At 53.6% G+C, this 60,948-nt stretch overlaps 2 protein-coding genes across 4 annotated transcripts; one reads left to right on the top strand and one right to left on the bottom strand.

Moving 5' to 3' along the window:
* Positions 1-1,350: 1,350 nt before the first annotated feature.
* Positions 1,351-22,606, bottom strand: MCM2 (minichromosome maintenance complex component 2). Its single transcript, XM_034996939.1, has 16 exons — positions 22,501-22,606; positions 21,309-21,538; positions 18,065-18,240; positions 17,662-17,922; positions 16,710-16,929; positions 16,231-16,438; positions 14,415-14,549; positions 13,889-14,080; positions 7,641-7,734; positions 6,542-6,792; positions 6,295-6,421; positions 5,352-5,464; positions 4,206-4,454; positions 2,920-3,102; positions 2,583-2,738; positions 1,351-2,206 (listed from the first exon to the last, which is right to left on the bottom strand). Exons 1-16 carry the CDS (start codon positions 22,504-22,506, stop codon positions 2,096-2,098), a joined length of 2,712 nt encoding a protein of 903 aa, XP_034852830.1. The 5' UTR covers positions 22,507-22,606; the 3' UTR covers positions 1,351-2,095.
* Positions 22,607-26,747: 4,141 nt separating this feature from the next.
* On the top strand, positions 26,748-42,285 carry TPRA1 (transmembrane protein adipocyte associated 1). 3 transcript variants are annotated; one of them, XM_034996707.1, is made up of 12 exons: positions 26,748-26,921; positions 34,891-35,032; positions 35,177-35,309; positions 35,815-35,925; positions 37,844-37,930; positions 38,030-38,102; positions 38,211-38,290; positions 38,840-38,950; positions 39,109-39,169; positions 39,362-39,464; positions 39,603-39,683; positions 40,952-42,285. In XM_034996707.1, exons 2-12 carry the CDS (start codon positions 34,908-34,910, stop codon positions 41,193-41,195), a joined length of 1,209 nt encoding a protein of 402 aa, XP_034852598.1. In that variant the 5' UTR covers positions 26,748-26,921; positions 34,891-34,907; the 3' UTR covers positions 41,196-42,285. The 3 variants fall into 3 exon arrangements, with proteins under 3 accessions (XP_034852598.1, XP_034852596.1, XP_034852599.1); XM_034996705.1 differs by lacking the exon at positions 26,748-26,921 and adding an exon at positions 27,140-27,442; XM_034996708.1 differs by lacking the exons at positions 26,748-26,921; positions 35,815-35,925 and adding an exon at positions 27,140-27,442.
* Positions 42,286-60,948: the final 18,663 nt, after the last annotated feature.

Genomic DNA, 60,948 nt, shown 5'->3' with positions numbered 1-60,948 from the left:
TGACTGATCATTTGTACCCCTCAGTATGTAGCAAGTCAGTCACAGCAAGTCAGCTGCTGCCCTGGGCTCTGTGAGCTGTTACAGCAAATTATCAAACCTGAGGAGGGGGTCATGGGAATTGATTTGCAGGCAAGTTGGACCTAAGTGTGGGAGACCTGGGGTCCCACTACTTGCAACCAGTGTCTGAAGTGGGTGCAGTCCTGTGGACTGAGCCCTTACCTTGTGGGGTCTGCATGCTGATTCCAGGTCGTGTCAGAGCTGCCTTACATTGTAGGACACCCAGGGGCACCTGGAGGGCTGTCGGTTAAGCGTCTGCCTTTGGCTCAGGCCATGACCTCAGGGGTCCTGGGATCCAGTCCCACGTCCATCTGGGGCTCCCTGCTCCCTGGGGAGTTTGCTTCTCCCTCTCCCTCTGTCCCTCCCCCTTGCTCATGCACTCTCTCAAACAACCTTAAAAAAAAAAATTGTGGGCCACCCAGTGTGTGACTGTAAAGTGAATTGAGTGGCGTGGAGAACCCACACATCTGGTGTCAGAAATGCTCTGTGTAAAGAAAATCTTTCCTTTCAGGCCGCAACTGCAAGGCCCAACTCTTGCCCCAGCTCCTCCCTTCCACCCCTCAAACTTCAGCCAGACTGCTCTTTCCTTGGGGCTGACTCTTTCCCATTCTTCTTCCTAAAGATCTCACCTTTACAAGGGCCACTTCCTCATCCCTCTTGTCCCCCATTCAGTTTCCCAGTACTCGACTGCTTTCTTAGAGATCTCCCCACATTCCTCAGGGCCTTCCCCTTATTGGACTCTCCAGGATATGTGCAAGGAACTGAATAAGGAAATCAAACATATGAGGTTCATCAAACATCTGCAGGACTTTCACAGAAAGGACTCATCCTGGAAGTTTCCAGAAAGGACATTTTGGACAAGAGAGAAGCCGTAGAGACATTTCTGCTTCATCTCAGGTAAGAAACACTAAGAACTGTAGGTGTCCACCCAACCCAAGGGCAGCTGAGCAGAGCTGGGCATTTCCAGGCAGAGGCCAGATGGCGATGCTGTGGAGATGAACAACATGGCTCCGTTTGGAGGCAGGGCCAGATTACCTCCAGTGCCTCCAGGTGTACAAGTCAGTTGTTCGCTGGTTCTCATGGATTCCATAGACGTCACAGAGGCAGCAACTGCCAACTGAATTCCCTAGGCAAAGCCACACCATTTTTGCTTTTTGCACACCCACAAACAAGATAGCTCTTACAGACAAATCTACCTCCAACAAACACCAAAAATGGAAGATGGGAAAGGCCTTCAAGGGGAGTGCTGGAGAGCCTGTGTGATGACATGAAGATATAATTCAGACCAACAGCCACCATTATTTAAATTTTATTAAAAATAAAAACTACAGGAACAAAAACTGAATGTACAACGAGAGGACGGGGAGTGGCTAGTAGGAGAAAACAAAGGAGCACAGCAATGGTGACAACCAGTCCTTGCTAGGCACAACTGGTACCAAGAACAAGCCTCATTCCCATCTCGCGACCACAGCAATCCCTGGCCCTGGGGGTGGGAAGGGCACTGCGCCACATGTGTGCTCTTCTGCCCACATTTTCTCTACTCACAGAAGCCCAGAGAAACCTGCAGGACAGAGTTCAGAAAAACACTACGAACACCTTGAACTTGCTCTTCGGCCAAAGCAGTAGAAGCATCCAGGACCGGAACTCACACCAAGAGGGCAACAAGTTCTCGTAACTCCCTCATATGCTCGGTCATCTAAAACGGACCGCAGTACCCTGAACACAAGGGACTCTGGTCCAAGGAACAAAGTGGAGACCAACCTTCCGTAGGCGGTGGGCTGCCAAGCAGGGGAAAGAGGAACACTGGCAAAGCGAGCCCACCCAAGATGGAACGAGGAGCAGTAAGTGGAGCTGAAGAAAGAAACAGCCTCGTTCCCAGCCCAGCCTGAGCCCAGCAAACGGTGGGGGGAGCTGGATGGTTCAGCCCTGGGACCCGCACGCCCTCTCCGAGTCCCTCAGCAGTTGGGTTTTGTGAGCCTGAGAGTGTGGAGTCAGCCCCATCAGCATCTCAGCGAGCTACTGTGGATGGCCCTGAGCCTCAGAACTGCTGGAGGATCATTTTCCGTTTCAGGTCATGACTGAACCTGTTCATCCTGAAGAGCTCACTGTCATAAAAAGCAGACAGGTTGTGGATGTTGATCTGACGAGCCTGAAAAGAGAAAACGTCAAGTGAGCCACGAAATTGAGCTTCCACTGGTCTGCCGCAGAGCCTCTGCACGGTGCAACATCTAAGGCCCATTCATGGGGGCGGTAAACTGAGTCGGGGTCTGGAGTCGGGACACAGGGCCTGAAAGCTTAGCTCTGCCAGTTGCCTGTGTCTGTCTCCTCTGTGAGACAGGATGGCAGTAACAGGACTCACCATAGTCAAGTGTAACTGCACAGAATGGGGCTCAGCGCATCATGAACACTTCATACATGGCTCCCATCCAAGGCCTGCCCGCTTAATGATGGAGCAAGGACTTCTTGGCCCCACAGACGCCGGACAGCTCCCCAAAGAGCAGCCCGCCTCCCATCTGTGCCCATACCTTGTCCACCAAGTCCTTCTCAGGCACTTCGATAGTGTCCTGCTGGGCCCCAAAGCGGTTGCGCTGGTACGTCACCTGTTCTGCCACTAACTGCTTCAGGATGAAGAGCAGCAGCTCATTGTTGTCACGCCGGAATGAAAGGTAGCGGGCAAAAGTCTGCAGGGAACAGCCACAGTCAAATGACGCCCCTCCTCACCAGGACCCTCAAGGCTACTACAGGATGACCAGTCCCCGCCACGCTCCCGTCACGACCTGCCCGAGCAGCCAGGCAGGATAGCAGAGCCCGGATCCAGAGCCTCGGGATGCCCGCCGTGGCCGCCACACAGCTCCCACACACCTTCCTCATGCTGCGCATGACGCTGAACTTTTGCGTGTCAATGAAGCTCTCCAGCATCACGCGGATGGCCATGCTGACGTCATCCTCGATCACGTAGTCCCGCAGGTGGATGCGCGCGTGGGCCTCTGCCATGCGGATCATGGACTCGATGTGCCGCACTGTGATGGGGATGCTGCCTGTGGCCTGCAGGAAGGACAGTGTCCGGTCTTGTCAGTGCGGCCAGCGGCTCCTACGTGGCCACACGCTCGCAGCCTGCCGCCATCCCGCCGGCACCTTCTCTGCCCCCGGCTCACCGTGGGCAGCCCAGCTGCCCCTGTTTCTGTCATGCGCAAGTCCTGCACACACCCGTGCAACGTAAGTGGGGAAAAAAGCTGTTTGTATAAAAACTAAGTCAAATGCTCTCCAAGGACCTCATGAAGTTGAAAGGTTAAAAACAAAACAAAAAAAACAACAAAAAAAACCAATCAAACCAACAAAAAAAACAAAGAAGCTGCTGTCTGGGTTAGGTGGGTGAGACCTACCAATCTACAAGAATTCTGCAATCCAGGGGCACCTGGGTGGCTCAGTCGGTTGAGCGGCCGACTTTTGATTTCAGCTCAGGTTGTGATCTCAGGGTCATGAGATCGAGCCCTGCGCCAGGGAGCCAGCTTGGGGATTCACTCTCTCCCTCTGCCCCACCCCCTGCTGGCTCAAGCTCTCTATTCCTGAAATACACAAACAAATCTTTAAAAAAAAAAAAAAAAAGTTCTGCATTCCAGCTGCCTTTATATTTCACTCCACTATGAAAGAACTGATGCTTGTTCAGACCACATGTTTGGGTGAGATTCACAAAGTCAGCACAGAAATTAACCAGTGGCCAACACTCAAGGGACCTTGGCCCCATACCCAGAGAGACAAATGCACGCACACTACCTTCCATCTGAAACAAAATGGCTAAGGTATTTACGTATCATTTTTTTTTTTTTTAAAGATTTTATTTATTTATTTGACAGAGAGAGACCCAGCGAGAGAGGGAACACAAGCAGGGGGAGTGGGAGAAGGAGAAGCAGGCTCCCCGCAGAGCAGGGAGCCCGATGCGGGACTCAATCCCAGGACCCTGGGATCATGACCTGAGCTGAAGGCAGTCGCTTAACCAACTGAGCCACCCAGGCGCCCTACGTATCATTTTTTAAAGGCATTCCGGCTCTAGCACTTCTTAATGGACTGCACAGCTAAAGAAGCTTCTGCCGAGCTCCCCTCCCTGCATCCCCCACCCCGCCCCACCCAGCTGTGCCCTGGGCCCTCACCATCGACTCTTTCCTCAGGTCACTGTACATCTTGGCCACCTTGTCCTGGTCCATCTGGTTGAGCTTTGGGTGGACCCTCTCCTTAGCATAGATGATGTACTTCTTCAGGACTTCCTGCGGCAGGGGCTCCACACCGTACGTGTTGGGCATGGCGGGTTCCTGGGTGCCCGTGCTGCCCAGGCCCTCCTCCTTGTTGCTGGGGTGGTGCCTGATATGGCTGCCAACCACAAAACGGGCCAGCATCTCATCCTAAGATAAGAGGGGAGAGGGCAAGTCACAGAGTGAGTCTCATGACCTGGCTTGGAGTAAGCTGGCTCGCTGGAAGAAGTGAAAGCTGCAGGTGCTGGAAAATGACATTCCCGCAACAGTATCATCCGATGCCTACTATGTGCCAGGAAGCTGTGGGTGCTGGGGGTCACCGGTGCACATGACAAAGCTCGAGCTCACCTCTTGGTGAGAGGAGAGCAGACAGACACAGTTTTCAGAATAACCACAGAGAGGACCATGCACAGGACTGAGGGCCTGAGGAGACTCAGCCATACAGCCAACTAGGAAGAGTCTTCCAGGAAGAGCTAAGAGCATGTTGACAGGCCAAGGCCTGGCAGCTGCAAGGGAGGAAAATAGGGTGGTGTGGCCAGAGTGGATGAAGTGAAGGGAGCAAGGAGGAGAGGCAAGAAGAGACAGGCCCAGAGGAGGCCTCTCGGGGCCAGTGGATTCTCTGCTAGTTACAGTGGAAGCTGCCAGCAGGTTAAGAAGAGGCATAATCCACCTTATGTTTTCAGAAGATGGGCTGGCTTCCAACTGGAGGCGGCCTTAACTGGGTGTGGGAGTGGAAGCCAAGAGACCGACAAGACACGGCAGTATTCTGGGTCTGAGCAAGAGAAGCCGGGAGTCGGTTGCAGCAGGGAAGCGCTAAGAAGTGGGTGGGCACAGGTGGTCGGGCCAGAAGGGCCTGGTGGCAGAGACTGGACTCTGCCGGCTGGGCAGCGGACATGGGCCAGTGAAGGAAGAGAAACCAAGGCTGACTCTCAAACACTGCGGTCCAAGTGGCATCCCTGTCTCTGCGCCTGATTCATCACAGGCCCCAAGCCTCACTCAAGGTCCCCGGAACTTACTGCATGAGCCCCGGGACACAGGGTTGTGTACCTGGACTGGGTCCACTGTGTCCCTCACCACACACAGGACATCGAAACGGGAAATGATAGGCTCCGTGAGGTCCACATTTTCTGAGAAGGTGAGCGAGGGGTCATAGCGGCCTCCTGTAACAAAAAGGCACCTCTCCATCAGGGCTCATGCTCCCTCGATCTGCTCTTCTTCTGAGCACAAAGTTCTTGCCAACCTCAAGGTGCTTCAGGGACGGAAGAGAAAGACGACTTCGGAAAAGGAAGGATGCTCAGTACCTGTATCTGCCAGGCATTCTCGACAAGACAAGGAAAAGGGCTTTCCTGGAGCACTTGCCTGAAAGAGCCTTTAGACTAAAAGTCTAATCAACTCCCAGCAGGAAAAATCTAGAATAAGGTGGGTGAGGTGCCTGAGTTCCCTGCCCACAGGCTGACTGGGATCAACAACCAACTCCGCCCGACCTTAGATAACGCACTAGATTTTTCTGTCTTCTGAGGAAAATGTCCAAAACTGGTTCTAAAAACATGGCTTAACAAAAGACCCCAAGACTTGCTTCCATGCAGCCCCAGCAAGAACCGTGGAAGAGAGGAAGGTTTCCTTTTTTTTTTTTAATTTCTTTTTTTTTTTTTAAAGATTTTATTTATTTATTTGAGACAGAGAGGATAAGAGACAGAGAGCATGAGAGGGAGTAGGGTCAGAGGGAGAAGCAGACTCCCCGCCGAGTAGGGAGCCTGATGCGGGACTCGATCCCGGGACTCCAGGATCATGACCTGAGCTAAAGGCAGTCGCTTAACCAACTGAGCCACCCAGGCGCCCGAGAGGAAGGTTTTCTGATGCTCAGTTCCTTCCTCAGACCTCGGGACTGGCTGAGGGATGCTGCAGGCTTCTATTCCCCAAGGCGAGGCCTCTCTGGGTCCGGCCTCCCTGTGGCAGACCCCAGCCCCCGTGGCCGTCGTGCCTGGCGTACCTATGGGGTTGGCTGCGGCAATGATGGTGCAGCGAGCCTGCAGGGAGGTGACGATGCCGGCCTTGGAGATGGAGATGCTCTGCTGCTCCATGGCCTCATGGATGCTGGTTCTGTCCTGGTCATTCATCTGCAGGAGGTTCAAATGTGTGATGCTTGCCCCGACCACTATCCCGTTAACACCTGTTCCCCCACTCAGGGCTAAGCCAACACATCCCGAATCCTATTGCCACGGGGCCCAAGGACCCACCTTGTCAAATTCATCGATGAGACACACTCCTCGGTCAGCCAGAACCAGGGCTCCTGCCTCTAAGGTCCATTCCCTGCTGACGGGGTGCCGCTGGACATATGCCGTGAGGCCCACGGCTGAAGCCCCCTGGCCGGTGGTGAAGATGGCTCGGCTAGACACTTTCTCAATGTATTTGAGGAACTGAGACTTGGCTGTGCCAGGATCTCCACACAAGAGCACGTTGATGTCGCCTCGCACCTTGTGCTTACCCCCTGAAGGAGGCAGGGATGGAGGTGGGGATAAAAGGGAGGGGAGGGGTGCCAGACATAGCCGGATTACCTCTAATTTCTCAGTCTGCTTAAGCCGATGGCAAAGCATATTTTCTAGAAAGGGATGCAAGACCCTAAGACTAGCAATCCCACTTCTGAGAACTGAACCCAGAGAGATGGGGGCACAGGGCCGCTACTATAAAGACGCTCTTAGGAAAGTTAAGAAACTAGAAGCAATGCAGATGTTTTCCACTGAGAAGAACAGCTCTGTACGCTGTGCTATAGGGACCTTGATACACTCGCTTATGGGAATAAATCTGCTCAGTATACACCAGTGCAAAAGGATGCTCCACACATGCTAATGAGCAAGAAGAGGTAAGCTGGGTATTTTACAGTCACTTACACGCAGGTACAAGAAATACTGTGTTTATAAACAGAAATACACGCATGCCATGGAATTGTATTATTGTGTAAGTACACGTGTAAGGCTATGTGAATGGCCACGCAAAGGTCCACTAGTACACACACCACACTGATCAGGAGTGACCCACCAGGAGGGGACTGGATTAGAAACGGTGGTCAGCAGGGACTTCCATCTTTCTGGGACTTCTAACAATTTAAGAAGAGGATGTAAGTCTCTCTACATATTCATGTATTATTTTTATAGTTAAAACCACCCAAGGTACCATAGCCACGGGCTACACTCTCCCTACAATGACCGAGCCACACACGGTCTGGCCATCTGGTAACATGTACTTTTTCCCCAGGCACCCAACCTTTAAATGCAAAGTCCTGCCTTGTCTGGTACCTGCAACGCAGAGCGAAAGGGGGTGGCGCCCAACGCCACTCACCTGGGTTTTTGGGCTCCCCTCCAAACAGAGCCAGCGCCAGGCCTCTCTTGATGTCTTCGTGCCCATAGATGGAAGGAGCAATACTGGCAAAGATCTGCAAGGGAGGGAGAGCCAGTGAGAACGGGCGCATCTGCTCTGAGTCTGGGCTAACCCCCCACATACGGTAGGTCCCCCACTGGCTCGAATCTCAGGGAACAGGGATGTCTCCAGGCCCAGAGTGCCCACACCACGGCTGCCGCAATCCCACCAGGCCCCAGCACCAAGCCCTGCCCTCTGACCTTGGGCGGGGCAATTAGTTGGCTTTTCCTGAGAATCACAGAACTTTAGAGCTTAACAGAATGTCAGTCGGACCCCCTTTTTAGTTAGATTTCAGAAAGGACTACCCAAAGGTCACAGAAAGGAGACAAGACCCAGGCCCGTGAAACAGGGCCATGTGTGGGAAGAGGGTGGGCTTTGACAACACAGATGTAGGAAGACACCTCTCACAGGCTCTGTGGCTGCCTGAGCCTCAGTCTCCTCAAATGGAAGGAAGACAGGTATCATAACCCAATTCAGAGGACTGGGTGGGCCCTAAGTGAGAGGTTTATACAAATTTATGCAAGTGCCTGGCTCCCGGCTATGCTGTGGTAGCCAAATACGATAAATATGGAACATTCAGGAGATGGGCCCACCAGGAAGTCGTCATTTCAACTGGTAAGTCACGGACACATCTATTTGTGAGAGAAAGAGAGAGAAGAGGAAAAGAGAGAATCTCAAAATCTGCATGATTTTTAAAGATGAAACCAGAGACAACAAAGAAATGTCTTGCCAGTAGGAAGCAGCTTCCATCTCCTGCATGCTTTTACTGTTCTCGACCTTCCTGCCATCTGCATGGAGGGACTCCACAGAAGCAGTGCATGCCCCTCCTTCCCCCTTACAGGTTACACCGAGGCGGCTTGTACCGCAGCAGGCCCTGCGGGGGGGGGGGGGGCGCGGGGAAGGGAGCGCCGAAGCAGGAAAGTCAGTGCTGAAAATCTGGAGGGCACCCACTGGATCCAGCTGTCCCGCCTGCCCACCAGCCAGACGGAAGAACTGCTCCCTCGGGGCTCCCTTGAAGCATGAAGGTGGGGGACGTCCCGTTCTTAAGAGCTGGAGTCAGGGTTCAGCAGTTTATCCTGCGGATGGCCACTCTGCACTGCTGCCAGGGGGCGGCAGGACCAGCAGGTCCTTCTGGAAAGACGATGTGCCAATACCACTGGTACTGAGCCGGAAATGCCTCCTGCCATTACTTTATATAGTAAGTCAGGAGTGGAGGTCAGTTTCCACTTGGACACTTTTGCTGGTTCTTTCCTTGGCCCTAACATTTCCTACAAAACCCAGCCCAAGGAGACACAGAACTGCATTAACTGGTGCACAGCGGTCCAAGCCTGATGTCTACAGAGGCTGGCCTCTCTCAATACTATTTCCCACTGAAAGAAAATTCTACTTTCCATGGGGCTATTTGGAGAAATGGCTGATCCTAGGTCTGGGCAGGAAATGTGTAAAAAGAACCTGCAGTGTCTTATGTAAGAAAGAAGAAAGCTATCAGAGACCCGGGGTCACGCCAATAGGACTCAGAACGATGGGCTTCATGCTCGGCAACTAGAGGGACCCGCTGGGCATCACCCCGATGGCCACTGCAATGCTGAAGCCTCGATGTCGTTTAAGTCCGCTCATCTGTGATGACACTCAGCGGTCACCTCAGAGGAGAACCGTTCATTATTTTGAAAACTGGTAAATGAAGGAAAAGGATCAAGCACAATCCTGCTTTTTCTACAGGACCTCTACCTAGGCACAGTCCAATAGTTAATAAAGAGAAGTTTCTCTACGCAGAAGCATTCCAGAAGATAAATGAAGGAGGATTTGGAATTAGAAGACCGTCATTTTGCGACCCCTAATGAATGAGTAGGTTTAGCCAAGGATCGTCAGTGGCTGCTCAGATCACAGAGAGACAAGGAGACGCCAGGTGCTACGGTGGGAACACAAGACCTCTAGCCCATCTCGCCACGGACCCCACCCAAAAAGAAATCAGCCTGGATACTGATTATGCATGTGCATCATTGACAATTCACAGAAAACAGATGGCCCAGGACTATGTTCGACAAAGACCATCTACAACACCCAGAGTATCGAAATCTCAACAGGACAGACGACCCAGATTCTTCCACACAAAGAGAGGGAGAGGGGACCTAAAGACAGAGACTTAAGAGACAGATCAACCAGTCCCAACGTGCGGGCCTTACTTGGACATCAACTCCAAGAGACTTTTAAAAAAAGAAAAAGGATAATCAGGGAAATGCAGACACCAAGGAAATACGTGCTACCACGGAACCGCGAACCCATTTTTAAAGTGTGGCCCCGGTGCTGTGGCTCGGTGCAGTAGGGAGGGCCTGTTACAGATCCACGGCTGCAGGTCAAACACTGTGTGGGGAACTGGTTGCAGTCATTGAGGGGACTGGGCGTGAGTACAGAGGACACACGGGTGGCCCAACTCCAGCTGCGGGTGGAGCCCGGGGGAAGGACATGCGGGGTTCATTGTACCCACTCCATGTATATGTCTGCAAGTTTCTGTAATAAGACTTCAATATTCAGACCAGGACTTATACTTGGGTGGCCACAGAACTCACCATAACCACGTACCGCCCCAACACACATATGTCCTCCCGAGCTGCAGTAACTTAGGGAGAGGGAGCAGAGAGCAGTCCCTGGCATGCAGACTCAGACCAGACCGTGTGAACAGGGATCCTGGCTCTGCCGTTAGCCGCTATGCCACATGGCAGCTTACTTAACCTGGGCCTCCATTTATTCACCAATAACACGGGCACCTGTAACACCTCCATTATAGGATTGTTACTGTTATTACTATCTGGAAATTACCTATACAACGTCAAGCAGATGCTTAGGGCTCGGTATGCAGGACTCTTCCATTGCACCCTCACCTGTGCTGGGACTGTCAGGAGAGACAGTCCACCATGGATGTCTCATCTTCCTGGATGTCTTGTGGGTGTGCAAGGCTGCCCGTCCCTGACCTCTCTTTACCCAGACTGTTTCTCAGGGCTGTTCCCGTGGCAGGCACCCTGCAAGGATGAGGTAATGTCTCCCTCCAGGACCAAGAGTAGCAGGCCCCCTTCTCGCCTGTTATGCACAGCTGCCCAGGCTCAGCTCCCCTTCTGCAAAGCACCTGCTGCATCCAGATGGGCCTCCCTACAGACTAGAAGGCAGGGAAGCAACCACGCTAAGGCTAACGCTGCTGTCGCTGACCCAGCTGGTCTGAGAGAGTAATGGGCAAATGTACTGGCTAGGAAGAAAGGAAGAATCAGGGATGCCTGGGTGGCTCAGTCAGTTAAGTGTCTGCCTTCGGCTCAAGTCATGATCCCAGGGTCTTGGGATCGGGCCCCATGTCGGGCTCCCTGCTCCGTGGGAGTCCACTTCTCCCTTTCCCTCTGTCCCCCCACCCTCTGCTCATGCGCACTCTCTCCGTCTCAAATAAATAAAATCTTAAAAAAAAAAAAAAAAAAAGGTAAACTCAAACCCAGACCTGCTAAGGAATGACACATTTGCCAAGAAGTATTCCATTTAACCCTCATAATGATCCTGGTTCCCCCACATCAAAAAGGAGGAAACAAACCAAGGCTCTGGTCAAACTGTCTGTTCCTAAATGAGAGAGGCAAGACCTGACCCCAGATTCCTCTGAATCTGAAGCTCATGCTCTTAATTCTCAATACACACTGCCCTATCCCCTGCCCCCGCCCCCACCCCGCTCAGAACAGCCCTGACATGAAGTGCGGCCAAGTTCCCACCCACACAGCTACTGTGAGCACAAGACAATGCACAGGAAATGTCTAACGTGCCCTAAAGCTATTTTTATCCTCCTACAGACCTTTATGCTTTCAACATCCATTGTCCCAGGCGGCACGCCCATCCAGTTTTTGTACAACTAGTTTAAATTTTGACGTGCAAAACAGCTAGCTGCTGAGCACGCAGCAGCGCACCATTCACACGAGCACATCCACGTAATCCTTGTAACAACTCTCCCATGGCACGGTGCTACCTACGTCAGCTCATCCGTATAGAGGCGAGCAACTCATCTGATCACACCAATGATTAGGCCAAAAGCCAAACCTAAGGAGTCTGATTCTCCTATTAGTTCTTTAAAATCTAAGTGTTAGACACGGCACTTATCCCTTGACTATTTCTACCTGTCAGCGCCCAGGGCTCACAAAACCAAATGGGCCGGAAGGCAAGCTGAGTTCATCAGGCTGCAGAGGACAGAGCAGGGGGTGGCTGGGACAGACAGCAGGGAGCGTGCCCCACTGGCAAGGGCAACTGCCCCTTACTTAGCTCTCTCCATCAGTCATCACTGGACAGAAACAAAGACCTAGCACTGACGGATGCTTGGACGGCCAAAAACCGGGGTTTCCAGATTTTTATGTGCAATCTCAATTCCTAAAGGATAACCAATTCAAAAAGAAAAGCAAACAAAAAAGAAATGGAAACACAGAACCACCTACCAACCAACCAACCAAAACCCCTCAGCAGGCTGCATGTGGTCCACAGACCACCAAATTGCAAACCTCTGGCTTAAATAGTTCAAATGAGCCCCATCATGACAAGCCTGTCATCCTTTCAGTTTGTCCCCAAAACTGCCGAGTGTGGTTTCTGTCTTTGTCCAAGTTCTTGGTAAAAATATCCACCCTGACAGTGGGCTAAAGCGGTCAGTACAGATCAACAGTCCCTCGTATCACCCAGCCCTCCTTCCCCGACGGGACTCAGAAAGGTGTCCTACAGAGATGTCATCGTCTCTAGAAGGATCCCCTCTAGATCCTTCTAAAAGACCTCTGTTTAGAAGTCATCATCTCCAACCCTGAGGGGATCACGGTGTAAGCGTGCAGGTGTAACTGACCTTGAGCAGTCACTACCATGATGCTGGGGACACGTCTGCCTGGCAAAGTCAGCTGTGTGGACAAAGAGGCAGACAAGACAGCAGCTATCACCACACCAAAGTGTGGCAGAACCTTCTATGTTAGGGCCACTAGGGGCAGTTCTGGAAGTCCGGGGCACAAGGCATACACAGGGACTGGCCTGTCCAAAGCCTGAAGTCAAGCACATCCTGCCTCCCACGCTCTATCTGCTGCCACTCCCGTCTCCTCAACAGAGCAGAAGAGCAGTGGCTGAGAACTGCAGCAGAGGGGAAGAGGGCACTAGCGAACCGTTCTAGAAGCACACTGCTCCTTCGGCAGCTCGGGCACACAAGCACACAGCTGATGCGGGCCAGGTTAGCGGCGAGGGCCGGGTCGCCAGCCCTGGACAGACTGGCTCAAATACTAGTGAAGAGTCTGAAAACATGTCCATCGTGTTAGTGCTAATCTTCCTCTGGGAAGAGTAGGCAGCAAAGAATCATGGGTTGTGGCTTTCTTCCCATGTTACTGATTAAGTGAAAAGATCCTGTGTTTTTGTTTTCTTTCTTATTATCGGGGATCCTGATTAACTATGAGTCCCAGGAAGCAAAGGACTGTGTCTGACTTCCCACCACGATCCTCGAACACGGCCTACAATGTATTCAAGGACTGGGTATGTTGGCAGAATGAAGTTCTTGTCCTCCCGAGGCTGGGGAAACCCCTGCCTCTCCTGGTGGAACCCCAAATCTCGGTGGCCCAAGTGAAGGTAATGGAGGTGAGTGCGTCAGATGTGGCCCTGCCCTCAAGGGAAGGATGCCATTTGCTCAGTAAGCCAAATGGAGCCTGCACTGATTGACCCGAACTGAGAGTCTGGCTCTTAAATCCCTAGCTCTCCAACCTTCAGCAAAAATGTCTACAGTTAAAAAAAAAAAACCAAAACCCTAAAACCCTCTTGGGATAGCATTCTTCCCAGAGAAATTGGTGTTGGGTCCTCCCCTGGTCTGACACCAGGGGATATACCCTCACAAGATGAGTTATTCCTACTGCTCCACCTGTTTCAGCTTTGAGCCTGGGCTCGACTCGATTAATCCACTGACTCCTCATCACAGCTGGGCCCATCCTGTCGAGGGGTGGGTCCCCGAAGACAGCATTCCAGCTCCTCCCCCAGAGCGCAGCCCCCTCTTCCCCCCAGATCAAGGCAAGTTGATCGAGCCAATGCTGGGAAGGGAAAGAATTAAGAAACGGAGCCCAGACCCCAAGACCTGGGAATCAGGACCATGGTTCTGGGGCCTCCTCTGGAAGCATGACAATCCCGCCTGGACTTCCACCTGCCTTCTCCCCGATCTGCTGGTCCTTGGAGAGGCTGGTGATCATCTTCACGTCTTCGTCCGTCAGTTCCCCCACAGCGACCTTGTTGTCCTTCTTGGCTACGTGGTTGGCTAGGATGACGGTGGCGAAGACAGGGAAGCCATTGGCCGTGTTGAGGGAGCCGTCATAGTTGTTGTGGTAGATGCCAGTCAGCTCCTAGGAGAGGGGACACAACCCAGAGAGCCGGGCCGGGGTTAGACTCAGGGCCAGGGTCCTCCCCCCGCTGCCTCCACCGTCCGATCTCTCCTCCTCAACTCCTCCCTGCCAGACAGCGAGATGAGTAACCCGGAAGACCAAAGCAAAACTTCTACCCCCCACATTCCAATCGGCCAGTCCTTTACAAGGAGGAAAGGCTCCTCCCAGTGACCTCAGCCTACCCTCCCGCTGTCAGTAACCCTCTCTGCATCTGTGGTTGCAGATGCTCACGCTCAGATGCTCACGCTGATGTCCTTAGCAACTTGGCTCCCTGGCCTGCTTCTGGGCCACTTACTATCTCATCTCCTGGCTTACAGCTGTCCACCAGATCGGCGAGGAGGATAGCATCTTTGGAGCGAGGCAGCCGGCCGGCCGCCACTTTGCCGGGACTCTCCTGAATTCGGATGCGCTGGTAGTTCTGATAAATGGTCTGCGTGGGACAAACAGAGGTCACAGGGGCCTGTCTCTGCATGGCCGACTTCGCGCTCCTCCAAGCACAGACTTATTATGTCACCTGAACCTGGCCACAGCCCCATGAGTAAGGAAAACACATAGGCTTCCTTTATCTCCATCAGCTGATTAGAAAATGGACAGCCGAAGCAGAAAATGAGACTGCTGTGACCAACACATGGATGGTCCCCACTCCTGCCACTACCCCTGTGGATGCCTCCTTACTGCAAGACAGTCAAGCACCTGCTTGTAGCCAAGCCCTGGTGCATATGGACACCACAGCCATGCTGTCTAAGTTCAAACCCTAGCTCCATGGCTTAAGCTGTGTGATCCTGGGCAAGTGATGTCCCCTCTCTACGCCTTCTCTGCGGAATGGGGATGCTAAGGCTCTGAGTGCAACTTCACAGTGAGGGTTAAATCATGTCATACAGGGGGGCGCCTGGGTGGCTCAGTTGTTAAGCGTGTGCCTTCGGCTCAGGTCATGATCCCAGGGCCCTGGAATCGAGCCCTACATCGGGCTCCCTGCTCCGCAGGAAGCCTGCTTCGCCCTCTCCCACTCCCCCTGCTCGTGCTCCCTCTCTCGCTGGGTCTCTCTCTGTCAAAATAAAATAAAATAAAATCTTTAAAAAAAAAAAAGCAGTTGCTCTGGATCCTGAGTTCTAATCCTTTGGGCCTCTTTCTAGCTGGGTGACTTTGGGGTCAATAATATCACCTGCCTCAAAAGGTGTGATGAAAACTGAATTATACATCACCTACCCACTAGGTACCTTGCAAGTATTCCAGAAACTTCAGCTGTAATTATTTCTTACGTAGAAGCAGAGCCTGAAACCCTGCTCCAATGTAAGAGCCTTCTCAAGGAGCTTCCGGGAAAGCGGACTCTTAAGGAGGATGAGCTAAACAGGCAGGGGAAGACTCTGGGCAAAGGCATGGGCTCACCCTCCCCAAGGGAAGGTGCACCTGAGCTTTTGAGCAGGTCTGTTTTCGGCTGTGGGCTGCCACAAGCAGAAACTCTCAGATGCTTTCTGGTAAGGACGTCCCAGCTAGGGCACTTCTCAGAGGTGCAGAGTGCTGAGAGCTCAGCCACTGGCATTCACGGCAGCAAGGCGGTAAACGGGGCATCCCCTGAGGGTATTGCGATGACCCCGGCTCTACAGATGAAATCATTCAAATACAAAGGCAAACAGCCCAGAAGCTTTCAGCAGGGCCTCCTGAATCCAGCACAGCAATGTCTAAGCTAGTTATAATCCAGAGGCCCCTAACGAGAGGCCCACAGAGAGGAAGGTATAAGAAATGCCAAGGGGAAGCCCCATGGGAGTGAGGGATGGGAAAGCAGGTGCCTTACTAAGGAGACAGCTGAACAAGGAATGAGCCCAGTTTTACCAGAACTTCCTTTTTTTTTTTTTTTTTTTTTAAGAAAAACCATCAACTTTGACATATTAAACAAAATGCCCTGGTTTTAAAATATTGGCTTGAATTCTTGAAAAACACCCCATGGGCCAAACTAAACAGGCTGGCCAGACATATCTGGTTCACCTCAGGGCATGGCCAGTGCACAAGTCCATCTTATTTCTGGGGGCTGCCACGCTCATCTAAGTGCCTTAGAGGTGGGGCAGGCCCGGTGTAGACAGGAAGAGCAGCCACCAGCAGGCACGAACTCTCACCTCTTCCATGTTAACTTCAAAGGGGCCAGCTGACTGGCACTCAGGGCAGGAGCCCGGCTTCACCTCCTGGTTCTGGGACTGACAGAAGGGCCCCAGCACGAAGTTACACTTGTTGCAGTTGTACTTGACCATGCTGAGCTGGGGCAGGACGCCCGTGCAGCTGGTCACCACCCCGCTGGTGCGGATCAGCTGGTTCAGGTGCAGCTGCCTGCAGGGACAAGAGGGCCTATCAGAGGCCTGGAGACCGATGACTGACCCATGCCCTCCAGAGGTCAGCGCTCTAAGTGAGGTGGATCCAGAAAACTTGGATCCCACCAGATCCACACCATTGCACCTGGTCCAAGCCAGAGTGCCAGGCGGGGAGGGCGATCCTTGGCCACAGCCAGCCCGCCCAGAAACCCATGGCTCTGTTGGAGCTCCCCTGAACGAAGCTGAGCCACAGGGTGCTGAGCCTCAGGCTCACCCTGCCCTTGGCTCACCTCAGCGAGCGCAGCTCTTCTACAAGAGGCAGGTGGGAGATGCGCACATGGATGTGGCTGGCGATGCGGTCGTACTTCGGGTACATGGCCAGCACGACCTCCAGCGCAGCCTCGTCGAAGATCTGCAGCAGCTCTGCCGGCGCCTCTGGCAGGAAGTAGGCCAAGACGTGCTCCCGGGCCGCCAGGTCCTCATAGTTCACCACCAGGCTCTCGCGGTTCTCTGGAGGCGGGAAGAAAGACTAAGCACAGAGCTCAGCCGGGGACACGGTAGGCAATTTCCCTCTCCCTGTGCAAGGAGAAAGGCCTGCCCCCCACCCCCCATCCTTGACTTGGAGCTGAAAACCCCAGCCCTGACTTCTAAACCTGCCCTGCTTTAGCTGTGTGACTCAGGCAAGTGACACATCTTAAGCCTCAATTTCCCAATCTAAAATGTGGACATCACACGACGTATGAAATCACATTAAGTGAAACGATATGTGCAGGAGGACTGCAAACTCAAAATGCCTAAAAGGACCAGGAAGGAAACCTGTGAATAAACTGCATCAAATACAAGACAAAAGGGAGTGGTGTGTACAGCAGTGGACCAAGATCCACATGCCTCCTTTTAATTCCTGTCCACAGAAATGTGCTATTTTCTGACTAAAGTAGTAATCCAGACTTCTACATTAAATCTGCCACCTTTTAAGCACGTCAGACACTTTTGTGGTTCAGCTGTCCAGCAGAGCGTCCTAGTGCAGACACGCAATACTTTTTGTATCTGCCTGATGACGGACATCTCAGGCTTCAGGTGCTAGCTCCTGTCCAGCAACAGGCAAGTGGCTCAGTATTCCCTGCACTTCATACTTCTATTAAACATGCTGTTAAAGGCCCAAGTGAATGACGCCCTACGGGAGAATTCTGCAAGGCAGACTGTGGTGAGCAGAGAGGCAGCAGGGACACCTTGAAGCCACACCTTTACACATGTCGCTGATGCGCTCCTTGAAGACGTTGTGGCCATGGCCATCCACATGGGTGCGCAGGAAGTTCTTAAAGCGGTGGTGGATCTCCAGGCGTGGGCCCGCCATGCTCACCCACTCACGCACGGAGTGGCCCTTAAGGTCCTCCAGGTTCTCGATGCTCTCAATCATGTCTTCGTCCTCCTCGCCATCCTCTGTGGCCCGCTCTACCTGGCGGCGTTTCCGGGAGGGGCGCTCCTCATCCTCCTCATCGCTGTCTGGGGGCCAAAAGGGTACCCTCAAGTGAAATTTTCCTACCACCTTCCACCTGCCTTCCCCAGAACTCCTTTTCCAGCCCCCCGAGGCTCTGGAAGCTAGGACCAGCCTTGCACCCTTGGAGGTGCAGACATTTGAGCCTACCGTACAGTAGCCCGCGACGCATGCGGCCCAGGCCCCGGCCGGCCTCTCGGTCACGCTGCCGCATGGCCCGTTCTGCTGCTTCCCTTTGACTGGCTGTCAGCTCCTCGACGTCCTCATCGTCCAGGGCCAGACCCTCAGCCTCGTAGACATCCAGTTCTGGGATGGCACGATAGTCCCTGAGGGAGCCCCAAAACAGACCCCGTTAGTATCAAAAACAAAACAAAAGCGGGCCTAGGAACTGGGCCTACTCCAGCCTGGGCAGGCCAGAAGAGTCCCCAGGCAAGAAATACAAAGGCTCCAAAAGGATCTCCAACAGAGACAAAGTGTGGTCTGTGCATACAATGGAATATCATTCAGTCTCCAAAAGGAAGAAAGTCTGACTGTGCTACAGTGTGGGTGAATCTTGAGGACAATGGGCTCAGTGAACTAAACCAATCACAAAGGACAAATACGATAGGATTCAGTTTGGGGAGGTGAAAAAGTTCTGGAGATTGGTTGCACAACAACGAGAGTGTACTTAATGCCCTTGAACTGGACACTTAAAGATGATTAAGATGGTAAATTCTGTGTTATGTGTATCTACCACAATAAAAAACAGAGGGAGGGGACCTCCAGACAGCTCTGAGCATCCAAAAAGAAACAAATTTGAAGAACCAGAAAACCTTCAGGCAGAAAGGCCCTTCAGACAGCCAGCCCCAGCTCCCCAACAGGACAGAAATTCTCCCTGCACCTTCCCCTCCCAGACAATGCCACGTCAAACCCCTTGAAGTACTGGGAAGGACTTCTATTGACATCAGCCAAACCAGCTTCTCAGAAATGCCTGCCCACTGGCTCAACCCTCTCAGCTACTCCAACACCTCCAAGGACCTGTTTTCCACAATGTCACCTGTCAGGTATCTGAAGGGGAATGCTGTCTGGACAAAGAACCCACTGAGAGCAAGGACGGCTTTCCTCCCTGCAATTCTGGGAGGCAGACATCATTACTCCATCTGAAAGATGAGGAAACAGGATTATGGGGATGATAGGGCTTTTGCCAAGAGCCACTCAGCAGAGCTGGGTGTCAAAACACAGACCAACCACAACCTTCAGGCTTGTTCTCTGATACCACACTACCTCCCCAAGACGATCCTCTGGAATTCTCCCTTTTTTCAGAGTAAATGGTGATTGGGGGGGACCTGCTATCTTTTCTTTCTTTTTTTGAATAAACTCAGAGTAAGTAATCCCATGTTGCTGATGCCAGAAACAGATCCCAGAGGAGCCAGGTAAATGTGTGGGCTGACCCATTTCTGAATTCTTAAATGTTCTCAGTTAAAACGTATTTGTCTGACTCGTTGAGAAAATGTTAAGTCATACGAGATGTCCTCTGTCCTCAGTGAAATTCTAATTGGTCCATAAAAAATTAATAAATTGGGTTTTACCAAAATTAACAACTTCTGTGCCTCAAAAGACACCATTAAAAAGGGAGGGGGGGCCTGGGTGGCCCAGTTGGTTAAGCATCTGTCTTCACCTTAGGTCATGATCCCGGGGTCCTAGGGGATCGAGCCCCACGTTGGGCTCCTTGATTGGTGGGGAGTCTGCTTCTCCCTCTGTCTGTGCTGCTCCCCCACCTCGTGCTCTCTCTCTCTTGCTTGCTTTCTCTCTCAAATAAATAGAATCTTAAAAAAAATAAATTTTCAAAATAGCGAGACTGAGAAGAAAATATTTGCAAATCACGTATCTGATAAGGGACCTGTACCCAGAATAAATTTTAAAACCTCTTACAACTCGATAATATTAAAAAAAAAAAAATCAAACAATCCAATCATAAAATGGGCAAAAGATCTGAACAGACATTTCTCCAAAGATATACAAATAGCCAACAAGCACATAAACAGATGTTCCACATCATTAACCACCAGAGAAATACAGATCAAACCCCCATGAGGGGGCACCTGGGTGGCTCAGTTGGTTAAGCGACTGCCTTCGGCTCAGGTCATGGTCCTGGAGTCCCGGGATCGAGTCCCGCATCAGGCTCCCTGCTCGGCGGGGACCCTGCTTCTCCCTCTGACCCTCCCCCCTCTCATGTGCTCTCTGTCTCTCTCATTCTCTCTGTCTCAAATAAATAAATAATAAAAAAAAAACAACCCCATGAGACATCACCTCACACCCACTGGGATGGCTATCACCGAAAACCAGAAAATAACAGGTGTCTGCAAGAACCACAGGAACTAGAACCCTCATACACCACTCGTGGGAATGTAAAATGGTGGAGCTCTTCTGGAAAAAGGTCTAGCGGTTCCTCAGAAGATGAACCACAGAGTTAAACATACGAGCCAGCGATGCCATCCCTAGATATATGCTGAAGAGAATTCAAAACGTGTGTTCACGTAAAAACTTCAGAGCTGGCTGATTTGTCCAAAGGCTCCCAGTTCCTTCCATAGTGTAGCACATACGGCGCATCTGCTCTCATCATCTGGGGTGATGGGACTTAAAGCAAAGATCCGAAAGGTCCGGGGAGCCCTTGCAAGTCCCTCCGGTGGCTCACCCCATGGACTGTGGGATGGCCTGGACACCATGTTTGGAACCCCTGAGTCAGGGTAAAAGAAGGCCCCAAAGGAGAATCTTCATAAGGCTCTGGGCATTCAAACAATTCTACTACTAGCATATCTACCAAATCCTGGTTGTAAATACGGGGTAGAGCAGCAGGAGAAATCTAACCCTGCTCCCTTGCAGAGCCTACTCCATTACCTTACCATTAAATCTCATAACCTTTAATACATGTTTCTATTTTTATTATTAAGTGTGAAAATATCTAACTCAGGGCCAGGTACAGATCAGGTGTAATAAATATTTTCTGAACTGCATCGAAATCTTAATTAATCAGGTGCCCCCTCTGCCCCCCCACCCCGGTTTCTTTGAAGTTGCAGAAAAACACTCAGCTGCCTGCTTCCTGTTCTTCCAAGTCATCCTTGGCATCCCTGATGTGGTCCACCACGGGAGAGACTCCTTGCATCCCCTGAGGTGCGCATCTTAGAGAGCTGAGGCTTACCCAGGCCTTAGGGCCCAGTCTATGATACAGCAAGTTACTTGGGCCTATGTTGTGATTCCTTGTACTTGTCTGTTCCCCCTAGATCCTGCATAAGGTGCACTCATGGGCAAGGATACTGATTCCTCTGCTTCCCCTGTACCCAAAGCAAGGTCACTGGATACACAATGGGCTCTCTGCAAAACTATCTGCTGAGTACCCCGCTTTGAATGAAAATACCTCTCCATGCCATCTCCGATAAGCTCCTCTCCATCTTCTTCCTCTTCATCCAGGGGTCCCTCTGTACCTAGAAGCCCCTCAGACTCATCCTCAAAGGGGGGAAGATCACGGCCAGGGCTGGAGGTCAGGGCATCCGTGCGACGGGAGCTTCGCCCAGGGCTGGAGGTGAGAGGATCACTTCGCAGCCGCCGGGCTGGGCTGGATGCCACGGTGAAGGACTCAGATGATTCCTGCAGGAGAGGACCGAGAAGGTGAGGGCTGACTTAGCATCCTAAAGGGGGTCCTCTCCACCTGTGACCCTGTTCCCCCCCACTCCACTCCAAACCCCTCTAGCCTCAAGACTTTGCATCTCATGTTCCCTCTGCCTGGAATGCTCTCCTGTGAGCTCTCTGAGCCAATGGCTTCTCAACACACAGGAACGAGCTCAAATATCACATCCTCAAATACTCCAGGCACTGACATTTCCCTGTGTTTTCTCCATGACAAGTCACTAAGGATACCTCATTCGTTTATGGACCCGTTTCTCTACTCTTCCCACATTCCTCTCCTGTGAGCATGGCTTCCCACCCACAATATGCAAGACACTGAGGCAGGAGACAGAACATGAGAGTGACCAAAACATAGCGATCTGGAATTTACAGATTGGTGGAGAGAACAGACAATAAATAAGACAAAGAGACAAAAAAACACTACAATAATATGTGCACGAAGATGCGGGGCCTTATCTGTCTTGTGTACTCCCGGCGCCAGGCATAGAGAGGGCGCCCCACAAGCAGGTGCGGAGTAAAGTAAATGATGGTGGTCGGGTAGGCCACTAAGCTCGGGTTAGGGAATTCGAGCTCCCAGCTTGGTGCGGGAGGAGGCATCCCCAGGGGGACTGGGGCGGCGTGGGGCCCGCTGGCTTTGCAGACCCCGCAAGGAAGGAGTAAAGGGGAGAAATCAGCTCCAAACCAGAGCCCGGGGACCCAACCCCATCTGGAGGCCCGATCCGGCCGCGGCGGAGCGGGGCGAGGGCCTGAGGACTCGAAGTGCGCGGCCCCTCGCCCCAGGTCCCCGAGCGCGCCCGCACCGCCCGCGCCCCCGGCCCACGCTGACATGCTGGCTCGCCGGGACCACCCGCCCGCGCCCCACGCCCGCGCCTCCCTCCCGCACGGCAGACGCGCAGGCCGCCGGGGAACACCCGCGCCCTCACCGCCATCACAGCTCCACACTCCCCGCCGCCACTCCAGCAACTAGTTTTCGCGCGAAAACCGGCTCACGTGACCCTCCCGAGCCCGGGAAGCGTCTGAAGGAACACTGCGTCATGACGTAGGCCCCATCTGCGTGTCCGGGGGGCGGGCCAAAGAAGGAGGCCACGCCCACGCCTCTGAGGCGCCCCGCCCGCCGGCCTGGCGAGCACCCGGGCGCAGGGCGGCTTTGACCTCCAGCAAAGGGGTGGGAGCTGGAGCTGCGGGTGGGGACAGTGGGGACCAGCCCCACCTGCCGCCTGCGTGACCTCGCTCGCCCTGTGGCTGTTTTACAGATGAGGCAACTGAGGACTGTTTTCTGAGGTCTCGTGAGCAGAAGTTCTCTTTCAACTACTCCCAAAGCTCTCAGGTTGAATACTTAGAGCACCCAGACAGCTCCAGGATTGTAGAAGGCCACAATTTGATGTTTTAGTAGGAGTTATTTTCACCGAGGAAAGCAAAGATGCGGAGGCGTTCAAGATAGAAAGAACGTCATTTGTAAAGATGTAGAGGGCATGGCACAACGGGGATCTCTAAGCAATTCTGTAGTTTTGGTTAAACAGCTTGTGATGCCCAGGAAGGGGGAATCCCTCAGGCTGCTCCTGGGTGGTGGTGGATTGAACCAAGCTGGAGGCTGTTGCTGCTGTTCTTTCTCCAATTATACAAGCACCTCAGGCTAGGGCAGGTCCCTTGGTGAGCAGGGCAGGACTGGAGGTCGGTCAGCCCTCAGTAGTTTTTTTTTTTTTTTTAAAGATTTTATTTATTTATTCATGAGAGACAGAGAGAGAGAGAGGCAGAAGGAGAAGCAGGCTCCCAAAGAGCAGGGAGCCCGATGTGGACCCGATCCCAGGACCCTGGGATCATGACCTGAGCCGAAGGCAGACGCTTAACCATCTGAGCCACCCAGGCGCCCAGATCTCAGTAGTTTTGTGCAGCAAACAAGCATCTCTGGATGGAACCCCGTGTAGGTGTAGGAGGGATCATGAGGACTGGAAATCTCCAAGAGACATTTAGGAGGTAGAATCTACTGGCGTTGGGTATTGAGGACAGCAGAAGGGAAGCACCCAGGAAGACACCGGGATTCTGGCTTGGGAGACTAGGTGGATGATGGCACCACCTCTGAGATGGGGAGTGCAGGAGGGAAAGAGGAGAAGTTTGTTTCCGGCTGTGTTGAACGTGGGCCCTGAGTGGAGATATCCAGGAGGCCATTTAATGTTCAGGTCTTGAGAGAGAGTTCGGGCTGTGGCTGTAGATTATCTTGAGAGTGGTTGCACCGTCCAGCGAGTGAGTGCAGTGAGAAGAGAAGCCCAAGCCTCAGACCTGGGAAACCTGAGCACATAGAAGGCACCAACAGAGGACTCTGGACAGGAGATGGGATACTGGGAGTTGCTGAGGAGAAGCCAGAGAAGAGATGGTGGGTGGGATTGTATTAGTCATCTATTGCTGCATAGCAGATTATCCTGGAATCCAGCAGGATTTCCCACAAGGGCTTGCCATAAATTTTACACAGCATCTTTACCCACCGCATATGGCTCTAATATGACAGGGTCCACGGTTCCTGTGGCCTAGGGGACAGCCCCTTTCTGCTGTGAGCCTCACTCAAAGCTGGAAGCTTTTATGTTGCCCAGAGATGTATGGGTCCGAGCAGAATCCTCAGGTGTTGAATATACTGCCCCAGAACCCAAAGAGTAGGTTCTGGTATTGTGCTTCCTTCCCTGCAATGGGGTGTGCAAGATGCAATCATTTGTCCTTTGGAAGCGATGTCCTGGTGTGCCCAGACCGCTAGACTCCACTGAGGTGGCGAGCACCCACACCTTCACAGGGGTTATCCTCCACCTTCTGGAGCACCTATGTCTCACCGAGGTCTTCATTTACTTGTTACTTCTCATTCAGCCAGCCAGATTAGTAGGATGTCATTGATATAGTAAACCAATGGACCATAAGATGACAAAGGTGGGAGAGGGACCACTGGCCAGGGGCGAGACCATAAATGTGAGTGGCTGTCTTTCCCTGTGAATGTCAACAGTTCCTCATACAAATGGTCAGATCTCAGGCCAGCGGATGGGTACGAGGCCATGCCGACCCATGCCGGCAAGGACGCCAGCCCGGAAGCTGCAACTGGGGCTACTCCTTGGTTGAGTCTGCAGCAGTCCACTACCATTCTCTGTATTGTTTTAAGGTCAGATTGATGAATTCATCAGGGATATGATGAGGTCCACCCCAAACTCCATATGCTTTAGATCTTCATGGGTAGCACTAATCTCTGCATTTCCCCTGCTAGGTGATGTTGTTTTTTTACCTACTATCTTGGCTGAGGTAGGTGGGTGGGGACAAGTTTCAGGGGCTTTCACTTGACCTTCACCTCTGGGAAGACTCTCCTCGTACAGACCAAGGAACCCACGTGGCATTCTGCCAGCCCATCCCAGAGGTCTAGTCAGCCTTGCTGGCTGCTCCTTTGGCTTCGATGGTTATCCAATTGCACCGACTTTTCTTCTGACAGCTGAGCACTGTCGTGTTGTTTCTGTTATTTGCAGATTTCCCTTTTTTCTTTTTTTGCTTTCAAGGAGCCCAGCTCTGTAACAGCCATGGCCCAGAGAGCATGACCACCCCCAAGCCTGGTGTAGAGCAAGGAACAGCACTTAGGAGTGCTGTTTGTTTTGCTTTGTTTGTCAAACTACCATTTCTTGAACTTTGCTGACACCACATCTGTCCTGTGAGTAGGGGATACTGCAGCGAATAAGACCGTGATTCTGCCTTGAAGGGGAGGGGATGAAATAGATACCCTCAGTTATTCCACAAATGAAGTCCTGCAGAAACCTACACATGAGGCCCCAAACTCAGAGTATAGAATGCAGAATTGTCCATTGCAATAGTAATAGCAAATTCCCCGCCCTGGAAAGTCTGTACTGTCTCAAAACACACACACAGACACACACAATTAAGATGGAGGGTAGTCTTTTGGCCTGGTCACAGATACTCCATTTCTTCTTCCTGGAACATGGTAGGAGGGACTGTTTCCTGCACCCTGGAGGTTAGGAGTGGCCTAGGACTTGTTTTTGCCAATTAAATGTGAGTAGTGCTTCCTGGCAACTCTAGAAGTGACCTTGACACCCCATAGCCCATTCAGGAAGGCAGACATCAGTGTGGAGCACAGCTCCTCCCGGCTGATACAGAAACTGTGCACGCTGAGCTGACCACGGTCCAGGCTGGGAAAGTCCCAGACAAACCAAATCCCAAATGGTCATGAGCTGGTGACTTCCTTCTCCTGTTTTAGAAGATCGGGGCCAATCTCATTCCAGCCCGACTGTGAAGCAGCTGTGGTATCACAGGGTGTGTGTCTTGGGATTACTGTGATAAGTGGGTGTCTACAATTTGCACCAGGCACCAAGTCAGCCTCAGGATGTTGCAGGGTATGTGACAAACATGGTTTTGTCCTCATGACACTAACAATTCTAGTGGAGGATGGCTGATGAACTAGGAAGCAAGTAAATGAATATAATCATGTAAGAAAGATGGTGCTTGGAAGGAAATAAAGGGGCATTATGTGACAGAGACTGCACAGTTACTTTAGCTAGGATGTCAAGAAGGAGGTCATGTGACAAGGAGCCAGCCAGACGGGACAGATGCAAGAGAGTGGGAGGCAGGAACAAGCTTTGGTATATTCAAGTCAGAGAAACAGAAAGCACTGTGGCTGGAGCACGCTGAATGAAGAGGGGATGGGTGGGAGAGGAGGACTCAGACGCGGTAGGGCCCTGCAGGGCCAGCGTAAGGAGAGCCCGCAGTGAACACAGCCGTAGATGTCAGAAACGCAAGGATGGGGCAATCACGGAAGGCTTCCCAGAGGAAGTTGCCTGAAGAACCGTCGAAGTTAGAGATGAGAGGAGGGTTGGTTCAAACCCCCCGCGTCTAGTCTTTGCCACTTCCTAGTTGTGTGGCTTTGGGCAAGTTATTTAACGTCTCTAAGCCGCAGGTTCCTCCTCTGAAAAGGCGACTAATAATAACCACCCTGCAAGGTTGTTGTGAAAATTAGTGCCTGAAACCCGGATGCCAGTGCGCTTTGATGGTGGACGCGGAGGCAGCGTGGCGTGCAGTGGAAACGCGTTGTTCCGGGGGAGGGGTTGTCCCTACCCTTCCTTCCTCAGCCAGGTGACCAAAGGTCACCCGGCCCGACTGCCGCAGCGGGGCGCCCGAGGCGGCGGGCACGCGAGGGGGCGGTCCGCGGAGGCTCCTCCCTGGACCGTCGGGCCGCGGTCGGGCCCGGTAGGAGGAGCGCAGGCTGGAGCGAGAGGGTCCGTTGACAGCTGCTGACAGCTGGCAGGCGCGGGGGCCAAGAGGCGGCAGTGTCCTCAGCTCTCCGGTCCGCGATCCTGGCCGCCTTCAGGCTAAGGTACGCAGCAGCCTCCCTACCCCGAAGCTGCTTCCCTCCCCCGCAGTGCCCGCTTCCTGTCTCTTTAAGAGGTCAGCGGGTCGCCCCGCCTCTTAGGGATCTGATTGGCTTCTTCCGCGGCTTGCGCCCTCTTTTTGGTGTAGCTCCATTTCTATAGGCTACTGGGGCCTGGGGGCGGGCCTGAGTGCTATAAGTAGGGGCTGTGGCTGTTTTCGCAGTTTTGACCGAACGAAAAGGACGCGCCTGCCTTCTGGTCGCCGCTGCCGGGAAAGGCTGCATGCCGTCCTGGGGGCCGGTGGGCCCGGCGCGCTGACCGCGTTTTCCCTTTCCCGCCGTCCCCCGATTCCTGCGGAGCCGGCTGCCGGCGGCTCTTGCGCGACGCTCCCTGGCCCCGCCGCCCGCCCCGGGCGCTGGAGGCTGGAGACCGGAGTCCCGGGGCCTGTGCCGGGTCGGCGGCGCACTCTGCGGTGGCGGATGAGCGGCCCGGGCGGCGGGGCCTGAGCACGGCCCGGGGCCCTCAGGTAAGAAGGGGACCTTATCCCGCCACACCTGGAAGGGGAGCCCCGTCGCCGCGCGTCCTGAAGCCCGACCACGGGGCTCTCTCTCTGCCGCGGCTGGGACCACCGCTCCAGGGACGCCCCCTGGCCTCCGCTGCACCTACAGGCCCTCCCCGGCAGGGAGCTCCCAGAGCCCGGGTGCATCTAGTGACTCCCCGAGACAGCTGCGGGAGAGCCGGCATCCCCACAGCTGGACCGGGGCCCACCTGTCGCTGCCCCTTCCTCCGGGAGTGAACCCTTCCCGCTCAGGGCGCAGCCTCAGAGGACCCCCTTGGGGAAGTTTCAGAGGGCCAAGGGGCCCCTGGGTGAGGACTCAAAGGGAGAGGCGACGGGTAATTGGGAGGCCCGGAGGGGATGGGGGTGGCAGAGCGCTCGGGGAGGGGGAGTGAGCACACCCATATAGCTGCACGGGGCTCGGACTGGCCAGTTAGCAGGGCTGGTGGACCCTGTGGCTTGAGGCTGTGCAGGAAGAGATCTAGGCTGTGGCCCTGCATCTGGGCCTTGTCCCCGTCTACAGTGGGGCAGGACCTGCCTCCAACTTTGCCGTGGCCTTCAGCAGCCGGAGAGGGGCAGGAGGTGTTGTTTATGCGGCTGGGGCTGCTGTTGCAGGAGGGGCCTTCTGGGAGGCTCCGCAGGGGAAGGAGGGTGGAGAGTGACTTTGCCTTCTGCCTCTGTGGTAGGGATGGGGCTGGGGGTCCTCCGGGGCGATCCTTCTCCTGCTCCCCCGAAGGGCTTGGCTGCACTCTCTAGAGATTCATCTGTCCACATTATAACATTTATTGAGAACTTATTCTGTGCCAGGCACTATTCTAGGGGATTGGGTCATGAGCAGCCTGGGGTGGGCAGCCAGTAAACACAAACACCCAGCTAGGGCCACTCACTTCAGATGGAGGCCAAGTGCTGTAAAGAAAACACAGGGCGGGCTAGCCGAGAGAGATGGTTAAGGAGGGCTCTGAGGAGGCCCCCTGAATGATGAGACTGGCAGAAGGGCCAGCACAAAGGCCCTGAGGTAGGAGGACGCTTAGCAGCTTGGAGAACAAGGTGGAAGCCAGAGGCTGGGGGACGGAAGGCCTGAGGCAGAGCAGCAGGCAGGGGCCAGACTGGGGGGGGCTTCCCTTCGTCCTGGGGGCTCCTGCCTGGGCTGCTGGCAGTGTACCAGGAGTGGCCTGTCTGGGACAGCGTCCACCTCCCCCCAGCCTCAAGGGTTAAGGATGAAGGGCTGGCCTCAGGCCTATGGAGCCTTCTTAATCTGTTTTGGTTCCAGGGTTTAGAAGCTCAACAATCTGCTAGGGGTCAGAAGCACTGAGGGGTGTTACAGCAACTATGAAGTATATAGCCTCTCTCTTTTGCTCAGGGCTTTCTGTCTCCCCTGGGGTTTTTCATCCAGGCCTGGTCAATCCCATTGCACAGATGAGAGATGGGAAAGCTGAGGCCCACAGAAGGGAAGATCCTCTCCAGGGGCTCATTGCAGGTCTGGCACTGCATGACTGGCGCCAGCCTGGCATCCTGCCCCATAGGCTGGCTACAGAGGGAGGGTGGGAGGGAGTTGGAGGCCCAACTGGTGGGTGGGAAGATGGCCTCTGGAATGTTAACAAGGTCAGGAAAGTCCCTCCCAGGTGGAAGAAACAGTCTGTCCTAGTTTCCCTGGTCTGGAGAGGTCTGGGGTTGCCTTAGGCCACTCAGCATCCTGGAAACTCCTCTGAGAATTTCCCTTCCCCATCCCTCGAGTCTGGGCTCTACCCCTTCTCCCTGCCCTCAGCCAGCCTTCCCACTGTCCCCTGTCCCATCATCTGTCCCCCATTTCCTGAGCCTGCAGACCTCTTAGTTCTCTGTCACTGCCCAGGCTTCTGCCCCCATGCCCAGGAGCTTGCCTGAGGTGGGGGGAGGAGAATATGGGGCCAGTGACTTAACCCTCTTGTGCCTTTCCTTTCCCCCTCTGTACAATGGGCACAAGAGTAGTTCTTCTCATGCAGAGGCTGGTGTGATAGTTAAGAGTGTACTACATGTAAAGCACTTAGTCCTATGTCTGCAGGTAGTGTGCACTGTTTTATTTTTTATCATTGCTTCAGTTATTTTACAAGGTCTGACACATAGTGGCAATTCTGGTATGGCCAACAGTGCTTCTCTGACCAGCAGAGAACAGGCACCAGCTGGGATCCTATTAGCAATGTGGCCCATCAGCCCTGGCCTAGGCCTGCTGAATCAGAATCTGCACGTTCACAACACTCAGGTGTGCAAAGCATAGCTCTAGATGGAGCCCAGAGCCTTCCATCTATAGGTGGAGCAACTGACTCCCAGAGAGGGGCACTTGGCAAGTCGCCACTTGGGGGCCTGGACACTAGAGACAGACAGCCTGGCAGGTGGCTGGCGGGCCCCGAGCTTTGTCCGCGGGGGTAACAGAAGTACTTTCCTCGTCCGGCTGGGAGGGCTCAGCGAGTATGTCTGCCGCTGTCACCGAGTCCGCAGAGGCACTGGTGGGGGGAGGGCAGTCGGTACTCTTCTTCAAAAGGGGCCCTTGCACTCGGAACCAAACCCTTCTTCCCTCTACACCCCCCAGGCCCTCCTCTGGGAAAAAAAGCAGCAGTTACCTTGGTGTGACCTTTTGTAGGCATTTACTTCTCTGTTCCTGTTTGATCCTCTGGGCAACTTTGTTGGGTAGGTGTTATTATCCCTGTGACACTCCAAGAGGAGAAATGACTCACTCAAGGTCACATAGCAAGTACGTGGCAGAGCCAGAAGTGCAACCCAGAGCTGCCTGGCTCCATAACCCATGTCAGCGAGAAGGTTTTCATTAGTGAATTAGAGAAATCAGACTCAACCGGACCTAAGTAGAGGAGGGAATTTGTTGGATTTTATACCTAAAAAGAAAGTCCAGGGGTTGCACTAACTTCAGGTGTGGCTAGATCCAGGAGCTCACATGGGGCTCTGTCTCCTGAGATGGAGTTCCATCTCTCAGCTCTACATTCCTCTGTGTTGGCTTTATTCTCAGGTGGGTAGCCATGTGTGGGGTCAAAGTGGTCCAGCTCTGTATAGTACCATGACACTTTTAGCAGAAAACGTATCTGTTTTAACAATTACAGCAAAAGTCTCCAGGCTGATGCTCATTGGTCAGAACAGTGGAGTATCCTGATTGGCCAGGCTTAGATCACGTGCACACTCTGTGGAATTTTGAAGGGCTTGAGTCGGCTGTACCTCAACTTCATGGACAGAGACTGGGGGAGCTGAGATTCCCCCCTCAGAGAAATGGGGTGCCAGACAGGCAAAACCAAGGGATGCTTCCCCCTTCAGACTCTCAATCTGATTCTTCCTGCTGCTGGGCCCTGGTCATCCTCACTGGCTTCTTTTTGCCACAAGGGACCTCTCAACTTCTCAGCAGCAGCTGGGTGCTTGGCCTGCTCTCCGGGGCCCGCCCCTTCTGGGGTCGCTTGATACCGCGTCCTAGGCCAGAGCTGGTATTGGGCTGCTGGGACCAGAAGTTCGCTCCACAAGGAATGGTGATTGGGGCAGAGGGGGCGGTGGAATCTCTCTCCTTCAGCTCTAGTCACTTACCAGTTATCCTTTTATCCTTCTCAAGCAGAAGTCTTGAGGGGGGTGGCACATACCCCTGCCAGCTGTAACGCCCGGTGCTCAGCATGGCCACATTCACACAGCAGACCCTCAACGGCCACATGCAGGTGCAAAGAAGGGGCTTTCCTCCTGGAGGGTGTCTTTTTTAAAGATTTATTTATTTGAGAGAGCGAGAAAGTATATGAGAGGGGGGAGGGTTAGAGGGAGAAGCAGGCTCCTCGCCGAGCAGGGAGCCCGATGCGGGACTCGATCCAGGGACTCCAGGATCATGACCTGAGCCGCAGGCAGTAGCTCAACCAACTGAGCCACCTAGGCGCCCTCCTGGAAGGTGTCTTGATGGTCAGCAAGGAAGACGTTTCTTGGGAGACTTCACCCATATTTCATCATGTGCCCTTGCTTAAACTTGCCCCCAGCAAGGAGAACACCCTTCCTGACATTGACCAGAGCCTCCCTTCAGGGCACTCTTGGCAAAGACGAAGACGATCATTCATTTGGTGGACTGTCCCACATGTTGCAGGACATGTGGCAGCCTTGGACTCTGTCCACGAAAAATCATAGCACCCCACCCCCATCGTCCCCGTGTCAAACTGGAGCACCCCTGTGCACTGCTGAGGTGTCCGGTACTGTTCCACACTGCCCCTACCCCAAGGCCCCTAGTACCATAATTGCGATTCAGCTTCTGGCCCAGGGGAGGGGCCCCTGCCTGTGCGGCAGGGCATCACGGAGGGGTGCTGGAATAAAGTTGTACCTTGATAGCTAGGGAGAAGGGGGCAGTGTTTGGTGGGGACACATTTGTAGCATTGGCCTAGCTGTTACAAAATATCCAGTGGCCAGGCCAGAAGCTACCACATCCTTGTTCTTCCCGCATTCTCTGGGGGTGTCTCTGGGCAGCTCAGGTTGGCTGACCCTCCCCAAGGTATCCCAGATCCCTCCACTCCACCCCCACTACAACCACTGGTACAGTGGCTCCTCAGTCTACCTGCCTCCACTCTTGCCCTGCTCCAGTTCGTGTTCCCCAGCAGCCTGAGCGGTCCTCTCCACGTGGACATGGGACCCCGTCACCTGCCTTTGTGACACCCTTCTCATAGCGTTCAGAATGCAATCACATTGCATGTGGTCATATGGTCCCGTGTGACCTGGCCCTGCCAACCTTTCTGATCTCCCCGCCAGCCACACTGGCCTGCTTCTTGCCCTTTGAACAGGCCAAGCCTGTTTATACCTCGTGGCATTTGCATTCACTGTTCTCTCCCCGGTGTGCTCTTTGTCCAGATTTTTCCAAGCCTGGTTCCTTCTCAATTATTTAGACCTAGTGCAAATGTCAGCTTGTCTGACAATCCAGTCCAAAGCAGTACCTCTTTATATTCATTGGGATTCTGGCTTAGCTGTTGAAACAAAGGTCAGGATAACAAGATAGAAGATTATTCCTGCATATTGCATGGTAGTCTGTGTGCACGCTGTCCAGGATATGCCTGGAGGCCCACTGGCAAGGGCTGGGACCCAGACACTTCTCATTTCTCTCTTATCCTCAACACATGGTTTCAGTTTTGTGGTCTAAGATGGCTACTGTTGTTCCTGCCAGCACATCCCTGTACCAGGCAGTAGGAAAGGAGATTGCTCAGCCTGAAACTGACCAACCCATTAAATTCACTGCTCATTTCCGATTGGATAAAACTTGGTCATGTGGCCTTAGCCAGTGGCCAGGGAAGCTCGGAAAATAGCCATTATCCTGGGAAGCCATGTGTGCACTAAAATCCATGGGCTCCAGTACTAAACGGAAGGGTGGATGTTGAGGACCCTGGTAGTCTCTATTGTGTTACCCGTTGTTCAGTTCCACTCCTCTGTTAGCATGGTTTTCATGCTGGCTGCCTGGCTCCCCTCCTGGAATGACGGCCCTGGGAGGGCAGGTGTGTCCCAGCCCCCAGACTCATCCCTCGCTCACAGTAAGTGTTGCTGCCACTGGTGGAAGAATATGCATGAAGAATGCATCCTTCCTTCAGACCTACTATGTGTTGGGCATATGTTTTCCCTGTTGGTTTGGCCTCAAGCTGCAGATGGGGATGTGATCCCAGAGCCAGCGAGTGGCCTGTTGAGGAGAAGGATGGAGGAGCCTGAGCCCCAGGTCTCAGCCCATCTGCTTCAGTCTCCTCTCCCTTTCAATCAGAGGCAGCGCTCACGTTTCGTGGCTTGGAATGGTAGCAAGGATGCCCCTGCAGCCCTTGCCCTGCACCTGTTGCTGCTCAGGGCTCGTGTTAGTGACAGCACAAGCATGGCTGCCTGTGGCATTTGCAGATCCTTGCAACAGGGTGCTCAGCGGCCCGGGCTGCTCCTTGCTGAATGGGAGACCTGCGCTCGTGGAGTGTAAACAGAACACATCTTTCTAATTTTTTAAAACTTACTGATGTGTAACCCATACAGAAGAGTGCACAGATCATAGGTGGGTGACTCAATAAATTTTGCCATGGTGAGCACACCTGTGTACCCCCCCAATCAAGCATCAGAAGCTGGTGTTCCCCACCCCCCACTATGCCCTCCATCCTCCACAAAGGTGACCCTCACCTGGATCTTTGTGTGGGGTCAGGCCGCACACGTGCATTTGTAACTGGCCCCGTTCAGCCCCATATCTGTGAGGCCCTTTCCTGTTGCTGCCCATAGCAGTAGCCCTGTTCTTTCTCTTTCTGTTTCACTGTGTATGTGAGCGCCACCACGTACGTGTGCGTACTGCTGATGGTGGGCCTCTGGACCGTTGCTAGCCTGGGGCTGTTACAAATGTACCCAGAAGTGAAGACTCTAGGTCATAAGGCCTCATCTGTCCCAGTCATCATTTTAATGCTGGCATCTGTTATGTCCTGGTGCCCAGGCCACGCCTCGCTCACCTGCCCTGCACCCCCTGAGCTCCCTGAGGAAGTCCCTGCTGCTGTCAGTGTGGGCCCCACTCCTCTGCTCCTGTCCCTGAGAGCCCAGAGACCTGGGAGCCCGCCTTGTCCAGGGTGGCTCCCAGGGCCCCAGGCCACCAGCTCTCCTGTCTTCTAGGCTGGACTCCTAACCTCTCATTTGGAGGCACTTGGCTCCCCTGCTGATTCTCGTTTCCCCTCGCAGCCCCCCACCCCTGCCTTTGCAGACACAGCTCCCTCTGCAGTGGCCCCCCTCCCCACAGTGGCCCCCTCTGCCGTGCCTCTCCTTCCCTCCCCTTCTCTACTTAGAGACCTCCGTGCGTCTTCCTGGCACAGTGCATGTCCCTCCGATTTGTGTCTCCCTTTCCAAGGTGGCAGCAGAGGATGACAAGCGGTGTGGTCTGCCTGAGTTGTGCGTGATGCCCCACTCTGGGGCTCGGTGGCTGTGTGATTGCACACCGTCAGTGTCAGTCACTGGGCCTCCAGTGGGCCTTGCGCCAAGGACTCCGGACTGTGCGTGCATGGGCTGTAGGAGGCGCTAGACATCAGTGCCCACCACAGCCTCCCAGGGTGGACGCTGTTGTTAGGCCCATTCCAGGGGCAGGGGACCCTGGCTCCTTGCCCTTCTGCTCCCTGTCTATCCCCAGGACCCCCAGGATCGGGGCGATGAGCTGGGGTCATGCCGAGTAGCTTACTTTGCTGTACCTGGCACAGTGTAAGGCTCAATCACTGGGAGTGGCATTTCCTGTGTGTGGGTCATGAGACAGAGGCTGAGGCGGGGGACTGGGCCCCTGTCCCGGCGTTGTGTTGTGGCATGTGGGGGGGCCACACCTCACCCTCCGCCTGGTGGGTGGGAGAGTGGTCCGCAGGCCCACTGTAGGGAGCTGCTCTTGGGTCCCTGAGACCAGAGACCAAGGCCCTGCGCTGCTCACATGGGGGCTTTCACTCCTCCAGGGCCGGCTGCTGGCGGGATGGGCATCCTGGAAGGGGTGATTTGGGCCAACGGGAGCACAGCCCTGCCCCCACCCGCGGCACCCAACATCAGCGTGCCGCATCGCTGTCTGCTGCTGCTCTATGAGGATATCGGAACCTCCAGGTGAGGCAGGCCGTGGCCCTGAGTGGGTCTCCCCCGTGCGTGCGTGCGTGCGTGCGTGCGTGCGTACGTGTGTGATGGGGGGCAGTGCCGAGGGGTCGCAGACAGAACCTTACCAGTCGGCTGGTTTCTGTACCCATCTGCTAGGGTCCGGTACTGGGACCTCTTGCTGCTCATCCCCAATGTGCTCTTCTTCATCTTCCTGCTCTGGAAGCTTCCATTCGCTCGGGCCAAGATCCGCATCACCTCCAGCCCCATTTTTATCACCTTCTATATCCTGGTGAGTTCACTCCAACTGGCTTAAGTGAAAAAGGGAATTATTAACTGCTTCTGTAATGAAAACCAGCTTCAGACGTGGCTGGATCCAGGGGTAGATGGACATCATTAGGACTCTGTCTCTCTGCCTGTCTGCTCTCCTCTGGCCTTGTCTCAGATATGCTCTCCCTTGCCTGGTGTCAAAAATAGCCAAGAGCAGCTGTGAGCTAACATCCTGCCTCCCTGCCAATACCAGCCAAAGAGGAGTAGTGCTAGTGTAGACCTGGGACTCCCTCTGACCGGCCCACCTTGGATCCCCTGTTGGTCCCTGAGCCAGTCACTGTGAATAGCTGGGAGGGGGCACTCTGAGGCTAGGAGGGTAGGGTCAACTCAGCCAGGCTCTGTAGACTGAGGAGGGTGGTGGTCCCTGGAGGAAAACTGGGGAGCCGTTCGTAGAGGGCAGGGGAAGAGATGCTGGCTGGTGGAAGAAATGCCCACTGCCACCTCCATCTGTCTGTCTGTCCATCCAGCCGTCCATCCCCGTTGGGTTCTGTGAGACCTCTTTGGAGCAGACTTCCTGCCTGTCGGGAGACCCCGAGTTCTCATCATTCAGTGGAACTGGTGTGGGCTGCCTGGGAGAGGTAGTAGGGCTGCGGTTGGGAAGGCGGCCCCGGGTATGGGCTCCAGATGTGGGTTCCGGGTGCAGACTGTCCAGCTCCCGTTCTTCAGGGCTCCGGCCTGACTGACTGGAGTCCTCCCCTCTTCTGCCTCTTAGTTACCACTCCCTGAGAGCTGAGTGGCTCCTTGGGCCCCCTCTTTGTGGCCTGGCTCAGAACTTCACAGTCAGAGGAGTTGCCAGTGGGCAGGCAGGGGCAGGAGAGGCTGTGGGGAACCCCTGGAGGCTGCTGGTGGAGGCCCCAGGGGCTGCCGGCTGATCAGAGCCCCCACCCCCGAGAGTTGGTGGTGGGCAGGGGTGGGCCTTGAGGCCTGCTTTCTTCTCTCTCCCACTGCTTCTCTGACTCGTTACTATATTTATTGAACAGGTAAGCAGGCAGGCAGATGCCCTTTCTGGGGGAGCATGAGGGGAGAAGGGACCCAGGGCCAAGGCCTGGGAGCATGAGGCAGGGCCAGGAGACTCAGCACTGCCCCTGCCCTCTTATTCCCGGGGACTTCTTTCTAGAGAGCTCAGGAGACAGTGGTGAGCACCGGCTGTGCTGGATGACCTTGGGCTGGTGGCTTGGCCTCTCTGTGCCTCGGTGGCCCCCTTCCCACACCATGTGTGCTGGGCCTGCTTTAGCTTGCGGCAGTCCTGTGAGCACCGGAGAAGACAGCGTGCATAGCTCTAGCCTGGTGGCAGCCTGGTATGCAGTAGGCACATGGCAGTTTGTTGCTTCTATAGCCTGCCCTGTTGAGTGGTGTCAGTCTCCCCAAGGGTTCCATATGATTTTTGTGGCACAAAGGACAGACTGTGCATGGATCTGGACTCTTCTGTTTGCATATGTCAGAAAACCAAAGTGAACTCACAGAAGCTGGAGGGAATGTATTAATGGAGAAACTGACAAGTCCCAGGGCTTCAGGCATGGCTGGATTCAGGGGCTCCACAAAGCCGTGGGGGCACAGTCTCAGTATCCTTCTCAGCTGGGGTTTCTCCAATGGTCCTGTCTCTCGCAGTCTCATGTTCATGGAGCCAGGCAGCCCCAGCATCTCCAGGCTTGCAACCCTGCCTCCCCCCAGCTTCCTTTCCCAGTGGCTGCGCTTGGTGTCCTGGCTGTGCCTGTCACTAGACTCCCTTGGGTCCCACCCCCATCCCCAAATCAGGGAATGGCATGTGCCGAATGGCTAGCCCTGGGTTACAGGCCCATCCCTGAAGCCGGGGCGGGGGGGCAGGCCCCCCACCCCCCCACCCCAAGCCATGTGAGAGGAAGGAGGCTGTTGCCAGAGGAAGAGTGGATACCGGATGACAAAATCCGTCGATGCTGAGCACAGGCACTTCTGCAAGACGTGCTGGGGCAGCAGCCTTCCCCGGGTCAGGGTCTCTTCCCTGCAGCCTCCTTCCCCCCATGGCTTGGGATTAAAAGCTCTAATAAGATGAAGCTAAAGGCAAATGTGTACCTAGCCCTTACTGGGTGCCAGGCTCACTTCTGCTACATTGATTTATCCATTTGCTCCTCCCAACCATCAAATACAGTAGGTGCTAGTTTTACCCCCTTTCATAGATGAGGAAACTGAGGCATGGAGGTGTAGCTCCTCGGCCGAGGTCACAGAGGCAGGAAGCAGCAGGGCTGGCATTCGATCCTGGCAGTGGGGCACCACCACGTTACCCCTATTAGCCATTCCAAGGCTGCCGGTGTAGCCAGGAAACTGAGGCCCGAGAGGGAAAGGCCAGGCGGAGGTTACCGGCAGTGGAGGATCTCCCCACCTCCCTGCATCCCACTCCTGACTCTTCTGGTTTGGAATCCTTCTGTTCTCAAAGAATCCAAGGCTCCTGCAGAGGCCCTGCAACTCGCAGAGGTCTTGTTCCCTGACCCCATCATGGCATCCCCACTCTCGCCCCACCAGGTGTTCGTGGTGGCGCTGGTGGGCATCGCCCGGGCCGTGGTGTCCATGACGGTCAGCACCTCGGATGCTGCGACTGTTGCCGATAAGGTGTGGCTGGGCCTGCCAACAAGGGCGGGGGGGATGCTGGGCGCTGGGGAGAGGGGTGACTGGGCCCCCAGGCTGACACTCTGCCCGCTCTGTGTCCAGATCCTGTGGGAGATTACCCGCTTCTTCCTGTTGGCCATCGAGCTGAGTGTGGTCATCCTGGGCCTTGCCTTTGGTGCGTGTGCTGCTCGGCCAGCGCTCTCCCTGTCCCTCCCTAGCGGGCACCAACCCCACCACGGTCACCCGGCTGGCTCCCGCTGACTGACCAGCACGTTTCTTCCAGGTCACCTGGAGAGCAAGTCAAGCATCAAGCGGGTGCTGGCCATCACCACGGTGCTGTCCCTGGCCTACTCTGTCACCCAGGTAAGAGGGGAAGTGGGGCAGGTACAGCTCTGGGGTCCCCCTGGAGGAGGCCAGGGGTCACTGAAGGCCAAGCATCCCCTGCTCCCTGGTTCTGGGTCCAGGTTTAAATGTTTATTAGGTGCAGTGTTCTCAAACTTTAAATGTGCCTAAGGAATCACCTGGGGTGCTTGTTTACAAGGCAGGTTCTTCCCGCCCTCCCCACCATTCCAATCCACTTCCAATTTCAGGCTGGGGTGGGAACGTGGAGGATGCTTAGAACCTGCTGTTGTAACAAGCAGCCCAGGTAGGGCACATACAGGTTTGCAGACCACACACAGAGCTGCACATCTAGAGGCTCCTTCCTTAGGAGCCTGCTCCGGGTGTTGGAGCTAGGTGGGTAGGGAGCAGGGCAAGGCCAGGGAGCAGTCCGAACAGGGAACTCTGAAGGCCAGGCTGGGGAGCTGGGCTTGGTGTGGTGGAGGGTTCTGGGTACTTTGTATCAGGGAGCTCCCTAGGAGGGGGCTTTCCATGTGGCAGGATACTGAGGCCCTCCCCTGCCTGCCCCTGCAGGGGACACTGGAGATCCTGTACCCTGACGCCCACCTGTCGGCTGAGGACTTCAACATCTATGGGCATGGGGGCCGCCAGTTCTGGCTGGTCAGCTCCTGCTTCTTCTTCCTGGTGAGGCTTAGGGTGCCCCCACCCCTTTCTGGGTCTTGGCACCCTGGGGGTGGCCACATGAACCTAGAGCCTGAGGCGGGCCTGGGTGTCTTGGTCCTGGGCTTAGCTCTGGGCCTGGTGTGCCCAGCATCCTTCTCAGTCCTGCTCTGTCTCTGCAGGTCTACTCTCTGGTGGTTGTGCTCCCCAAGACCCCGCTGAAGGAGCGCATCTCCCTGCCTTGTAAGCAGCTGGTGGGTGGCTCTGGCACAGGGCTGGGTGCAGGGCAGGGTCTGTTTGGGCAACTGTGACTCTCCTGCTGGAGAGCCCTTGGTGAGAGGGAGGGGTCCTCCTGGGGGCCCAAAGGGCTCAGGTGACACGCTGGGGATGAAGGGCGGAGGCAAGGGCAGGGCCTCACAGTCCCCAACCCCCCAGCGCGAAGGAGTTTCTACGTGTATGCGGGCATCCTGGCGCTGCTCAACCTGCTTCAGGGGCTGGGAAGCGCGCTACTCTGCGCCGACATCATCGAGGGGCTCTGGTAGGTGGGGCGGGGCACGGGGTGTCCGCTGGCTCGGGTGTGGGGCGAGGCCTGAGTGGGAGCGGCGCACAGGGGGAGGCTAAGCCCAGGTCCCATCCAGAGGGGGCCCCTCCCTGACCCGCTCCTCCTGCCCCCCAGCTGTGTAGATGCCACCACATTTCTCTACTTCAGCTTCTTTGCGCCCCTCATCTACGTGGCCTTTCTCCGGGGCTTCTTTGGGTGAGTCTTCCCACGGGGATGGGGGGCGCGGGGAGCCGGGGGCGGCGCGGGCAGGTAGGGGGCGTGGGACAGGGGTGGTAGCTGGTGCCTGGCTTGCCACCCAGCGGCTGGTGGATTGAGGGCCGCGGGCGCCCCCGCGTGGCTGCCTATGGAACTGCGCCTCCAGCTCCCTGCGCATGCGCATCCTCAGCCTCAGGGTCCTGCGCCTCCCTCCTCCCAGTTCAGGCTTGGACACTGGGAAGGATGAGGCAGATGAAGTGTGTATGTCTGTACTTACACATGCATACACACATATATACATATGCACACATGCGTACACCTACATACATATACACATTTTATATGCAACACACACATATATATATACACTTTCCCCACAAGAGAGTGTCTATGCACATGGTTCTACACTGGCTTGCTTTTCATTTTAGAATGCTTGGCTCACTCTTTCAGCAAGCATTCATTGAGCACCTACTAGGTGTTGGGCACTGCTGCAGCTGCCACACACAACAGGGAACAAAGAAGACACAAATCACCACGCTCACGGATTCTAGCTGGGAGTGGCTGGGGAGAGAAGCAGGGTTGCGGGAGGCGGGCGTGTAGTGGAGCATAGTGTGAGGTGCACGTTGGTGCCCGTGTGTGTTTGGAGGCGTGGCAGGGAGATGAGATGCTAAGGGCTTGGGGGATTGAGGGTTGGATCCTGGGCCCCTGATGTGGCAGAAGTGCTGGGTCCGAGGAGGTGCGGGGGATCTGATGGGGGGTAATGCCGGGAGAGGGCATCAGAGGTGGGGTGAGAGGGGCTAGACTGGCTCTCAGCCCAGCCCTGATCTGTGTGGGATCTTGTACATGCATTTATGTCTCTGGCCTTGGGCTCCTTTTTGTAAATTGGGTACAGCGCTTCCCTGTCAGAGTTATCCTGAGGATTGAGGGACTAAGTAAGTGCAAAGTAGGTGGTCATAAAAGCTGCAAGGGTGGAGGTTGCAGCTGGTGTTTGCTGAGCACCTCAGGCCAGAATTTACCTCTGTTTACCCTCTGCTAAGAGCTTCTCGAGGTCAGAGTTATACCCATTTTACAGTGAGAAACAGGCAAGTGAGAAATTTATCCTTGTCCGAGCTCACACGTGGGCTGAGTTTTAAAACAAGTCCCACTGGACTCCAGAGTCCAAGCTTTGGGGACCTCCTGGGGTGGCCGTTAGGCCGCAAGCCTTGTTCAGAGAAGGAAGCCTTCCTAACCAAACAGTGGGGCTCCCCTGCCTCTCCCCTCCCCACCAGCTCGGAGCCCAAGATCCTCTTCTCCTACAAATGCCAAGCGGACGAGGCCGAGGAACCGGACGTGCACCTGCCCCAGCCCTACGCCGTGGCCCGGCGGGGAGGCCCCGAGACAGCAGGGGCTGCGAGCACACAGTTTGACTCGGCCGGCGGGGCAGCCTGCCTGGACGACGTTGCGTCCATGCCCTGCCACACGGGCAGCATCAACAGCACAGACAGTGAGCGCTGGAAGGTTGTCAGTGCCTGAGTGTGACCACCGTGGCCGGGAGGCCTGCTGGGGCCTGTGCAGGCCAGGCTGGAGAGAAGACCAGGGAGTGCCAAGTCGCTGGGGGAGGAGGATGAGGTCACGGGACCTTCTGGGCAGCAGCCCCACGCAGGCCCTGTCTCGCCTTCTGTGCCTCCGGTTGCCTCTGGCCACCTCTGCTCTAGCTGGGGGCTGCTTCCCCCTTCCACTTCCACCTGCCCTCTCCCTGCTCAGCAACATGGCCCAGACTCTGATCTCTCAGGGCCAGGCCTGGCTAGGCTGGCTGAGGGCACCTCCTTTCTCCAAAGCCTGGGCACCCAGGGCCGGTCTGGCCCTTCTCATCCCTCTGCCTCTTCCCCATGGCGCTTTGGCCTCCTCAAAGCCCACTCTGGTGGGTGGGCTGAAGTGTGTATATTTTCTTGATCTATTTTTTAATAAAAAACAAAAGGAGCAGAAGGTGCGGCTGTGGAGGTTCCTCTTAGGAGCCCGAGGGCTGGGGTGAGAACCTGCGACAATCAGAGGTCCTGGCAGGTCCCTCTGCGTCCCGAGCTCTGGGAAGCTCTGGGCTCCTTTTGCTCAACGGAGAAACACTGGCCAGTGCCCAGGCCCTAGGCTGGCTGCTGGGGAAGTGGGGGGCAATCGGATCCCAGTGCTCCGTGTCCCAGGCGCTTGTCCGAGCAGACAAGAGGGACGTGGAAAGGGAACTATGGTTCTGTGAGCAGCTGTTTCCCCACCCGGTTGCGGAGCATGGGGTTTGGAGTGAGCCCTGCAGGTCCCGTCCTTTCTCTGTGCCTTCTGCTCTGCCCTCCTGGACTGGCCGCTTCCCCTCCCCTAGCTCCAGCTCGCCATCCATGAAATGGGGATAAGGAGGCCTGTCTTGGCAGGGGCTGCTATAAGGATTAGGAAGTAGTGAAGGGCTGGTAGATGCTTATGGAGCAGTAGCGATAACTCGATTGTTTTTAACCCCTAGAGTAGTGCTTGCCACATAGTAGGCACTCAGAAGGTACGATGACAGGGACTGACATGATCAGAATCGATGTGATAAGCTAAACATGGGGCTAAGTCAGAATAAAGCAAGCTGTAAACAAGAGGAGAGCGGTGCCGTGTGTCCATGTCACTGCCGTTGTACCTAAGCTTGGCCTTGAGTCTTCGGGCAGCTGGAGAAAAAGGGCGTTGACAGTTATGTCATTCCCACCGCCAGAGAGGAGGGAGTCTCAGTGGGGCCACGGTGCTGAGGCTCAGGCCTGGCACCTGCCTGCATTGCCAGCCCTCTGCGTGGCAGGACACCAAGGGCACTAACTCCAACATGGCTTGTGACTGTGGGGCCAATGTGCCATTCTCCCTAGGATCCAGGGCCCAGAGGGCTGTCAGTGGGCCAGGAGGTTCCTTCTCAGAGCTTTCCTGGAAGATGGTGGGCGGGGGCAGGAGGCCTGCAGGGCATTCCAAGCAGGACAAGTGTTGGGGGCCGGGTAGGGAGGCCTGGACAGGCCATTCCAGAGCCGCACTCAGTACCAGCGGCCTGGGACGCCTGTGCCGTCCGAGAGGCCAGAGTGACAGCCTGGGTTTGCTCAGTGCGATACCTAAGCAAACAGCCCTGTCGACGGGGAGGCACCCACAGAAGAAAAGAGGCTAGAAGCCTGCTGCCTTTTTGTTCTCATCTTAAAGTTGTTTTTTAATAGGTAACATGCACATGGCAAAGAAAAGTTCACGTGGTGCAGGGAGGTGCACAGTGGAGCATGAATCTCCTCCCTGCGGTGGCATTCGCTTTCCCCATCCCTGCCCCAGAAGCACCGCCAAGGCCAGGGGCCTCGCTGCCCGCCCGAGTGCCCGAGTGCCTATGTGTGTTCACACGTGTGTATGCACATTACCCCTGTTCCGGGAACGTAGACGTTCTGTCGGTTTTTTCTTCACTTCACACTTGTTCTTCGGATGGTTCCGTGTCAGGTGGCGGAGCGGTTTCACTCCGGCAGCTGCATACATTACGGATATATGGCAATTTATTTAACCAGTCCCATTGGGATGGATTTTTGTTCCCGATACGTTTTGCAACAACAGACAATGCAGTGACAGACATCCTTATAAATATGCTTCCGGTAACTCACGCACGTGGAATGACGGGAGCACACGGTCTTAATTAGTTTTGTCTTACCGTCTTCCGGCAGAGACTAATAGCTGTCCTCCAGCGTGTCCCCCTTCTCTTCCACTGTAATAGAATCTCGGAGTTTTTTTTAAGCTGGGCACACTGCTTCCTGGAACAAGACTGCATTTGCCAGGCGGCCCGGCGGGTGGGTGTGGCCATGCGACTGAATTCTGGCCAATGGGATGCAAGCACGCATGCGACTTGCTGGCGGAGAGGCTAGGCTCGGTGCCTTTCTTCCAGCGGGCATGTGGTGGGAGGAGCCCGTATCCTGACGCTGGTGCCAGTTGCCTTGGACTGTCCAGCTTAGGATGACTTTTTGAGGATGCGTGAGAAATAAATGTCCCTACTTGGCTTAAATCCCTTTGGATTTTTCTTTTACAGTTGAACCTAATCGGAACCAACAGGCTCTTCAAAGAGGCTGTACTGGTGTTAACTTCTCCCGGCACTGTCTGCCATTCAAATTTTTGATTTTCCTGAAAAGACCTGCTCACTTCTGTTCTGCTAGGACCACATTCTGTGTGCTATATCTGGATGGTAACAAACATCATGCCGAAGAGTGGCCAGAAAGTGGGGGTTTCTGAAGCCTTGGTACAGTGATGGAGTTCACTGTATGTGGCCCAAGTTCCAGTCCTACCCTCCCTACCACTGCTGCTCACGGGCTGTGGACTGGGGGCAAGTCATGTCCTCTCTCTGACCTTCAAGTTCCTCCGAGTGACTCAGGGTATCACATGACTGGTTGCCACGTAATACCTATTTTCCCTCCTTTAGTGACCACACCTGATATTTTGTGGTTCAGGGAAGCACCTGGATATAAAGAGACATTCCCTGCCCCTTTGCAGTGACTCTGGTGACTAAGTTCTGGTCAGTGGGATGTTAGGAGGAGTATGATAAACTTTCTTTAGCACAGACTGCTTAAAGGGAGCTAGCTCAGCTAGGAGCTGTGCTCCCTTTGTCCTCCTGCCTTTCTCCTTCCTGCTTCCTGGGATGCAGATATGATGACTGGCTCTCCAGCAGCCATCCTGGATGATGAGGTGACTTGGGGAAGCTCATTCTCATTCATCGAGGAGGCTCAAATAGACAAAACAGTAAGCCCTGTCCCTAGTGATGGTGGTGCTGCTGTATCAGCAGTGGACAGCTACCAACAGGCTTCTTTAACCCTAGAGAAAAGCTATCTTGTTTACATCAAACTTGGCCCTAATGGAAACATGTGAGGATCAGAACATGCCCCTCAAGGGGTCACTTGCAGGAGACAGGATAATATTTTGAGATGGTGATTGTCTTTTCCTTCCTGAACTTCACCTTCTACTCCCTCCCATGTCAGTGCGAGTTTAGTCTTGTCCTTCCTTGCCCAGGGAAGCCGACAGCTGGTGGATGAGCTCCTGACTTTGTCCCAAATGCCTTGGGCTACAGAAGGCAGCAGGGGCTGGTGGAAAGAAACAGGTGGGGATTCCCTTGGGAGTGAGGTCTATGTGTCCCTGAGTATTGAGGACCCAGGCATGGGTAAGGCCAGGCTCCAGATAACACAGTACCCTTGTGAGCTTAGGGAGGAAGACCCTGGGCACAGGGTCCTTGGCTGCTGCAAAGGGGTCTCCTGGCCCAAGTGTGATACGGACACAGCAGAGCTCCGAAATCTGCAGGTCCCCATGGCCAGGAGCACTGGAGGCCTCAGTGATAACAGGTGTGAACACAGGACCATTGGTGTGCCGGCCTGCTGGGCTTGCCGTAACAAAGTACCACAGACGGGGTGGCTAAAACAAGATAATTATTTCTCCCAGCTCCGGAGGCTGGAAGTCTGGGATCAATGTGCGGGCAGAGTTGGTTTCTCAGGAGGGCAATCTCTCTCTGGCACGCTTGTTCTGTCCTCAGATGGCCTTTCCTCTGTGCATGAGCATTCCTGCTGCCTTTCTGGGGGCCTACATTTCCTCTTCTTCAAAGGCTACCCGATGGCCTTATTTTAACTTAATCAGTTCTTAAAGGCCTTGTCTCCAAATACAGTTGCATTCTAGGTGCTGGGTGTTAGGGCTTCCCCATGTGAATTTGGGGAGGACACAATTCAGCCCATAACAAATGGCACTAGAGCTTTTCTCTCCTGACATGCTGGCACTGTGCCAGATCCTGGGAACTTGACCAGAACCACAGACCAGGCAGAAAGCCCCCAAGAATAACAGGTGTAATCTTCCACCTACTCAGCAGGATAGGCACCTACTCAGCAGGATAGGGCTAAGTAGGACATTAAGTGGCATTCTAGAAAGTCACCTGTATGTGTGTGGACTGGGATTCACAGTGCCTGTATAGGGGGGGGGGGTTCTCTGGAGAATTGCCCACACATTCTGCTTCTCTTCCTTCTGGACACACCTATAGGATTATTGTCCTCCCCTGCCCCCCTCAGGGAGAGGGGTAATGCTGCCGTTTGACTTACTATGGTTAATGAAATGTCAGGAGAAGTGACACGTGTCCCTTCTGGGTAGAAGCATTTAACTGCTAGTACGTGACTTGGTCCTGCCACGGTCATGGAAGCACCTGTCAAGATGGGGATGCAGGTAGAGGCTCTGCCTCCAGACTCTGCAGGGGCCAAGACAAGGCTCTTCTGGATCTTGCGGGGGGGGTGCTCTCTCTCCGAGAGCTGGTCTGCTCTTCAGCCACAGGTCATCCACAGGAGGCAATTCCGCTAAAGCCCTGAGAAGTACCCGCGAGATGGGCGTGCTTCTGTCACCCCCACTTACAGGTGACGGCACTGAGGCTCTGACGGGGCCAACTGCTGTCTCGTGGGAAGTGGAGCTGGGAGGGAGGCCCCAGGACAGGGAGCTGCCACACCGCATCCCACCAGCAGCAGGTATGAAGGGTGTGAAGGGGAGCTGACCGGCAGGTATTATGTTGGAGGGAAAGTCGGGGCCCTTGCGGGGGCCGTGTATTGTTGGCTGGTTGTCCTGGGGGGAGAATGACAGTCATTTGTTATGCAGAGGCCTGTGATAGTGGCACTCCCTAACACTATCTGTGTGCAGGCCGCATTCTGGACACTCCACGGGGAACATAGTCCCACGCTGTTAAGATGCCCACTTTACAGATGGCGAAGCCAAGGGATAGAGAGGCCACATGGCCAACACAAGGCAGGGCAGGATGTTACCACAGGCCTCTGACCACTGCACTCCACTGCAGAGACTCACAGAAACACCTCCCACATAGAAAGGGCTCTGAGCCTGGTGGCTGGGGCCATTGGACCCAGGTGAGGGGCCTGGAGTCCCTCCACACACAGTCTAAGGGTGCAGTGAAATCCCCACTGGATTGCCCTGGAGGGGAGAGAGAGCCCCCTGGGGTGCTTATGGCAGAGCTGGGTCCAGAATGCACACTGTTCAAGCATTCCTAGACCCAGGTCAGCCTTTCCCTCACATGTGACCTTGACTCAGGTCAGCCTTTACCTCACAAGTGACCTTGGCAGGGCTCCTTGCTCTCTATGCCTCAGTTTCCCCACCTGTAATGTGGCACCTACCATGCCCACCCCCGATCCTGCACGGGACCTGGCACCAAACAGCTTCTCTGTCTCGGGGGCTGTCCACCTTCTGTTTCTAAGCAGGACCTTCCTGGGGGAGGCGCCGGGCCTGCTTGAGGGGAGCGGCCCATGTAATTGGCCCCGCGGATCAGGAGGCATCTGCTGGCCATCCGAGCGTGGCCAGCGTTTTATTTCTCATATTGTTTGGGGACAGTGACTCAGCTGAACACATCCAGCAAATCAAGACCCAATCACCCGCTGTGAAGAATGTTTAAAGCTGGGCTCCAGTCAAGATCTCGTTAGGAGCTCCGGGAGGCTGAGATGCAAAATCAGTTCCACTTGGCCAGTGTCGAATGGCATTCTGGGGAAGATGAGTCTGATTTGAGGTGGAAAATTGGAGACAGCCTTCCCAGTGGGCCAGGGTCTGCTCCTGGCCGTGGGGCTGGCCCGGCCCACACCCTCACGTGGTGGACCTGCCCCCCTGGGGTCGGTCCCAGAAACCCCTGACTCCCAGAGCGGTGTGGGGTGACAGCACTCTCATGCAGCCATGGGAGCAGCCTCTGTGAAGATGGCCTTCCAGAAGCTTCTATTTTTCCTTCTTGTGCACATTTCAAATACCAACTCTCGTTATCCTCATGAACAGGTGGCCCATGGCATGCACGATGTTTAAAAAATGTTTTCTAATTAGTCATCAGAACTTAAATATTAGATATCACACACACTTCCAGATTTTTAGCTTCTCAAAAGAAAATTCACAAGATGCAACAATCCCAGTTTGGGTATCTGCCCCCCGCCTCCAGTTATGACAGGTCCACCTGGCCTACATCGATTCTTTGCGTCTCCAGTCTGGCATATGGGGATTTGAAATAGCTGAGAAACTCTGAGGTGTGGCACCGAGGTGACACGTCCAGGCCTCATCTAGTGCTTCCCATCCATGTTATCCTGCAAACATTTACTGAGCACCTACTATGTGCCAGGCTCCCATGTTTGGCTGTCTGGACACAGAAGGGACACGTGAAAACAAATTACAAGCTCACATTGCGGGGGTTTCTGTGCCAGCTCAGTGTACTGATGAAAACCACCCCCTCCCCCCTCTCCAGGACTGGCCCTCCCATATCATCAAGGCTCCCCCCCACCCCCGCCCATCGTGGGCACGGGTGCAGGCCTAGCCCATGAGAAGCTGCAGTGATTGGCTCAGAGATGAATGTGACACTTGGGGAAGGGCCAATCGGAATCACAGAGCGGCTTCTGGCCCTCAAGAACAAGATGTCTCTTTCTGCCAGGTTGGTTGAATTAGTGGGCTGTGGTCCTGGAGCTGCTGTCACTCCCTTGCTAGAACCTCTCTGAGGATCAAGCCACCCCAAGCCACTGCAGAGGCTAGACAGGGAGCAAAGCACAGGAACAAAGCATCATCCAAGTGCCTGGATCCAACTGTGCCTGAGTGCAGCTTGGTCAGGGTTTCCAGGCCCAGAGCTAAGGCAGATCCTTCTTTGCTCAGGATAGTTTGAATTGGGTTCTTATCCCTTGTAACTAGAGGAGTCCTGGCTGATGTGAGTGAGGAGGGAGTTACTCTGGGGAGATGCTGGGGGGCTGTGGGAATGGAGAAGGAGGCCCAGTTCTGCTGGGGGCAGGGTCCTTCCAAGATGGAGACTCTGGGCAAGTTTGAGGGGTGAGCTGATGTTAATGAAATGAAGGGAGAGCAGAGCAGGAGGACATTCTGGACAGGGGAACCCATGAACTAAGACTGGTAGATCAGTGTTGATTTAAATGAGACAAGAGAGGGGTGCCTAAGTGGCTCAGTCAGTTAAGTGTCTGACTCTTGATTTTGGCTCAGGGCATGATCTCAGGGTCATGGGATTGAGCCCCACATTGGGCTCCCCGCTCAGTGAGGAGTCTGCTTGTCTCCCTCTCTCTGCTCGTTCTCTCTGTCTCTCTCAAATAGTTAAATAAATAAATAAAAAATAAATAAATAAATAAATAAATAAACCTTAAAAAAAAAAAACGAGACAAAAGAGTCTCAGAATCTTGGTTCAAATAAAGAATCTAACAACATCTTAGCTTTTATTAATTTTTTCCTTTATGCAAGTGGCAATGATCCTCTTAGGTTTTGACCCAGAAATTCCAGAACAAAAACAGATGCCAAATTAAATATTATCAGCAGGGCGAGAAATGCTCCCATAAGGCACCCCCCCAGTCCTGGGCCTTGCAGCCTGCGAGGACTGAGGTCACATTTCACAGGTCACGGCAGGCAGGCCCAAAGGCCAGGCATCTTACAAGGCTCCTTTGTGCAAATAACCCTTCTAAGGACACATTCATACTGACAGAAAATAGAACAGGGCTTTACATTTTCACATCAGTCTCCACACTGAAGAGGAGAACATGTATGGTTTTTTTGGTGAACATTTTCAATCCACCACTTACCGGAACCAGCTCTATGATTCTGAGGAGCGTCTGTGTTTTTGCAGCTGTAGGGGAAGCGGGAATATTTTTTGCTTCTTATCTTGCTGAGATTTCTTTTACCAGCAGTTAGAAAAGCTTAGAGTTTTCAAGGCTAAGTACTGAAATTTCATTATTTGGCACCAAGAGGAGGGAAAAAAAAGCAGCTCAACAAGCTGGAAACATAGACTATGAAAAGGCAAAGAGTAGAGGGGGATTAACAAGTAAGGGAATTGGGGCAACTGCCATTTGCATCTGTGGTGAGAGTTGGCTTGCTCCCAGCGTGCTTGGGGAGCCATGGGTGCAGGAGGTCGCCTCGCTGTGAGCGGACATAACTGGACTTGGCTTAAATAAAGAGGGATTATTTTTCCCTGACAAAATATGAGGTCAGGAGGCAGCAGCCAAAGGCTGGTGCAGGACTCCATGGTATCATCAGTGCCCAGGCTCCCCCTACCTTTATGCTGTGCCATCTTGCCTTCCATCCACACAGCGGCCTCATGATCACAAGAGGGCTGCTGTGACTCCGACGGTCTTCTCCACCCAGTTCTAGGTAGGAAAAGGGAGAACAGGATGAACGTGAGGGGTGAAGAAAACAGTGCTGTCTGTTGTCATCCCTCCTCTTTGAGGATCTTTCCCGTGAGATGCACTGAATAACCTCACTTTCACCTTCTTGGCCCAATTTGCTGATGTGGCCACTACGGTGCAGGGAAGCTGGACTATGCAGGGCTTTCTTTTTCTTTCTCTCTCTTTTTTTTTTTTTTTGAGCTGGGCACATGCTGCCCCTGATAAACCAGTAAGAAAGAAGGAAAACAGATATTAGGTAGGTGGCTGGCACACTCAGTCTCCACTACACGTACTCACAAATGCGAACACTCAGTTGATGAACTGGTGGTGACACCACCACCCGCTTGTCCCAGTTTTACGTTTCCCCACAGTCACTCAGGTACTTTAAAAATAACTTTATGAATTAAACATCATGGATACAATGAACCCCCCTCTGTAAACTTCCCTTCCCATTTCTCTCCCCTGCCCCCACAGTAGGGAACCACGGCCTTGAATGCTGAAATCTTGAATTTCGGGTTTATCCACGCAGCAAAGACGAGAGTAGCCCCAAACAACATGCAGCCTCGTCCTGTGCGCTTGAAGTTCATCGAGTGCCTTCATACCGATCCTTTCCCTCCTCAACGTGTGTTCTCATTGTTGTTGTTTTTTTTTTTTTACAAAGATTTTATTTATTTATTAGAGAGAGAGAAAAAGAGAGCATGAGAGGGGGGTGAGGGACAGAGGGAGAAGCAGGCTCTCTGCTAAGCAGGGAGCCCGATGCGGGGCTCGATCCCAGGACCCCGGGATCATGACCTGAGCCGAAGGCAGACGCCCAACCCGACTGAGCCACCCAGGTGCCCCTCAACGTGTGTTTTTCAAGCAGTTTTATTTGGGGGACTTCTGTGTGTTGATATCGCTAGACACTGGCTAGGGTTCTGTCATACAAACAGCACATCGTTTACTTGTCAGTTCTGTCCTTCAGGTTGTTTCCAAATGGTGGAGGCAGATGATGCGGTCAGGCACATTCTTGTGTCTGGCTTTCTGGCTCACAGGTGCGTGTGGGAGTCTCTCTAGGGTGTATCTGGAGGGAAAGAACTGCCGGGGGTCACAGGCGGACGCATCTTCCACTTCTTCCAAGTGGTCGTAGTGATCCCCGGAGCAGGGACACGGCATACGCCAGGGGTTCTCCCCCTGGGGTCCGCGCCCCTCGGGGTTTCTGAGACCCTTTGAGGGTACCCTTGAGGTCAAAGCTGTTTCTATAATAACATAAGGCATTATTGGCCTTGCTCACTCTCATTTTGTCCTGAGTGCACAGTGGAATTTTCCAGACCTGAGATGTGATGATGTCATTGCTCTGACAGCCAATGGAATGTGTGCTTTAATTTTAATTAAAATTAAAGTTTGAGTACAGTAAATGTTGACAGACAAAATTCCCGTCCACAAAAGCTCTTTGGGGCCCTCGATAATCTTTCAGAGTGTAAAGGGGTCCCAGGACCCGAAAGTTTAAGATTGCTGAGAGACAGACACACTGGGTGGGACCGAGGGAGGGACTCTGCATATCTGAATTGCATCAGGGCTGTGGCAGCTGCGTGACCTTCTCCTCCCTCCCCTGCCCTCCCCTGCCCTCCAGATCTACTTCTTGGGACGCTGATGACGAAGTGATTTCACAAGGTGCAGATGGAAAAAAACCCTGGTTGTGCCTACTGGCCCTGCCCCCTGGACTGTCAGAGGACAGCTCATGCGTCAGGAATGCTACCCTTGAACTTCTTGGTGGTGCGTCTCAGAACTGCAACCGGCAGGTGGCTGTGGCGGGTGGCCAAACGTGCGTCACAGGTCTCTGACCTCTCTGATTCCATCCCTACTCAGGGAAACTTCACATCTGAGCAGAGAATCCTTTTCCAGGCTGGGAAGGGCAGCGGAGTGAAGCAGGAGGCCAGAAGCCGGAGAGCCTGGTATAAGTCGGACTCCGCCTCTAAGAGGGACCTGGGGCGAGTCATTTTACTCTCTGGCCTCAGTTTCAGACACACAGAAAAGATAAAGACAGGACAAAGAACTCTTATTGCCCAGACAACTGGAGAGCTGCAGCCAACGTGATGCCCACCACCTAGAAGACTTTTTTGTGTATTTCCCTCAGATAGACCATTCACAGCACAGCCCCCCAAATCTGGAAAGCCACACTGATAGGACACCCTGGTCTGATCCACAGACCCTGTTCACATTTGCCAATTGCCCCAGTAATGTCTTTTATGGCAAAAGCGTCCAGTTCAGGACCACACACTCAGGACCCCGAGTTTTCCTATTCCTCGAGTCTCCTTTAACCTGGAACATTCTTCAGTCTTTCATTGACGTTCATAACTTGGGATGCCTTAGAACATTATTCTGTTTTATAGAATAACTGCTTCCTAATGATTAGATCCAGCCGATGTGTTTTCAGGAGGGATATCACAGAAGCGATGCTGCGTCCTCCCCACCGCACCCTGTCACAGGACTCCTGATGTCATCTTGTCTCTTTGTTGGCATTAACTCTCCTCACTTGAATATGGAGGCATCAGCCAGGCTTCTTCACTGCAGAGTTACTCTTTTCCCCTTTGTAAGTCAGGCGACTGTGGGGAGGTACTTTGAGCCTCTGTAGACACCCTTGTCTCCCTCTACCTTTTCCCTGCTAGAATCTTTTGATTCTTGCCAGAAACGGTAGTGCCCAAGCTGGTTGCCAGATGGTGACTTTCCTTCCAACTGTACCATTTAATCCTTCCACATTCACAGGTTGGCTTCTGCTATCAAGAAGAACATCCCTTCTCCCTGTTCATTCATTTCTTATTTATATTTATTATATTTATTTTTATCTATGACTCAGAGGAAGACAGGGACCCCTCTGAGAGTGAAAGGGGGCACGATTAACAACAATGCAGGGATGATATGCAAAAACCAGGACTGTCCACCCAGAACTGGCAGGTGTGCCCACCTATGCCATCCTCCCTCCCCAACATCAGGTGGCTTCCTGCTGAGGAGAGTGCTGCTGAAGCCCTCCAAAGGGGAGCCCTGCCCACCCAGTTCTGGAAGCCAGGGCTTGAAGGTCCTCATGCTGCCTCCTGCCCCCTCACCCCCGACATCCATTACCAAGTCCTGTGCATTTTATTTCCAAAATATAGCCTCAATCTACCTGTCCCTTTCTCCTGTGTCAGCCTGGTCCACGCTCACCCCTCAGCTCTGGAACAATGTTGTCATTTCCATCCTGCCCCTGTGATCTTCCCTTTGCAGATTGAGGCCAGAGACATAAATGCAGCTCTGAGTCTGTGGCTCACTGTGCCCTCCTCGGCTTCCGCAGCATGACTCCCAAAGGCCCCGCCCTTCACACCAGTCTTACCTGGAGCCACACTCCCCTGTCTACCCTCGAGAACACTCCACTCTGAGCCCCTCTAACTTAGCTTTCCAACACTAACCTGCAAGCTATTGAGGGTAGTAGATTTTCATACCGGTAAATTTTTATAGTTATAAAATCACTTCTTTACAAATACTCGATTAAATTCGTTTGGAATGATATTGAGACATTATTTTGGCACTCCCTGCAATTCTACTTCAGTCCCAGAGACTTGGCCTTGTATGCCTCGAGCCTGCCACCAGAGGGCGCTCTGTAGCGCTCTCGCCTCGCTGCGCCCCCAGCCCTCCCTTGCTGTCACCTGCCCCTGCTGTTTCTCACCCACGAAAGAGCTGGTCAATGAAACAAATTCTTGGTGACGCAGCATATATAGCCATCTCAAGGATTAAACCTGAAACAGTGGTGTGAAAACGGTCATGTTTGTAGAGGCCGACTCAAGATCACTTGCATATTTGAAAATGTTTTATTTGGGAATTTAGTGCACATCAAACACTGAATATCTTCCTTAAATGCTTTGTATCTTGTTTCTTTGTATCCTGTTCCTTTGGGGCTGAAGGTCACGCTTTATGATAGAAAGAAAGGGTCATCCATTTTCCACCACACACCTCATGGAGGTTACCTTGCGCCCCCTCCTCCCATTTCCTCTTGTCCAGGTGAGCCGTGATGGGCTCGAGGTGGGATGTCCACTGCACGACACCAGCCAGTCAGCGACTTTGCACACACAGGCTCCTTGTGCTTGGAATGCTCCAAGCAGAAGGTTAATTCCCACCTATCCTCCAGCCTCCTGCTCACACACTAGCTTTCCTTGACCCACCAAAGAAGGGAGGCATGCCTGCTACATATGCTCAGGAGTTTGCTGTACAGATGTGTGTTCGTTCCTGCTATGGGCCACGCATGGCTCTCAGGCACTTTTTCTCCAGTGACCCATTCAATCCTTCCAGTGGATGAAAAGGGCAGGCACTGTGGTTATCCCTATTTTACAGATGACAAGACTGAGGCTCAGGGAGGTTTAGTGACTTGGCCACATTCATCCTGCTGGTAAGTGGTGGAGCTATGTTTCAGACCCAGACAGTTTGGCTCTAAGCCCATGTTCTCAGCCGTTGTATAATGTTGTCTCTCCTTCACGCATTGTCCCTTGTAATGCTGCATTTCTTTGTGGTATTATTTGGTTATTGTGATATCTGTCGGGGCACCTGGCACAGGCCTGGTCTTTGGTAGGTGTTCAGTATATATTGGTTGAATGAATGAATGCATGAATGAATGAAAACAATTTTTGTTCCTTTAGCTGATCAAAATATCCACCTTACCCTAAGCTCCTCTTTCATGGAACAAAGGGATATGAGGCTGGGGGAAGTCAGAAGCCCTAGATCAGACCCAGATCCCAGGGTACTGATGGATGGTGGATACTCAGCGGGCAGAGACAGATAACTCTGGGCCAACTTTGCCAGAGGGAGTGAGGGAAGGCTTCCCTGAGAAAGTGACTTTGGGAGAGGTTTTGCAGGATGAGTAGGAGTTTGCTGAAGCACGGAAGTCCAGCCTGATAGAACCTGGGGTTGGAAGCATCACCTGTGGTGAAGGTTCAATCTCAGCTTCAAACCGCTGCCCTTCATTCAGGTTGGGAGGGCCACTGCAGGAAAACAGGAACAGCAGTGGGGACCAGTGAAATAGTCCACTGTTTTCTAGTCACCCCTTCTGCCAAATCATTTGGTGCTTTTCAAAGACAAGCAAGTCAAGCCTAGTTTCCTTTGACTTCTGTGACGTGAAATAGCTGCTTCTTGTCCCCAGTTCCTCTCCTGCTCTGTGGCTGGAAGCCTTTGGATTTCTGGAGTCCTCCCTTGAGACTACAGCTATCTCAGGAGTGAGGCAACTGGCGAGAGTTATCGGCGCCGACCCCTTCATTGTTGGCTGCTGGGCGAGCAGGCAGGGGCAGGGATGCGGGAGCCCGGCTGGGCGGGGTGGGGCGGGAGAGCTGGCTCCAACCTTTGGCTTGTGGCCCCATGGTCCCTCGGATGCCGTGATAGTTCAGGCGGATGTGCGATCTTAGCTGGGCCATCCGAGGAAATCCCAAGCCATGCCTGGAACGGCAGGGAAAAGAGAAGGAATTGGGGTCACAAGCGAGGAGCTGGACGCCTGGAACTAGTGGCAGGCTGTCTCTGCCTCCACGTGTGACGGCTGACCCGAGTGCTGTCGGCACAGAGCCAACCAGAATCAGTTCTGAATGGATGTCTTTCAACGTCTGCATCCACCTGGGCCGGAGGTCCCGCACTGCCGATGAGTCAGACGTCTCCCCCGCAATATAAAGCCAGTCTGGGTTGGGCTTCTGACCCTGGCTACCGGGAGGATCCAGGGAAGATGAGACTTAGCTCGGGGATCCGAGTGAGGTCTACAGACCCTCCGCCAGCTGAGTTCAGAGGGCAAGCATGGCCCTGTACGCAGGAGACAGTCCCTCACTTCCGCAGATATTAGGCAGAGGAGGGACAGCGCCAAGTACTCCTAGAGACTAAAGGTGGAGAGAGAGCACCCCCCACACCCCCCCACACCCCCCCACACCCCCCTTTATGCAAATCCATGCAACAGATTTGCTTGGGTACCTGCACGAACCTACGGGCACAAGCCCACAGACACACAACAGGGACACACACACACAAATACATTTCAAATGGTTTAAAAAATATGCAGTCTCCCCCCCCCAAAGCACACACCCTCTGACCTAGAAATTCCATTTCTGGGAAGCTGCCCTAAGGACAGAATAGAGGATGTGTGCCAGGACTTAGCTTCAAGGAATTTCCCTGCAGTGCAGCTTGTAATAACACAAAGTTGGCAACAATCTGGATTCCAATAAGGGAGTGGTTAAATCCACTGTAGTAGGAGAGCACACAATGGCATGCTATTCAGCCCTCAAAACCAAAAACAGAGCTATTTACTTACATGGGAAGGTGAGCATCATTGATTGTCGAGTGAAGGAAAAAAGGAGCCGCTTGCAAAATAGTCTGAATGCTATGAACCCATTTCGGTGAAATAGAAGTCAGAATCTGCATGCACTAGAGTCTGGGCATAATTGAAATTGTTTCTGAGTCTGTAGGATTAGGGCACTTTTCCTATTCCTGTAGGATGCCAGTGTTGCTTTGTGGGTGGGAAAAGCCAATTTGAATTGGAAAAGGAATATGAGTTCTAAGTCCATGTACCCTCCTATGTGCAAAAATGAGGCATGTATATACATTGAGGTGGCACTGTTGCTTCTAAAGCATAGGGTTGGAAACAACCGCAGTGTCCAGCAATAGGGGATTGATGAAAGACATCAAGGGCAGTCATTCAATATGACAAAGATGAGGAAGCTCGAGATAAGCTCTGATAAGAAACAGTCTCCGAGATACAGCAAGTGGGGGAGAAAAGCAGAACAATGTTTATGGTATATGATCATCTGTATAAAAACAGTCTTATACATACATAAGCATAAAATACCTCTAGAAGGACCCACAGGAAACATAGCAGTCTGGGCCTGGGGAAGGGAACTGGTGGTCCGGGATCAAGGTGGGGGAAAGGGAGGCTCTTATTGCTGCAAACCCACTTACACCTTGAATTTAAACACCATTTGCATGTGTTCCCTATTTGAAAGCATGGCTTAAACATAAAGAAAGAGAAAGCACAGCCATGCTTAGGTAAGCACACAGCAGAGAGATCCAAACATGCAGGCAGAAGCACCTGCTCTTCCTAACACAGAGACACCACTCAGTCCCGCATGCGTGTCTGCACGGCAGAGGCTCAGCTCTGGTGCTCCCGTCCCTTGTCCAAGCCCTGCATGAGAGTGACGCCTTGTGTGGGGCTGGGGGTGGTGGTGCAGGGGCAATGGGCTGTCTGGGATCAGTGGCAGTTCAGTGCTCTGCCTCTTTAATTCCCTCTGGCTGAAATGCTGATTTTCTGCTAGGCTGGCCTGGCTGCTGCAGAATTGCTTCTGTTAACAAACTGCACCGAAGAGCAGAGCAATTAGGCAATTAAACTGTTTTAAATTGAATTTAGAGCCCTGATATTTCTCTGGGAGGGTGGCCTCTTGGCCTCACCTCTGCCCTGTGCAGTGGATGAGAGAGCAGAGGGGCGAAAGGGCAGAGACTGATGATGGTGCCTGGGTGGGGGCCGCTCAGGGCGGACTCCAGAGATGGATAGTTAGACCTACAGCCCCGTGGGCATGCAGCCCCTCCTGGCTTGTCCCTGCAGGATAGAGAGGCCTCTGCATTCATCCATCCATCCATTCATGTGTCAAACACCTATTATATGTCAGGCACTGTTCTAGAGGAACAGCAGCGAATGAAGTAGACAAGGGCCTTGTCTGCTGGGGCTCATATTCTATTACAAGAAAAGCAACACATAAGCAAGATGATTCAAGAGTGAAATGGAAAGATGGGAAAGAGAATGGATGAGAGCTACGTTAGCTAGAGTATTCAGTGAAGCCCTGTCGAAGGAGGTCACATTCTTGCTCGGAAACTGAGGATGCGAAGACGCAGTCATAATGAGAGCTTTCCAGATAGAGCCAACAGTAAGTGCAAAGGCCCTGAGGTATGCCCAGTCTTGGCTAAGACCAAAGGCTAATATGGCCAAAGCACAGAATAAAGAGAGCCAGGAGAGACTGGCTGGGGCTCCCTGCATGTGGGCCCTGGTCCTGTGAAGCTCATTGCAACCATGTTTAAGGGGATGTGTTATGCACATTGCTTCACAAAGGGAACGGGACCGGCCTGCATCACCCGACATGGGGAACCAGGGCTGCTCAGCCTGAAGAACAGCCCTAGGTGCCCTGATGTTTGTGGGCCCATGTGGCTTTCCTTGGCAGGGGGAGCAGGTGGCTCAGAGGGCAGAGCCAGGGGCAGGGAGGCACTCCTGCTGAGTGAGGAGTTTTTAACTGAGCCACCTGGCCATGGAATGCCCTGCCTGTAAAGTGGTGAGCTTCCTTTGTGAGGAGGTATTCAAGCAAAGGCTGGGCAACAAGTTGAGTGGATTTTACAGAGGGAATGCCAGCGTTGAGCAGTGAGTGTTTGCTGTTTTCCAGCTGTGGGCCCATGGGTCCCCCAGGGACTCAATGGGCCACGTGCCTGTCCATGCATGGTGTGGGGCATGGCGCCCCCCTCTTTGGGCCTCAGTTTCCTAGGCACTTGCTAGGTGCATGAAAGGAGCAAATGCATGTAAACACTTGGAACAGAAGGTGGCTCATGGCAAACACCACGCCTGGGGAGCTGCTGTATTATTTTAATGGCCCGTAGGCTCTCATCTGCCTTCTTCTATTTTTCTTTTGATTTGAAAACTTCAAATCATGTATATGGCAAAAAAAAAAAAAAAAATTAAAGAAAATCCAGCCATCCAAAAGGATCAATAATGAAAGGTGAGTCTCCCTCCAACCCCTGGCCCCGCGCTCCTCCCAGAGGCCACCACATTTGCGGGCATTTTTCGAGGGGAGGGGGTTGTCCTTCCAGATACTCACACATAAGGAAACATGCATTTCCCCATACAAACTGTAGCAAGCTATATATAGTCTTCTGGCTTCTTTCCCTCACTCCGCATCAAAGCCATAGTGGTTGATTTAAGAATTTTAAGTTTCTGAAGAGAAAATATATTCATACAGGGTTTAAAAACTTCAACGATCTATACTGAGAATTCTCTCTCTCTCCTCCCTGCCCCTGACCACTCATTCCCCAGACGGGTAAGCACTTGTACTGGTTTCTTAGGGACCCTTTCTGTGTTTCTTCACACAAGTACAAACACATACAAATAGGCTCTTATTCCCATATCCTGTTCCTACACAAAAGCCTTACTCTAAATACACAGTTCTGCACTTTGCTTTTTTCCCTCTCAATGTCTGCCAGCGTGCAGATTTTCCATATCAGCCTTGGAGTCTCCTCCCTGCCGTTAACAGCTGTGTGATATTCCTGCATGCACCCAAAGCAAGGTTTCTGTAACTGGCTCCTGGGTGGGTTGTTTCCAAACACCGCAGCAGTGGCTCTCTGGCTGTAACTTTGAATCATAGCAGGGGACCCGCGTATGCCTGCGGGATCATGCTCGGCCGCGGGGCTGCTGGGTCAGAGGGTAACCATGATGCACAAATGCACACAGCTTCCCCTGGGGAGGGTGTCCGCTTTGCACTCCCGCCAGCATCACAGAGTGGACCTCTTTCCCATAGCATCACTGACAGAGTGTCTTAGCACTGGACAGAAGTGCCATTCAGATAAGGGACAAATGAAATTTCCATTTCTTTTCTATGTGTGAAGCTGGGCATTTTTCATATGTGTAGGGGCCTTACAAGTTTTTTTTTAAACTGTCTCTTCATGTTCTTTGCACATTTCTCCTTGGGTTGTCTTTTCGTGATTTCTAGGAGCTTTTTACATATTGGTTAAATTAGACAAACTAGGGCTCATACAGAGGCTACATCAGGCCCGCTGCCTTATTTTTTGTAAACGCAACTCTATTGGAGCACGGCCACACTCATCGTCTGGGGCTGCCGGCATGCTGTAACCTCAGAGTCGTGTGGTTTTGACCTTATGGCCTGGAAGATGAAAATGTTTACCATGTGGCCCTTTACACAAAACGTTTGCTGACTCCTGTATTAGACTTTTGTGATAGGAGTTGCGAAGATTTTTCCTGATATGTCATTTATCTTTTGACTTCCAAGGTAGGCCTTGCACATCTTTAATAGAGCTACATACTTGAATTTGGAGGGTCTTGCTTCTTGAAAACCATTATCTTTAGTTGGGAGACCCTATAGTTCAACGTTACTTTTGCTTCATTCCAGAGCTGAAAGGAAATGCATGAATAAGACAGATTTTTTTAAAAGATTTTATTTATTTATTTGAGAGAGAGAGATAGAGAGAGAGCATGAGCAAGGGGGTGAGGGAGAAGCAGGCTCCCCGCTGAGCAGAGAGCCTGATGCAGGGCTGGATACCCGGACCCGAGACCATGACCTGAGCAGAAGGCAGACCCATAACCGACTAAGCCAGTCAGGCGCCCCAGTAAGGCAGATTTAAACTAAAACGATCTAGAAATTGCTGGAGAATTTAGCTTGGAATCTAACTCCTCAGATTTAATGGTTTGAGAGGTGAGATTTTAAGCTCCTTGTTTTACAGATGAGGAGACTGAGGCTCAGAAGGTCGTGCAGCCTGCTGGCCTGCGTGGACAGCGCTGCCGGACAGCCCTGCAGGCAGGCCCGGCAATCTAAATGCATGACCTTGGCCATGTCGCATTGCCAAGTGAGATCCAGGGTTGGGGGGCTATCAAGGTCACAGGAGGGTAGCCAGGGCTGGGGTTGAGGGTGAGCCTCCTTCCCCTGTGCGGCTCCCCGCACTCCCTCTCTGGCGTTCTACGCCCCCAGCTCCGGCCCCCGGCTGCGGGGACTCCAGCTCCCGCCCGCGCAGCCCGCGCAGCGCAGCCCGCGCAGCCCTGGTGCGATACTCGGCGCGGGCAGCAGGGGGCGGTGCCGCACCGGGCACGGCGCGCTCGGCCGGCGGGGGGCGGGGAGGGGGGCGCCGCGGGGCTGCGGCAGGCCCCTCTGTGGCGCTCGGTGGTTGGGGCGGCGTGCGCCCTGCTGCCTGGCTCCAGACGTGGGGGAGCGCTCGCTCAGACCTGAGCCCACACCGCCCGGCTTATAACCCCCACCCCTCCTCTGGACCCCAGCTCCGGGCCCTCGGGCACATCCCAGCCACGCCCCACCCCCAGGCCCCACCTCGTGCCCCCCACCGTAGACCCCAGCCCGTCCCCTCCCCCAGCCCCTGCTCCCTCCGCCCCGGGGTGGGGGCGG

The sequence above is a fragment of the Mirounga leonina genome, unplaced genomic scaffold (genome assembly GCF_011800145.1).
Source record: "Mirounga leonina isolate KUSES-001 unplaced genomic scaffold, KU_Mleo_1.0 Mir_94, whole genome shotgun sequence".
Classification (NCBI taxonomy): domain Eukaryota; kingdom Metazoa; phylum Chordata; class Mammalia; order Carnivora; family Phocidae; genus Mirounga; species Mirounga leonina.
Note: the sequence above shows the minus strand (reverse complement) of the source record. Positions and strands in the feature narration are given on the sequence as shown.

Excerpts from the sequence above, each read along its gene's own strand:
- TPRA1 (XM_034996707.1), top strand. The coding sequence starts at position 34,908 with ATGGGCATCCTGGAAGGGGTGATTTGGGCCAACGGGAGCACAGCCCTG. Across the intron at positions 38,103-38,210 it reads CATCCTGGGCCTTGCCTTTG|GTCACCTGGAGAGCAAGTCA; the intron begins GTGCGTGTGCTG and ends CGTTTCTTCCAG. Across the intron at positions 39,684-40,951 it reads TTTCTCCGGGGCTTCTTTGG|CTCGGAGCCCAAGATCCTCT; the intron begins GTGAGTCTTCCC and ends CCTCCCCACCAG.
- MCM2 (XM_034996939.1), bottom strand. Across the intron at positions 6,793-7,640 it reads AGGGGAGCCCAAAAACCCAG|GGGGTAAGCACAAGGTGCGA; the intron begins GTGAGTGGCGTT and ends TGCCTCCTTCAG. Across the intron at positions 2,207-2,582 it reads AGAAGGACTTGGTGGACAAG|GCTCGTCAGATCAACATCCA; the intron begins GTATGGGCACAG and ends TTCTCTTTTCAG.